Here is a 69,110-nt window from a genome sequence, read left to right as displayed (position 1 = left end):
AACGAAATACTCCTCAGCCAGAACTCACACTTAGAGAACTTGGCATACAAGCCATGTTCCCTCAAGGTCTGTAGAACCAACCTCAGATGATGGGCATGCTCCTCTGCATTCCTGGAATACACCAAGATATCGTCTATGAAAACAATAACGAAGTGATCCAGGTACTGGCTAAACACTATGTTCATGAGGTCCATGAATGCTGCAGGGGCGTTAGTTAACCCGAACGGTATCACAAGGAACTCATAGTGCCCATATCTGGTCCTGAAAGCCGTCTTTGGTGTGTCTTCTTCCCTTATCCTTAGCTGATGGTACCCTGATCTCAGATCTATCTTGGAGAAACAACCCGCTCCTGTTAGCTGGTCGAATAGATCGTCGATCCTTGGCAATGGGTACTTATTCTTGGTAGTGACTTTGTTCAACTGCCTGTAGTCGATACAAAGTCTAAGGGATCCATCCTTCTTTCTCACAAACAGCACTGGAGCACCCCAGGGCGAGGTACTCGGTCGGATGAAACCCTTGTCTACCAATTCTTGCAACTGTTCTTTCAATTCTTTCAACTCAGCTGGTGCCATCCTGTAGGGAGGGATAGAGATCGGTCTCGTTCCAGGCATTAACTCTATCTCGAACTCTATCTCCCTAGCAGGTGGTAAACCTGGAAGCTCGTCTGGGAACACATCTAAAAACTCATTAACCACTGGCACTGCGGCGGGCTCTCTAACCTGACTGTCTAGCTCTCTCACATGAGCTAGATAACCCTGACAACCCCTCCTGAGCAGCCTACGAGCCTGTAGGGCCGATATCATACCTCTAGGTGTACCCCTTTTGTCTCCTCTGAAGACGACTTCTGACCCATCCTGACATCTGAACTTAACTACCTTGTCCCTGCAGTCCAAGGTAGCACCATGGATAGATAACCAGTCCATCCCTAGAATGACGTCAAAATCAGTCAACTCTAGAACCACAAGGTCGGCGGACATGCATCTTCCCTCCACAAAAACTGGACTACATTGACAGACTGACTCTGTCACTGACGGGTCACACTTGGGTCCACTGACCCAGAGGGGACACTCTAACTCAGAGACCATCAACCCTAACCTCAGCACGGCTCTCGGAGCGATGAAAGAATGAGATGCACCAGGGTCCATCAATGCATACACATCAGAACAACCAATGATGAGATTACCTGCCACCACGGTGTTGGATGTGTTCGCCTCTTGCTGTGTCATTGTGAAGATCCTCGCTGGAGCTGACGGACCTTCACCTCTGAAACCCGCTGAAGAAGAGGCTGCTCCTCTCCCTCTACCTCTGCCGCTGGCTTGAGTTGGTGCTGGAGCTACTGGCTGAGCTACACTGCCTGAACCTGTCTGCTGGGACTGTGCCATAACAGCTGGTCTAGGACAATCCCGAGCCATATGTCCCTCTTGCCCACATCTGAAGCAGGCTCTGGACCCACATAGGCACACTCCCCTGTGTGGCTTACCACACTTCACACATGCTACATTGTCTGCACCTGAGCTCGAGCCACCTCCAAAACCCAGACCTGTCTTGATCTTGCTCCAGAACTTGTTCTTCTTCTGCTTCTTGGTGGTACTGCTCCACCTCTTACTACCTGAACTTAAGGAAGAAGGATCCACTTTTCCCCTACCTGGGGTTTTGGAACCGGAAGGCTGTGCCACTGACTGCTTAACTTTTCCCTCGATGATAGCACTAGCCTCCATTCTCCTAGCCATATCGACTATGGTGTGAAAACTCTCTCTATCTGCTGACTGTACCAAGGAGGAATACCTGGGATGGAGCTTCATGATATACCTCCTCGACTTCTTCTGGTCTGTGCTAAGGTCCTGCCCAGCAAATGGCAGCAACTCCATAAACCTGTCAGTATATTCGTCTACACTCATGTCATCAGTCTGCCTCAACTGTTCGAATTCTATTATCTTCAATTCCCTTGAACTATCAGGGAAAGCCCATCCTGCAAACTCATTTGCGAAATCCTCCCATGGAAGACTGTCCACCCTCGGTTTGATGTAGTTCTTGAACCACTCACGGGCCTTCTTGCATTTTAGGGTGAACCCAGCCATCTGAATGGCTCTACTGTCATCCGCCCCTATCTCGTCTGTTATCATTTTGACCCTTTCCAGATATACAAATGGGTCATCACCACTATCATATTGGGGAGCACCCAGCTTCATGTAGTCGGTCATCTTGACCTTGCTCCCTCTGGATGAGCTAGGGTTAGGAGGTTGAGTAACTGGGGCTGCTGGTTCTGTAGGTGGTGGAGGAGGTGCAACATTTTCTGTGGTAGGGTTTTCTGGATTTGGGTGATAGGGTGGTGGTGGATACATAGGATACTGTGGGTATGGTGGGTAGTATGGTGGGTATGGCATCTGTGTGGGGTAAGGGCTAAAACTAGGGTAATCCGACGTACCTCCCATCGAATACCCGGGATGTTGTGAGAAATGTGGGTAGTGAGGTGGCTGTACAAATCCCGAGGCCTGAGTGCCTCCTTGGGACTCTCCCATACCTTCCTCTGACATATTGACTCCCAAACTGCCATCCCTTCTCTGTTCTACGTCCATATCATCCCCCATATCCTCTGACGCTCCTCCCTGAACTGTCCCTCTGACTGATCTGCTCCTACCCAGATCCAGAGACCTTCTAGGGTCTCTTGCTACTCTGTCCCTGTTGGACCTGCTAGACATTGCCCTAGGCAATGCTGGAGGACGGGCGCTCATGCCCTCATCCTCAGGTGGCACTCCAGTCAATCTTGCAGATCGACGAGTTCCTCTCATCCTGTCTTCTGAAAAACAGTGCACATCACAAGCAACATTAGCATCATATGGTTCATGTGGGCACACATGAACCCTCATCACAAACATCACATAGCATAGCATATCATTTATGCACATGTATATACTCATGGCATATCACATCATCATTCAAGACAGGACCCACATCCTATCCTAGTGGACATGACCTTTCCTATTGTGCTTGACCTTCTATACTTCTATGAGCCCGACACTCTAGGTCCGATCATATGAAACCAGGCTCTGATACCACTCTGTAACGACCCGAAAATCCGGACCGCTACCGGCGCTAGGATCCAGATCGGCATAAGGCCGCCGGGAACCGTAGTAAGCCTGACATAACCTGTAATCCTGCTTAATCCCATACATGATCAACAGTACTCATAAACCTGTAAACATTTTCATATAACAACCAAGCTCAACCTGTACATAAACATAAACATAACATAAACCTCCACTGGAGCCCTCATCAAATGCTCCAATGGTGTATCTCATCATACATAAGCTTGGTTGAAACATAACCTCATATCTCATATCATAAAGACCATGTACATACAAGTGGGATTAATAATCTGTATTGGTCAAGCACAACTCTATCCTCAATATTCAAATTACATAACATAACTTAAAACTCTTTTACATTACATCATAATACAATTTTTCATGTCCACAATCTAACTATTACATAACATCACTTCATACTCTGGCTAACCTCCTGGTCTACCCTGTACCTGCACATCTGGGGTTAGGGGAGAGGGGTGAGCTATAAAGCCCAGTGAGCAGAATGGAGAAAACATATATTAAAAATTTCATGCTTCCATGAAATGCAACACATCACAAACATATCACATAAGGATGGTATTGTCACCTATAGTCCTCAACATAGCCCAATCGTGCCAGGGGCGTAGAATGGGCCTCACTGGTCTTTCTCTTACATACATAACATAACATAACATTCCAATATGCCAGGGGCGTAGAATGGGCCTCACTGGTCTTTCTCTTAACATAGTCCAGGGGCGTAGAATGGGCCTCACTGGCAATCCATACCGTATCATCATCATATCATACCATAGGAGGACTAGAGGATCATCCAATAGCCAATCCGCATCCACATCATATTATGCAATGCAACATATTCGTGAATACTAATGCAAACAACCTAAGATATCACATGGCATATATGATGCATGAACATGCTCTAAAAAGTTATATTTCATTTATTTAAAAACTTAAGGTTCATTCCACTCACCTCTGGCTGAAGCTCTACAGACTCTGAAGCAGCTATCTCACTGCTGAGGTCCTCGGTTCCTCGGGTCCGAACCTACACGGGTGGACTCCAATGAGGGACCAATCATACATAAACATAACTCTAATAAACTCCCCAAAAACCCCCTAAAACATCCTGAAACATTACATAGAAATATGCATGAAATGGCTGAACAGGGCACTTTCGGCGGCACCTTCGGCGGCCGAAAGTCCTGGACAGATCCGAAAGTCAGGCACTTTCGGCGGCACCTTCGGCGGCCGAAAGTTCCAGACAGAGACGAAAGTCTCTTTTCGGGGGCAACTTCGGCAGCCGAATGCTGCCTCCACAAAGGGGGTTCGGCGGCCGAAGGTCACTTCGGCGGCCGAACCTGAGCTTCTCCCGAAGGGCAGAAACTCAGCTCTTTTATGCCCATTTCGCCTTCCAAGCTCAAATCATGTAAAAACTTGCTATACCACATGCATACTTCACATACATTACACCTAGGGGTCTCAAACTATCATATACCCCAACTACAACACTTCAAACACACAAAAACAAGCTACATTGTTCATCAAAGCATCAAAACCCATAAACTCATCATATATACTCTAACATGCATTTCTACCCATAGATCTTGCATAAAACTTATTTAAAACACATAAGGAGCTTAAGATCGGCTCTTACCTCTTGAAGATCGAGAGGGAGACGACCTAAACTTGGAGATCCACGAAAATGAGCTCCTGAGTTCCCAAAGCTCCAAAACTTGTTTCAAAAGCTTAAATCTTCAAAACCAAGGGAAAACAAGTGAAAATCTTGAAAGATTTAGAGGAAGAACATCAAAAATGGGTGAGGGACGGCGGAGAGCTCACCTTGGCCGAAAATGGGGAAAAGCTCGCCCGTTTTCGGCTAAGGGACCCTTTTATAGTGGCTGGCCAGACCACGTTCGGGGGCCGAATGTGCCTCCGCATCCATGCAATGTTCGGCGGCCGAACTTGACCTTCGGCGGCCGAACCTGAACTTCCCTCGCCTATGCTTTCGGGGGCCTAACGTGCCTCCAAAACGCATGCATGTTCGGCGGCCGAACTTGCCTTTCGGCGGCCGAACCTGGGTTTTCCTCCAATGCTATTTTCATGTAAAAACTCATTTTCTTTTATACTTAAAACATTAAAATACATGAAAATATTTTATAAAACATGTCCTTACCCTCCTAGAGATTTCCGACGTTCGAGATCCCACCGGACGGTAGGGATTTCGATACCGGAGTCTAGCCGGGTATTACAAAATACCTGATACTGGTGACAGCTTCGAAATTGAACAGCGCAGGCCTCCCCAAGATCACATTATAGCTTAACGGAAGTTTGACCACTAAAAATACCTCGTGGTGAGTACGAGTTCTGGGTGCTTCACCTAAGGTGAGAGCCAGCTTCACCTTCCCTTCCACGAGCACCGGTACTCCTCCGATCTCCTTGATTGGTGCTTGGTCTCGGACCAACTGTTCTTTCGGAATTCCCATCTGCTGAAAAACCCGGTATGGTAGCAAGTTGACTTTACTCCCGTCATCCACTAAGACCTTCTTTACCCGATAATTGTGAATGACGGCTTCAATGACGAGCGCGTCATCATGGGGCATCTGAATACCCTGAGCATCTTCTGAAGAGAAGGTGATTGTCATGGGAGAGTGGTCAACGATCTGCATGACCTCGGTGCTGCTGGTCTCTCCCTCCCGATTTCTCTTCTTCCCTCGGCGGCCCATCCGTCCTCCCGTTCCTCCAACAATCATGTTGATGGTCCCACTGGATCCATCGTTCATTGGTCCCGTTCCTGTTCTCCTCGGCGCCTGAACCGCCGGACTGGGTTGAGGCCTTTGTCCCTCTGATTTCTTTATAAAGTTCTTGAGGTGCCCCCTCTTTATTAACCTCTCGATCTCTGCTATCAACTGGAAGCAGTTGTTGGTATCGTGGCCATGCGTCCGATGATACTGACAATATTTGTCAGGATTCCGTTGGTCTGCTTCCGACTTCATAGGTTTGGGCCACTGGAGGAATTCCTTATCTTGGACAGCCATGAGCACCTCGGCTCTGGACGCATTTAGTGGAGTTGGCTTCTCAGGGACCCAAGGGGGAGGCAATCTTGATTCAGGGACCCGTGGAGGGGGAGGCCTTTGATCCCTTCGCTCCCAGGCCTGCTTGTACGGCTCGGGTCTCTTGCTGTGTTTCTTTTCATGTTTCTCCGGCCTCCTTTCTTCTGAGACTTTTTCTTTTCCTGTCATCCTTTTGGCAAATCGGCTTGTTACTAAGGCGTCGTCCTGCCTTATATACTTCTCCGCTCTCTGCATCAGCTCGGCCAGGGAGGTCGGAGGCTTCCTGCTTAAGGAACCGAAGAACTCGGCAAAGGTCGTTCCCTTTTGCATCGCTTCTACCGCCCTTCCTTCATCGAGATCGGGAATCTGCAGGGCCTCCGTATTTAAACGAGCGATATACTCTCTGAGTGATTCACCCTCTCTCTACCTTACTGTCTCCAAGTAGCTCGTCTTCCTCTCTGCTGGCACCCCGGCTATGAATCGACTGATGAAGTGAATGGCTAGGTCTCCGAAACTCCTGATACTTTCGGCCTCAAGGCTGTTGAACCACGCCCGTGCTGGTCCCGAGAGCGTCGTTGGAAATACTTTACACATTAAGGCATCAGACAGAGTTTGCAACTCCATGAAGGTCTTATAGTTCATGACGTGCTCCCTCGGGTTACCAGTTCCATCATAAGCCGCCATTGATGGCATCATAAACTTCTTAGGGACAGTCTCTTGCTGCACCCACTTTGAGAAAGGGGAAGAAGTAGGCAAAGAGGTTTGGCTTTGGTCTTTCTTACCTAGCTCGGCGAGGAGCTGTTCTCTCAATTTCTTCAACTTTTGGTCCACCTTCTCGTCTTCTGGGCCGGGTTTTTTCTCCAGGTGGTACTCCTCCTCCTCTGCTTCAGTTCCCGTCCACCCGGTTATTTCGGCGGAATAGTTATCCACCTCCTCATTTTCTATCATCTCTCTCGCCCTCCTCGCATGGATTCGGGCCTCCGGTCCTTCCTCTTCGCCGGCTTTTCTTCCTCTTTCTTCAGTATCGCGGCTGCTGGTTTGAAGACGGTCAGGTGCAGGTCGGAGGTCATTGGTCTGAGGTTCCTCTACAACCGGGAGTGTATTTACTGGGGTGTTGAGGCCTCTCTGTTGCATTATCTGCCCCAACCAGTGGGCAGTATTCTGTAACTGGAAAGCCATGTTTTGAAGATCCTGGTTAGACAAGGTAACGGCGGGAGTATTCCCTGCCAAACTTGGCGAGGGATTAAGAGGAACAGGTGTTTGGTTGTTTAATGTCGTAGGACTAGAAAAGGAGAATTGTTGCCCCTCTTGGGCAGAGCCTAGGTCATTTGGGACGTTAAGGTTACTTTCTTGGTGATTAGCTATCGTGGATCTCAGTGGGTTTCTTTAAGAGTGAAAACTCCGGTGATGAAAAGATCTCCGTCGTTTCCCACAGACGGCGCCAATTGATGATCTGAGATCCAATAGAATAGGGTTTTACAAGGGTTTTGGTATTTGAAGAATAAAGCTTGGTCCATCTCTCTAGAGGGGTATCCCTTTTATCCTTTCTGTCTGCTTGCTGATGACGTACTACGGCTCTCCTATGATTGGGCCACGCGTCTCTGCCATACAGATATGGGCGTACGAGGATATCAGACGCCTGCTCCATGCGTAACGGCCTCTGATTCTCCCCCGTGCGTACGCTCGAGCGGATCTGCCAGGCTGTATGACGAGTCTCGTTCTGGATCCTGGGCTGGGCCGAGAGCTGGGCTGGACGCGGAACCCAGGAGGAGAAGGAATCCGTGGGGAGGTTATACGGGCTGGGCCGATCTCGATTTGGAAGAATCTGGTGGAGTCCGGCCTCAGGGGTCTGATGATCCGGGCCTGTTTTACTTGAGAGAGCATGCGGGCCTTCCTTTCATGGGCCATGGCCTTAATCTAGGCCCAGGATTGGGGGTAGGGAAATCCAGCGGTCATCAATAATAATTAAAGGAAAATTTATATTAAAATAACCTCAAGAATTCTTATTGTTTTTAAATAATTAAATGTTCAGATAATTTTTTTTTTTTTAATTCAATCTAGTTATTAAAAAGAAGGCTTGAGTAGCAAATCCATTGTTGGAGAGCTACATTAACAGATGGCAAAAACTGAAAATTACAAAACAATTGAGGAAAAAAGATTAATACTTAAAAACAAAGGACTTAAATGCTAAAAAAAAGAGTATTATCATCCCCACCGCGCCAGAGGTACCCTAACTATAAATAGATTGTGTGGCAAGGCAACAAGCAGCCACAGAAGCAAAACGAGAGGCTTCCATTTACTAGAATGGAAAATAGAGATCCTTCTTCGTCCTTATCAATCCTCTGTGTGATTCATTTGGTTTTTGTGCGCCTTCATAATCCCAGATAAGCTGAGATTTGGTGCTTGTCTGATTCATGGGAGGCCTAAATCAACGGTGGAGGTTTCGCTGATAATGCCTTCTCTTCTTCTTGGAAGGCATTTATTAGTAACTTTTCCATACATCTCTTCTGATCTGATATTTCCATTTTAGTCTTTGATTATTGTTTTTGTGTCTAATTTGCTGATGATATAACCTAGCTTTGAGCTTCCTTGTGGAAGATAGGGACTCAAATCTGCAGCTTCATTTGCATTTTCTTAGATCTCTTGGTATTTTTAGAGATTTTTTCATGGAAAGTTTCAGACAATTCCATGAATTAACTCTTCTCATTCAGGATTCCCACTTCATCGTTTCCTGAATCCAAGTAATTTTTCGTCTCCGATAGGTTTGTGCGAGTATGGATTGGACCGAAATGTCTCGGTTCTTTCGATTCTGTTCAGTTCGGAGTTAAGGCCCCGCGGTTTCTAACCGGACTCGATTAAATCAGAATAATTTCTTGTATAAATTAATATATAATAAAGCTAACAATGTCTTAAAATATGATAATAATTTGCATTATAGTTAAAGGTTTAATATTCTTATAAAAATTATTTAAAATAAAGTTAATTAAATTTTAATATTTATTTTTTAAAGAAGTATTTTAACCTATTTAATCAGCATGTTGAAATTTTAAACAATGATATGAATAAATACTCAAAATAAAATTTGCATAATAATAAATCTATTTATCACTCAAAATGTTATTTATATATTAGGCCACAGCTTGATGGGCCCACAGTTGATTGATTAACTTAATGGATTTTTCATTTTATTTTATTTATTTATTTTTATAGTAGAGAACCGCCCACTAGCAAAAAAACCCCTCGGAGAAACGTAGATTCAGTTTGAAAGGGAGGATTCACTCAACCAAATCCTCTAGATGCAGCGAAAGCCGTTGCTTGTTGCTTTGGAGCTTGACAAGTCTTCGCCTCACCAGGTAAGGAAAGAAGTGAGAACTAGCTAAAACCGGCTTTTGAACTAGCTACATTGAATTCGAATTCAAAAGATATTTATCTCTCGCTTTCTAAGAGCTGGAATTAAACTACTCCAAGCCAGCCCTTTGTTATGGTTACGGGTGAGCAGGTTAAAATGAAAAATCGATCAAATCGAATTAAATTGATTTTTTATTTAATTCGATTTTGTTTAATTTTAAATTTTAAAAATTTTAATTATTTCGATTCGATTTTGATTAGAAAAAATTAAAAATATTAAATCGAATTGATTAATTATAATAATATATTATTTTTAATAATATAGAGATTTAAAAAATATGTTATTTTTAATAATATAGAGAAATTAAATTAAATTAAAATATAAAATATAAAATATTAAAAATAATATGTAAAAAATTTATTAAAAATCGAAACCGATCAAATCGAATCATTCGATTTGCTTTCTGACTAAAATTAATTCGGTTCGATTTTTATATATATTAAAATTTTAGTTTTCGATTTATTCAGTTTAATTTTGAATCGAATCGATCGAATGCTCAGCATTGAAAAATTTTAAACCATATTTCAATTGGTAGTTAGCTGGTAATCCAGAGCTCATTCCGGAAGAACTTCCTAGTGTAATTCAATCTTCTCGGATATTAGGCTTGGTTGAGTTCAATTACAGTTATTTATTGGCCATCTCTTCATACTACGTAATTTTTTAAATTGTGTTACGAATGAGTTCCACAATTTCTTTTTTGTAATCATAAATCCAAATAATGGTTAGTTGTTTGTCAAATGATTAAAGAGAACATTGAGTACCGTATCCAAATTATGTGTATTGATTTGAGTGATAAATGTCAATTTAAATCTTATCATTCAAGTAATATATATCAAACGGAATGATAAGTTTAAGTTGAATCTTATTAGGAGCGAGTATTTGATCAGTTTAGTTTAAAATCGAATCGAACTGAATAAATTGAAAATTAAAATTTTAGTATTTATAAAAATCAAATTGAATTGATTTTAGTTAATCGAATCGGTCTGATTTGATTTAATTCGATTTAATTTGATCGAATTTGATTTTTAATAAATTCTTTTTATTTTTTACACTTTATTTTTAGTATTTTAAAATTTAATTAAAATATTTTAATTTTAAATTAAAAATAATATATTATTATCGCTAATCGATTCGATTCAATTTTTTTATAATTAAAATTAAATTTAATTGAAATAACTAAAATTTTTTAAATTAAAATTTAAATAGAATTAAATTTAAATTAATTCTATTTAATTAATTTTTTTAAATTTAAACCGAAAATCGTTAACATCTATTATTAATTGAAAAATAAATAAATTTAATGATATGTTCTAAATAATATTATTTTTGTGATAAATATTATTAAAATTATACTCTATAACAGGATGAAAGTAATTATTTAAATATTTAAATTAAAATAGATATATTTATAAATATTAATAATGTAATTAAAATTCTGCATAGTCTTTACAAAATTTAATTAAGTTAGGCTTGATTAAAACGAAAGACGAGATGTAATTTGTTTTAATGGCAGCAAGTGTCATAGAGAAAAGTTGATGGAAAGGACACATGTCCTACAATTACATATATACTTGTCTCATTTAGAAGGGATTTCTACAAGTAGCGTTTGGCTACTTGCTTGCCTCTTCATCAATAGTTGCCACCAGAAACTTCTTGAAAAATAAATAGGTTTGGAGTCCTATGTCCTCTCTTCTCCATTATGATAACCATTGGGAACCTAAAACTTGTTAGCTTATCAAAATGTTTGATATCCAAATTACTTAGCATCCCTAATTTTTGTGGTCTCATTTTTTTTTTCAGTTTTTGCATGTCGCGTTTGATGCAGTTATAGTTATGTTTTTAGAGTTTTTTCGTTTAACTATGATTTTTTTGTACAGTTAAGTTTGATTGCATGTCCATTTGATCGATTGGTATTTAAAATTTATTAATTAATGAATTTGCGATGTCAAAATCAGATATGTTCATATAGACCGTTTTATAGCTATTACAACTGAAAATGTCATGGCATCAATTTTAACATATAATTTTGATAGGTGCTACGCTTCTGTAACGTGGATTTATTTATTTATTTAGTTAGCTTTTAAGTCTTCTTAGCTGTGCTTTATCGGTTTTGTTGCATTATTTTAGTTGTTTTTTAGGACATGCAGCAATCTTTTAGTTTCCTCTTTATTGTTTCTCGGCTAATTCTGGTTGTGTTGTTGGCTGGTAATGGTGAGGATGGTGGAGCAATCGTGCGTTGGGGTTTCCCCAGATAGGACTTCTTCCAAATGGGGCCTCGTTGGGCTTCATAGTTGTTTCTGTAAGTAAGCTTTTGATTTGTATTTAGCTTATTTTTGGGTTTTGGTTAATGCAAATGCGATTGCACCAATAAAAAAAATAAGAAAGAGGAGGTATTTTATAATATATTTAAAAGATGCTAATTTTAATTTTACTCAAAATACATAAACGTTGACGTCAAAAAAATTTAAGAATCTTACCAAAATTTAAAAATAATTGTCCATAACTGTTTAAAGTCTAAAAATATTTAAAAATAATTTATAAAATTTTAAATATTATTATTTTTAATTATAAATATTATGTTTTAATTATAAAATATCATTTTATATAATTTTTAAGTATTATCTTTTACTTCTGTTTACTCTTTTTTTATTAAAATATAAATAATTTTAATATTCAAAGTTTAAAAATAATATTTTATTGCACTCTAAGGCTTAGCCTGGTGGAAAGTGCATTCTGTAGTCTTGAAAGGTCTAAGGTTTGACTCCCCCAACCCCTATTTTAAAAAAAAAAAAATATATTTTATTGATTATGACTTATTTAAACGTAAATAAAGTTTATAGTTTAATTTAGGAAAAAAAATAAACGTAAATTTATTTGAACTTTCATTAAAAGTTTATGGATATGTTTGGACTTTTTGCCAAAATTGGAGTTGTAGGGAAAAAAAAAAAAGCTAAAAGAGGATGAACCTAGAGGCTATATATGGATTCTTTTTTTTTTAATCAATTAATAAAGTAACAACTAATTTAGAATAACATATAAATTATTAATAATATAAAACGATTTAAAATAATATTTAAAATAATATTTTTAGTATGAATAATTAAATGTCTAAAACATTAAAATTCAACAAAAATATCATTACCAGACAAATATTTAAAATAAAACTTATAAAATAATTTATTAAAAATTCAAACTCTTACATGAACAAATGGCAAAGAAAAATAATGAAAAGTTTTTTTTTAAATAATGACAAAACATTAAATATTCAATGTTTTTACTAAAATATTATTAATTTTTTTATTTTTATTTATATAATACATTGTATAACTGCTAAAAATACCATAAAAATTATAAAATAAAAGCTAATGCAGACGGACTAGTCACAATTCAGGAATGAAACAGAATTTTATTTGAATTTTTTAAATAAAATTTTAGCCATTAAATCAATAACTGTATTATTTGCTGATATATAATTCAAACAATGATTATTAGTTTTATTGCTATAAAAATGTACGAAAAATAAAAATAAAAATAAAAATAAAAATAATTTTAGTGAAAAGATTTAAATATTTTTTTAAATAAAGTGTGGAATTCAAAATTTACAAATATTTAAAAAAATCCTGTTGAGAAAATTATCCATTTAAATTTGATAACAGCTGAATTTTAAATTAGTAAAGATTAATATGGCAACAAATATCAAATAATTTAGAAAATAATAAAAAAAGAAATTATTTCGAATATTGTTTTAGTACTTCTATTGAGATTTGGATACTAACGTACGGATATATTTTTGGGTAGAATATCTTAACCCATTAATGAGCAATGATTCATATTTGTCTACCAAACAAAGCTTTCTTGCAAATGGCCAAATCTGATTGGAGCCTTCTTTAGAAATATAAATATTTCTGATTTTTTTAATTTCAAATTTATTAATATATTTAATATTGAATAGTTAAACATTTTATTATTATTACGTAAATAATAATCAAATCCACAATTCTTTTTTTGCCAAAGATAACACAAATCCATATCTTGTATATTTTAATTAGTAATTTATATAACAATAATTTATATTATAAAAATTTAAATAATTTTAAAAATTATTAATTAATTTTATTAATTTCGGTAAATAACTCCTAAACGATAAATTTTAGAATAAAAATAGTACTAATTCTAAAAAATTAATTAATTTCTTAATTTTAATCGGTTAGTATTTTGATTTTAAATTAAAACATAATAGATGTAGCTAAAATGATAGACATATATTTTTCAATTATGGAAAATTTGTGCAGCTTCTTGTACGGATTACTTTATTCCTAATGAGATTATTTTCTTTTTAAATTTTATAAAATTTTAAGAATGTATTTAATATAAATCAGATTTTATATAAAAACGAATTTAATAATAATTAAATGAAATATTTTTATTAAAATTTATGGAAAATAAATTGATTTAAATATAAATATTTAATAGTTAATTGTATGATAAAAGTATAAAATTTATGTATATTTCCATTTTAATTTATATATATATTTCAACTTTTAACTTTATCGTCAGCCTTTTTATTTTATTGCAAGTTTTATCAAATTTTAAAATAATATTTAAAATTAAATATTTACAGTAAAATTTCTATATATGTATCCACTTATTACATATGGCGATACCATATCTAAATAAATTAAAATAATTTTTATTGTCTAATTGGCCACATTCTATAATTAAATTTAATTATCAAGATTTTTATAGCCTTAACAGAATTCCAAAAAAGATTTAAAAAAATAAAAAATCTTTTTTGCCAATTTAAGGAAAGTGATTAATTTATCAGTAAGATCCAAAATAAAAAATGCAAATTATGAATTTAGTCATCTATAATGTATAGTTGTAAATTATGGAAAATCACACCTAAAACTTACCATAAAAAGAGAGACTCAGCCATTATAAAAAACTGAGAATACAACACTTTTTTCTTTTCAATATTAAAATAATAACACCTCTTGCACCCCTCCAAGAGAGCTTACATCAGTTTTCCTTTGTTTTTTTTTCTTCGTTTTTATCCCAAAACTAGGTTATTCTTTTTCTCAATACATCTTGCATTGCAAAAGTCTGCTCAGTTCTTTATTATTAACTTGTAGTTTTTTATAACGTATCTGACATGTATTTGTACTCATTATACATATTAATTATTTATTTTTTTTATATATAATCTGATCAGATTTTTATTGTTCTTATTTGCATTTTCTGTTTTTTTTTTGTTAATTTTAGGGATTTTAATTTTTTAGAATTAAAAGTTTCCATAAATTTATTTTGAATTTAAATATAAATTTTTAAAATCTGGAGAATTTATTTTGAATTAAATAGATAATTATTAGCATAAAATATTATTTTCTAATAGTTCTTTTTTTCTTTCACACCCTTGCAGGAGGAATTCTTCCCTCTGATCTAGCTATGGAATTTGCTCTTCCCTCAAAAATGCCAGTGGCTCATTCTCTTCCTGCAAGAATGAAGTTGAGGATGAGGTCTCATATTCAAGCTATCCCCTCAGTGTAAGTTATATATATGTATAAATAATTATGCTTATTTTTTAAAAAATAAAAAATAAAATAATAATTCTCTTCGATAAATTATTGATAATTTCATAGTTGATATTTTAAATTACTAAAAATAATAATTTACGAACAGAACCGTTTTTACATAATCTGATCAGTAAAATTTTACCATTACTTTCTTATAGTAATTAAATGACTTTCAATTGAACTCTTTATTTCCAGTGATATTAAAATAATCAAACTATATGTATAATTTTTTTTAAAAGAATTCTCTTAAAGATATATATATATCAGTTGTAATAGATTTTCTGAAAAATAAAAGTAATAGATTTTTATTTCTACTGAAAAAAAGATTCTTTCATCATTTAAATATAAATAATAATGACCTCCTAGAAGATTTATATATATAAAAAAAAATAAAGTGCTTGCATTTTTTATTTACTTTATAAAACTCCAATAATTAAATTATCATATCCTGACATGTTCTGATAATTTTATGGACAACCCATGACAGCTTATTTGAGCTAATTTTTTGCAGCTAGACACAATTATTATTATTCCTTTTTCTGATTACTTCTTAGATGCATACAATCATATATATAAAATTTTATATATTTAAATTATAAATTTATATAAATTCAGTCTAGATAAAATTGCGATTTTATATAAAAGTGGAGACTAAATTAGTTTCTTCTTTGCTGGGAAGGTTGGAGAGGCCATCAACACTTGAGCTAAAAAATGATAGGTAATTGATCTTCACAAGTACCATTTTTCATTTCATTTCAATTCCAATGGGATTAATTGTTGGTTCATAATTTTAATTAATTATGTTAATAAACAATTTTAATATTTTATTTAATTATATTTATCAGGCACCCATTTGAAGCTCAAATCAAGAAGCAGAAGACTCTCTTCATACTGGGCGCAACAGGCACTGGAAAAACAAAACTCTCCATCGATCTGGCCACCCATATTCCAGCTGAAATTATAAATTCTGATAAAATTCAAGTTTACAAAGGCCTCGACATTGTAACCAACAAGATTGCTGAAGATGAACGCAAAGGCATCCCTCACCATTTGCTAGGGTTTATGGATCCTGAGGCAGATTTTACTGTGCAAGACTTCTGCACTCATGTTCACGTGGCTATGACTCGTATCATTAACAATGGAAGCGTCCCCATCATAGTGGGTGGATCCAACAACTACATCAGGAGACTTGTGGAGGATCCATGTACAAAGTTTAAGTCAAATTTTGACAGTTGCTTTCTATGGGTGGATGTTGATTTGCCTGTTTTGTACAAGCGTGTAGCACAAAGGGTTGATGAAATGGTTGAAGCTGGTCTAGTTGAAGAGGTTCGAGCGATGGTTGCACCTGGGGCTGACTACACTCGCGGGGTTTGGCGAGCTATTGGGGTTCCAGAGATGGACGATTATCTTCATGCAGAGAAGGTGATGGCTGACGAGAAGACAAAGAGAATGTTGCTTGAGGCTGCTATTTATCGTATAAAACAAAATACATGCAAGCTAGTGGATTCTCAGCTGCGGAAGATCAACCAGATGATAGATGAACTTGGCTGGAAACTGCATAGGATTGATGCTACCTGTGTGCTAGAAACAAGAGGCGGTGGGGCTGTAGAGGCATGGGAGGAGGTGGTTTTGGAGCCTAGCTTGGCAATAGTGAGGGATTTTCTCGAGGGTCAGGATTAAATTTGGTTATGTACTTAGTTTTCTTGCTCTTCGTATGAGCATTTAGGTTGGTGTTCATAATGAACATGGGCTAAATGCTAAATGAATTGCCTGTGGCCTGTGGCCTGTGGGAGTGTGGGTAAGTTTATCTAAGGGGAACTTCTGTATTACTCCAGTATACCAATTTCCTTATTATATGAGAACATGTTTGTGTCTCTCTAGAAAAATAAAAGGAAAAAAGAATAAGGTTGTGCTTAAAAATTAGTAATTAAAAGTTGGATGATATTGTTGCTAGAAACGTTAAAAAAAATTTAAAAAAATGAAACAAAATATAAATTAATAACAATTTCACAAGAAGACAGATACCATTTTAGTCACAACTTGAAGAAGTCTAGCTTCTGAAATCAAAATACAATGGAAATTAAACACATACATCAGAAACAAAGAACCGAAACATCAAAAACGACAAACAAAAACGACAAATAGCACTCCAGCCAAGAATGCAGTAACGTTGTTTTAAAGGAAGGTGCAGATTGTTAGCAATGGAAAGACTGGCCAACAAGGTTGCATTTGGCAGGAAGCTGCATGGCCAGGTCAGGATCTATCTTATAAGTTGTCAACAGCCATGGGTAATTATTCTTGTAAAAGCAAAGGCATTGGAAGTCAGCCTTAGCCAGCGCAGAGCAACATAAATCTGATGGCGCAGCAGGATTTGAGCCTGAAACTGATGGCTTGCAGGACTTCAAACCATCATCAGTCATGTTGCAGAGGCTCTCCCCGTTGGCCACCATGGGCTTAGCTGACACAAGAGCTAAAACCACTACAAGTGCCGCAAAGGCAAGCTTCTTCGCGTATGCCTCCATATGGCTCTCACACTCGCACACTCAAGCTTCAAACTTGTTCGTTTGTGTTGTGGATAGTGAGAAATATAATTGGAATGTCGAGGCTTTATATAGAAAAATGGGACTAAGGCCAAAAGGAGAGGAAGAGAACCACCACCAGAGAAGAAAGTGGTGACAGAGGCATTACTATGGGCAATGGGGGTCACGGGTGAGCATTGGTCTTTGGTAGTTGCTAAGGCTTATATTGGATTTTAGTGGAAAGCGTTATCCACTTGAGTTGTCCATGTTTAGTTTAAGTTTCTTCTCCAACATGTGATCTCACTTTTTCCAAAAGCTGATTAAAGAAAAATGATGGTTTTAGTGAGACGGTGAAAGTAACACTTTAGAGATAGAAATATACTCTTTTATGTTTGAAATTCTCGTTATTGTTGTATTTAGTGATAGATTGTTTCATTTGTTTAAGCAAAACGATAGATTAGCTCAACTTCAATACTTAAAATGTGAGAATCTCGACTATCTCTAAGTTGAAGCAACGCAACCGCCCCAATTCTCGTGCCATTTCTTGTCATAAAATTCTATTCATCAACGTTTTGCTGAGAAAAATGTTTTTTTTTTTTAATATATATTAATTATTAAGTACTAAAATTAATTCAAAATAAGAAAAATTAAACAATAAAACAGTTTTCTATAACTCAATCTTAAAAATAATATCTTAAAAATTAAATACACATTTATACTTATGAACTTTATAAAAAAGATAGGGAGATTTACTATTTAATTTTTAGATATTATTATTATTAACAAATCAGTCTCTATATTTTTTAAAATTTATTAAAATATTTTTATATTTTTTCTTCATCAATAAAATAATATTTTTTTTTCATTAAAAATAGATGAGAGATGAAAGAGAAAATTTTTAAATTTAATTTTGTCCTCAAATGAAATCTCTTATTTAATTCCTGAGTATTGCCATTATTAATAAATCAGTCCCTACATTTTTAAAAATCTATTAAAACATCCTTATTTTTTTTCAAATCTATTAAAACGTTCTTATCTTTTCTCAGATCTATTAAAACATTCTTATCTTTTCTTAGATCTATTAAAATATTCTTATCATTTTTTTTGAGAGATAAAAGAGAAAATTTTAAAAATTCAATTTTGCGCTCAAATAAAACCCTTTATTTAGTCCATAGGTATTACCATTATTAACAAGTCAGTCTCTACATTTTCAGAAATATATTAAAACGTCCTTATCTTTTTTCAGATCTATTAAAACGTTCTTATTTTTTCTCAAATCTATTAAAACACCATTGTCTTTTCTCATATCCATTAAAATGTTCTTATCGTTTCTCCCCGTCAATGAAATAGTCCCTCCTCCTCAAAAAAATAAGTAAAAGAAGAAGCAGAAGTAAAAGAATCGGCTCATTCTTCTTCTCCTTAAAGAAAAAAAAAAAAGAAAAATCGAAAAAAAAATCGAAGGAGAAGGAGAAGAAGAAGGAGGAGAAGATGGAGGGTAATTTGGTTTTTTGTTATATTTTTAACGGCATAAATAGACGGAAAAACTATTTCGTTGACAAAGAGAAATGATAAGAGCGTTTTAATAGATTTTTAAAAATACAGAAACTGACTTGTTAATAATGACAATATTCATGGACTAAATTATAAATTTCTCTAAAAACTATTATGAAACTCTAAATTTAAAAACGTGTTACAACACTTTTAAACTATTTAAAAATGTTTAACATTATTTTATAATCTTAATATTGTATAACATGGACTATAAATAAAACATATTTTTTATTGTATTTGAGAAAATTAATAAGTAGAAATTATTTTTTAATTAAATAGAAAAAATGACTTACTAAAAAAAGTTCATTTTCATAAATATTCTTATATAAATATTTATTATCCTTTAATTTTTAACATAGCAATTAAATAAAAAAGTTAAATTAATTTTTATTTTATATATATAAATTATTTTTTTGTAAAACAAACTAGCAGTAGATTAAAATGTAATTGCTAACTATTTAGGATAAAAATTTATAAGGTTGAATGCAGCAAGCTGAGGCTGGTTTGCCTACATATATTGTGTTGTCTGTGCATAGTCAAAGCGTCCAAAGCAATGTCTCTTTGCGTATACTTCTCGCTTATTATTTGTAAATTTATATTAAAATTACATATTTATAATTAAACCGTTTATTTTATAAAAAATATTTTTTAATATTTAAAAAACTCAAAAAATTATAGTAAAATTAGATAATGTCCTCAATTTGCAAAATATTTTTTTTCGTCAGTTTTGATACATTCATTTATCTAAATATTCTGTAATTTAGGTTTTTTCATGAGAAAAATATTTATGAAAATTTTATTTATTAAAAATTTTAAAATTAATTATTAAATTTTATTAAATTTAATTTAATAATAAATAAATTAAAATAAATATGAAAAATTTTAAATTTTATTTTCTCCGTCGCTTTCTAATTTCTATTTCAAAAAAACAATTATTTTAATCCACAGATTTATCCCATTAGTTCTAACAACACATCCGATTAGTTATGCTTAAGATAGAGATCAAAACTAATAATAACACGTGTCTTGTGAAGCCAAGCAAAACAAAAAAGAGCGTTATGAAGCACGTGACGGGAAGAATTTCGGTGACGTAGCGTGGAAACATTTTCAAAACCCCTAATACAGGCGGCAACCAATTGCATATTGATACGTGGTCGCCGCGTGATGCACCCTGAGAAAGCTGTCAACTGAAAACTACTTGCTTCTCCTTCGACTTTTGTTATGACTTGTGGGTCTGTTCTTAAATAGCACCCCTCAATTTTATCCTAATTTACTTTTTCAGCCATTATTTGAGTTAACTAATTATTAGCCCTAATTACCAAAATTGAAAAAATATCATAAAAATTTAAAATTTATCTGAGAATTTTTTAATTAACGTCTTTTTTATTTCAACTTCAGTTGAAAATTTAAAATTTAAAATTTAAAATTTCCAACTTGCTAATAATTGGAGAGCCAACAGATTAATTAATTATTAAAAAAATAAAATTTATTTTTATAATTAGTAGTTTATTAGTACACGAGTCTCATGATCTATACGTTATTAATTGAAACTAATACATGTGTTGTTGTGTGCATTTCTGTAATTTCCAAAATTTTAAAATTGGGGAAATATTTAGAAATTGTAAGGCTTAGGTCACAAGTCAGCACTAGAGGATTTGAATATAAATGTGTATAAAAATAGATTCAGCTTCCAAGCATTCAACAACATATAGAGAGAGCTTCATTTCCCCCTCCCCTCCCAATTTGCTAACTAAAAGCTTCAAGCTTGTCTAGACTTGAAGAGCAAGAAGCAGGTACTCTCATTTTCTATATTTTTATTTTTTATATTCAACGAATATAAAAAAAAATTCATAGTAATATTTTTTAAAAAAATAAATATAAATTATTTTTCATAAAAAAATTAATTATTTAGCTTATTTAGTTTGCTTCCTAAACTTTTATTATTATATTAATTTCCTAATTAAAAAATTAGGCAATTTAACAAGTTGTGTACTCTTAATTAATATATATATAGCTCATGCATTGTATGAGTTCCATTTATAATTTATAGGAACTATTCTTTGCACTAATAACACATTCAAATAGTGTCTTAATTAAATTTAAACATTAATAACATCATCCATTTTTAGATATTAAACGTATGTTTTCGTACTATTTTTGTCTCATAATTTTTATTTATATATTTTTTAATTATTTTAAAATTATTATTTATTTTTTAAAATTATAATAATATAAATACTAATTATCAACTATTTTGAAATGACTTTTTTGTTAATTTCATATGAACGAAAATAAAAGTTTAATTAATATCTTCTTTCATTATATTTAATCACCCTCTAGCTGAAATAAACACGAGATTTTAATAATTAAAAATGAAAGAAAATATCAATTACTAATGAAATATAAGCCTGTATAATTAGAGTTAATATTCAGTCGATTCGATTTAAAATTAAATCAAATTAAATAAATTAAAATTAAAATTTTAATATTTATAAAAATTAAACCGAATCGATTTTAATCAGAAATCAAATCGAATCGATCTAATTCAGTTTAATTCGATTTGATTGGATCGATTTTAATTTTTAATAAATTTTTTATTTTTTGCGTTTTATTTTTAATATTTTAAAATTTAATTAAAATATTTTAATCTTAATATAATATAATTTTTTTATATTATTAAAAATAATATATTATTATCACTTATTAATTCAGTTAATTTTTTTAATTAAAATTAAATCGAATTAAATTTGTAAAATAAATTGAAATAAAAAAAATAAAATTTTAAATTAATTGAACTGGCCCTATTTTTTTATTTAAACATTATCGTTGCATAGTACATCCGCTGCCCAATAAAGAATTTTTTTTTTTTTAAATTTCAATTAATTTAACTTAAAAGATTCTATAAAGGCAAGGGTATTTTAGTCATTGAAAAAGAAACGCGGCAAGCCGATACAGAACGGAACTGACTTTGTAACTTTCCCTTTCATTAACTCACCGTTCCGTTCCCACTTCCCCAGTAGCAGAAAGAAGCCATGGGAGGTCTTGCAGCTCAAGCTTTTTCCTTTTTAACTTTGGCCTAAATGGGTATGCCTCTTTAGCTCTCCCAAAGATAAATCGCCATAGCTCTTTCTCTTTTTTTTTTTTTCTTGGGTAACTGTTGCTTTCTGCCAGTTAAAGCCGTCACGATTTGGAGCTTTGAGCAAAGGGATTCTAGAGAGAGAAAGAGAAAGAGAGATGAGAAAAAACATTGCTTCTGGCGTTTTCCATGTCCCAATTCTCATTAATGTAATGCGTGCAAGATATGCTCAAATCTTAAATCTTTAGCCTCCACCACTAGCTATCGCCTCTCCACCTCCTTAATGAACTTCCTCCACCCCTTCTCCTCATTTCTTGGTCCTTAACGGTTTTTATTGTCTTTAAGATTCTTCATTCTTCAATCACCTCTCATTCTCTCTCTTCACCTCCCCCTTCCTCTCTCTGTTTATAATTTTTTATGATATATATGTTGCTTTTCCTTATTTATTAAGAATACCCATCACCACCTTTTATCATTTATTTTCTCTTTCTGGTTTATCCTAGTTTGATAAAGATTCAAAAGCTTTAACTCGTTGCTGTCTTTCTCTATCTGGGTTTCAAGGCTTTCAAAAACTACATTTTGTGCTCATCTGGGATGATTCTGTCAGCAGTTTTATTTCTATTCCTTTGTATAGCTTAATTTGTTTTATACTGAATTGGGTTTGGTGAGAAGTGTGCGTCTTGTTTGTAATTTTATTGGATATGATCTGCTTGTCTTCTTATTTGGTTTTCAAGGATATACAATCAGGGTGTTCATAGAAGAAATTTGAAAGCTTGACAGGGGCTGCAAATTAATTCACTGGTTTGATTTTCTTTGATTTGATTCTTTTTTTTTGTTAGATTTGAATTGAAGCCATGGGAGGTCATGTGAGCAAGAAGCCAGCTGAAGCAACCTCGGCTATTAATCTCAACAACAATATACAATATACAACTGAATTAAGCTCCTATGAGGCTGCTTGCAGGCTCGATGAGGACTTGCAATCATTTGACAACAGCCTCCAAGTTCGGACTAATCATGTTATAAATACTCTTGCTGTTGGAGTTGAGGTTCGAGCTCTTTCTTTTGATTCCTTAAAAGAAGTAACTGAATGTCTATTGGAAATGAATCAAGAAGTTGTTAAAGTTATTCTGGAGTGTAAGAAAGATATATGGAAGAATCAAGAATTGTTTGAACTTGTTGAAGAATACTTTGAGAATAGCTTGCAAACTCTTGATTTCTGTACTGCATTGGACAAGTGCTTGAAGCGTGCTCGCGATAGCCAGTTGTTTATTCTTGTAGCACTTCAACAGTTTGAAGAGGAAAGTGAGGCTGGAGGGAATAGGTATGTGAGAACATTGGACGGATTGAAGAATTTCAAGGCATCAGGGGATCCTTTCACTGAGGAGTTTTTTCAGATTTTTCAATCTGTATATAAGCAACAGATGTTGATGCTGGAGAAACTGCAACTTAGAAAGAATAAACTTGACAAGAAACTCAAGTATATTCATGCTTGGAGGAAGGTTTCAGGAATGATATTTGTTGCTACTTTTGCTTCTGTGTTGATTTGCTCAGTTGTGGCAGCAGCTATGGCTGCTCCTCCTGTTGCAGCTGCCCTTGCTGCTGCAACATCAATCCCATTAGGCTCAATGGGAAAATGGATTGATTCACTGTGGAGAAACTACGAAAATGCATTGAAGGGGCAGAAGGAGTTGATTAGTACAATGCAAGTGGGGACATATGTTGCTATAAAAGATTTGGACAATATTCGAGTTCTCATCAATCGGTTGGAGATTGACATTGAAGCACTGATGGTAAATGCAGCATTTGCAATTAAGGAAGAAGCTGTGAAAGTTGCAATAAAGGAGATTAAGAAGAAGCTGGAAGTGTTTATGAAGCATGTTGAAGAATTGGGGGTGCAAGCTGATACTTGCAGCCGAGACATTCGAAGGGCAAGGACTGTGGTTCTGCAGAGGATCATCAAACACCCTAACAATTAAAGGGTTTCACTCCATTACTCTCTTTAGCGAGAAATATGATTCTTAATTTCCATTTTGAAATATGTTTATTATTTTATTGTTGTAATTATTAATTCCAAGAACTACACACATTTGTTTCATTGTAATTTCTAGTAAAAACATGATTGATTCATCATCATGATTGTCTTTAGACTATTACAATGACCACTACTGTCATGTTCAATCCTGAACCTTGCGATCCAAAATACAATTCGCCAGCAACTGGTTCATATATATTTTAATTACACATAGCTAGAAAGTCCAAATACAATGACACCCCCACTTGACTTGAAATATGTCCAATCAAAGAGAAGACCGTTCACAAGCAGTCTCTAAAAATGCCAGAAACTTACAGATAAAAGTGCTAGTTAGTCTGAACGAGCAAAAACATATCTCTAGCAGCCAAAGAAACTAAAAACTATATGCTATAAGAAAGTCACATTGGAGACCTACCAATGTTTAAGAAGCCAAGTAGTGGCATCGGACGAACATTGAAATAGGTAGCAGATGATAGACAACAACATACTAGAGATACATAAATTTTGAACCAAATTGAGCACAAAGTGAAAACTGTACACGTGCTAATCAACAGTATTACGGCCACAGAATGTACAAAGCACTTGAACGTTGAGAGGTCCCCTTCTGTACCTTGATGAGGGAAATGGCCTTGTACATAAAAATTAGAAAGTAATTGGTCCTTTAGCTGGAACGTCTTCATCAACCACGCAGCAACTTCCTCTTCAGATGTTGGGATTTCATCAACGGCTATGCGCCTTACATGCATATGAACTTCAGAAGGGTTCACACCAAACACATTGTCCAACAGTGATGGGCACCGTGGTTTATAACCAATGGTCACATCATAAACTGCAACAAGTAGAAGACGTAAATTGTGAAAATAGATGCCCATATCTAAAACAGGTTCAAAGCCAAGTCTAGTGCACTAATTTCAAACCTAATTTGTAAGACACCATTCAAAAAGAAATGTAAGAAATAGAAGAATCGGTAATAATGCCGGCTGATCCATAATCCAACATTTTCTCCTTGGAGATCCTTGTAGATTGATTGGCAACTGAATGAACCAAGTACCTTGTAGATTCCAAATGTGATTGTATTTTTTTCTCCCTTGATGCAAATCTTGTTTTTCCTTTTAATGTTGCTGTTGATTCATTGAATCTTTTGTAGTGTGCATACATTTGTCAAAACTTTAGTTTTCAAATTTTAATAACTCCAATAATAGCATTAAGCAGTGAAGAATGCAAGAAAAGGAATAACCTGCATCCAAAGAGGCCCTCAGATCTTCCAAGCAGGCATAGAAGCCCTTTGTTTTTGGGATAAGCACATTGTTCAGGATAGGTAATCCATTTTCAGCTGCATACTTTTGGCTCCGTATGCACTTCTGCTCACTACAGATTGCAAGAAAAGGAGAATAAAAATAAAATGTTATGTAAGGAATATTGCAAGGGGCAAAAAGAATTTTTATTACGGCATGTGTTGTGCTGAAAAATATTCACAGTGATTGATTTACATAGAAACCTATTGTTGAAATTTCAAGATTACTTGTTAATGGCTTTAAAATCAATGAGGACAAAGAAAAATAAATATACATATATATTAAAAAGAAAATTACGTAAAATCAGTTCCTTCAGGGAAGAGAGCAAGCCAGAGGGGATCCCGAGGATCCTTAAAACTTGCAAGCATATGGCGCATGTTTGATTCATCAACCTCCCACCTCCTCTCTACTGAGATGAACTCCAAAATGTGGAATCCCCAACCAAATACAGGTAATCTCATCAAACTGCTCTTAAGGACATACTTTATGTATCCCAAACTACCCTTCCGCCACGCAAGGTTCCACAAGTACATCCAGTCAACCTCAGTTCTGTGGTTTGCTATAAGCAAAACACGTTCTTTTGCCGGAACAGTTTCACCAGAAAAAATGACCTTGGTCTTGTTTATCTTTTCAAAGAGAAAAGGCCATAGTGCTAGCCATGCACCAAAGAAAAAGGATGTTGCCTTCCTGCTCCAATGTACGCTGAAAAATCGCACTATGAAAGCACTCATAAAGCCAAAATAAACTATCATGATAAATGCTGATATAATTAACACTATTAAACACATGATACCCCTTATCAACCTTAATGGGGTCAAAGCACGCTCCACTTTTCCATCACCAGAATCCACAACCCCCCAAACCTCCATGCTCATAAACCTGGTTATAACTTTCCCGTAGAAAGTACCTTAGGTCTTACCTCCTCAATCTCACCTATCAATATTAAGTCTCACATACACACAAGTTGCCAAAGCTCCCAGTCAGTGAAGGATGCTACACAATGGAGTGAAATGTTAGCTCTATGTGCAATCTCCAAGTCATGAAACACCTGGTAGAGAGCCAGAGACTCACTGGGACCAAAAAAAAAAAAAGCAAGAAGAGAGCAAGTATTGATCATTACCGCACAAATTGGTAAAATATATGCATGCAAAATAAGCTTTATTGAAAAGGATATAGACGTTGCTCAATGAAATCAGAAACAGATTTATTATTGTGGTAACAAGTTTACAAATTGAATATTTAAATAAAGTAAGCTAAGAAAAGTTGACTATAAGCAAGAAGATCCATGCACTGACCAGTTCAATAGCTTGTAGGTTGGAAGTTGTAACTGATTAAAATACAATAACAACAGCCATTTTGTAAATGTTCTTAACAGCAAATACTTTAATAACTTCAAGAAATCAATTCCGGTTACAAATTAGACGACAATTCTTTTGTATGTAGATCCACAAAAGAAACAGCATACTCTTTAAGAAAGATTCTGTGCTAGTGAAAACTAGGGATGTAAACATGTAGGGTACCTGTTAGAGTCCTTAGAAATGGATCGAGTTATGGGTCTATTGCTAGAATTTTCTGGGGAAGAAATTTTCTTTTTGCGACCTATGGTTGCAATGGAACAGGCTCCTTAAAGAACCTGAAAATCTCTCGAGTTGAAGTACTAAAAAACTTTGGCAATTTTTCTCTTTTTCTTTTATCTTTTATTGAATTGTTGCACTTAAATACAAGAGAAAGACATAGCCATCTCGTCTAAAACATGAAACCATTAAGCAACATGGAAAATCACCTTCCTACCACTAAGTAGTAAAAGCAAAAACTAACTTGTACTATCTGCATCATGGGTTGACCACTAAGCACCGCTAAGCACATGGTGAACATTAAGAACATGGCTAACCCACTAAGACTCTTGAAAGTAGGACAACTAACTTGCAAAAAACTAACTTGCATTATTTGCTATCAGTACCCGTGAAATTGAGGATAACCAAATCCGAACCCAATTATATGTAAAATTTCCAAATCCGTTTAGTATTTTAATTTTACTACTCATACCCATTCCAGATCCGTTTAACAATACCCGCATAATACTTGAACCCAGCTGAATGGATGGAACTACTAGCAAGCTGAGTGGTTGAAGAAGGTTGAGAAAAAGTAGTAGCTTTACAACTCACTGCAGCTTCGGAACTATTAAACATTGACATTTTAAATATCCTATTTTAAATATCCTAAATATGAAGAACAATAACATGTATTAACAAACAATATATAACCACAAGAACAAATAACATTAGTAACTTAATCAACAAATAAATTTATTTAAGTCAATACATAACCACAAACTAAAATAATCACACCAGTTTACCTAGTTAATTCTAAACCATTCAAAAATAATAATTCAACCAGCATTAAAAGAAAAGGATAAAAGCTTTATCAAAGAACTAATAAATATGAACTAAAGCTAGTGGAAGGACATAAAAAATTTTCAATGCAGCCTAATCTATAGCAGCATTTCCTACCTTGATGGTGCATGCACTATTTTCTTCTATTCTTGTAAGGTTGTGCTATTAAACAATATAAATGGAGCCTAATCTTGGTTATTGGTAAAACAGATGAAATCATTGATCAGTCCATGGAAAGGATGCCTCCATCTATGAATAAGGGATCAGATACAAAATTTGATGATTCAGATGAATATTCTGGTGCTTCTAGTGAGGTGATAGAGACAGAACCAGATGGGACTGAAGTCTGGTCACCAAAATTTATCACAGAAGGTAATAGAAATTCTATGATAAATGGCAAATTTACAATGACAATATTTCATACAACAAAACAAAAATCTTTAACAGCAACTAAAATTTTTTAACAGCAACTAAATAATCAGATTAATAGTCCATAAATTCTAAAGATCTTTATTAGCAGCTAAAAAATCTTTAACAAAATGCACTTAACAAATCTTTACTATCAAAATCTGGTTACAAACCTGAAGAGAGTTACAGTAAAATCTTGATTACTAGAATAACCGATTCAACGAATGAAAGAAACGCCGACTGGGGAGAGAGGGAAAGGAGTTGTCGCCGACTGGAGAGAGGGAAAGGAGTTGTCGCCGACTGGGGAGAGGAGAAGAGATGTCGCCCACTGGGGAGAGAAAAGGAGATGTCGCTGACTGGGGAGAGGGAAGAGTTGTCGTCGACTGAGGAGAGAAAAGGAAATGTCGCTGACGGCGACTGGGGAGAGGGAAGGGTTGTCTCCGACTGGGCTGCCGGCAGTCTCGGCACTCAGCAGTGAAGTGGGGGAGAGAGGCGTCGACTGGGGAAGTGGGACGGGAATCAAAGATGGAGGGCAGCTGTATCTCTATGGAAGTGTGCAAGAGGGTCGACAGAATTGAGACGCGAGGCGAATTCTCGAAGGTTTAGAGCTGAACATGAAATGACTAATGCCACGTGGAGGGACTGCTTTGCTCATAAAATAGTAAAATCTCCAATATAACCTTCTCACGGGGAAGTCTGGGATTCCACTTCATTTTATTCCCAGGAATTTTTTTATAACGAAGATACATTTTATTCCTACGATAAAACAACATATATTTATATATTTTCACATGATAATAAATATTCTGAATAATTAATTTTTATTTTAATAGTAAATTTAATTATTACAGTGATGATTAGGTTGAGAGAAATGGAAAGAAGGGAGTGAGGAGAGAGAAAGCGAAAGGGATCAAAATATATTATTGTCCGTTTGACGGTTTTATTAGGTTTTTTTATTGAAGAGTTTGAGTGTTATTGCAGGGATTTTATTATGGTTCATGTTTGAGAGGTTGTTTAATTATTTATTTGAGATATGGTTGTGATTTGGTAAAGAAATTAGTACAAATCATTTTCACAAACAAAATTAAGTCTAAAAGAAGATTCCTAAAAAAATGTTGATTTAAGCGATAAGTAGCTAGGTTGTCTTTTTTCCTGATATGACCGAAAGAAATACTGGAGAAAGAAGTTGATAGTTCCCCAATATTAGAGATAATATCTTGGATACTCAAAGGAAATGCAAAACTATTTGCTGAACAAATGACAATAGAAGATTTCCCTCTATCAGCACTGTGGATAAATCTAGAGATTGTGCAAGAAGAATAGATTCTGCACATGCTAAACATTCAAGAAAAAGAGGCTTCGACATGGCAAGACATAAGGAACATTTTCAATTCACAATAGAACCATTCGCATCACATGCAATAACAGCTGTTGCACTTAGATTCAACTCTTTGTTAACTGCAGCATCGAAATTGAGTTTAAGAAAACCAACAGGAGGAGGTATCCAAACAACATTTCTGGAGGATATATTGGCATGGCTAGCAGAGGAAGCTGGATCTTTTGATGCTTGAAACTCTTCATGGAAAGTATGCATAGCCATGAGGATATTGAGAGGAGAATGGAAGTTATTGTGAAAGATGTTGAGTTTAAAGAACTGCTCCGTTTTAGTTAATACGCAGCGTTTTATTAATATACAATGGGAGATGTGAAACGTTAAACTTGCCTTCTGTATTTTGTATATTATGTGATCTCACGTGTTGGTCACTGATCAAACATAATTTAGCCACATTTTTATTATATTTATTACTGCTTAATTACACATTTTCCAGCTTAATTTATGATTTTTGTCATATTTTTACAGAAAAGGAAGAAAATAGAAGGTTGGAGAAAAAGTGCTGAAAAAGCTGGAAAAGTGATTAGGTCAAAGTGATTTGGCAAAATCACTGCCCAAATCAAGCTGAAGCAGTAAACTGGGACTAACTCACAGACAGCGATTAGGGCAAGTGATTTGGGTAAATCACTGTCCAAATCAAAATGACACAGAGGAAGACAGTAGAGCGAGAAAAAGGCAGAATTCAAAATTCAAAAGCATTGAAGTCCTATCCTACTTCAAACACTTCAAGATCAATCCTAGGATATCTCCAAGAGTCACTCCAAGAAAGACTTTCTCAAGAAGAAGAACTCATCCATAATTAAATACAAAAGTAAATAATGAGTAAAAGACCACAAAAAGACCAATTCAAATTAGGATTCCAAGCCCTAATTGGATTAGGACTCTTCACCTATAAAAGAAGGCAGCCTCAAACCAGCAAAGAATCATCAGATCTCCTGCAGAACCTCATCGGCAACACTGCAGAATTCCAGCAGCCTCTCTTCTTCTACTTTTCTCTTTTCTTTTTGTGTATTTTTTCCACTATGAGTGACTAAACACTTTTCTTTTCTAGTTGAAGTTGGAAAAAATTCAGTTTGTGATGAATTGGGAGATTTAATCTCCATTATTAAACTCTTCTTTATTTTTAATATTTATGCAACTTGATCTTTTTATCATTATTACTTTACCTTTAGAATCAATTAATGCCTATTGCTTTTAATTGCTTGAGTAATATATTGTTTGAATGATTTAGGTCCGTAATTGCTTAGGTTGTTTAAACTCAAGTATAATCGGTTGCATAATCTAAACTTGACCACGCGGTTGGCAAGGATAGAATTAGGTTTCTCTAAGTCTTAAGGCAGTTAACAGTTGAAAAGTAAAAACCCCCAAGGACGTTCCTTGGCAACTTGTTAACTAGTGTTTGATTAGTGAACGTTTCCTAATCAAACTAGAACTAAGGAGGAATTTGAATTGTGAGAAGCGTCTTCCACATCCTAAACTAATTTATTGAAATAAATAGGAGTATTAAAGAGCCAATGATCAATTCTAAACAAACTGAAATAAATCCATGCTTCAACTAGAATCCTTCTCCCATTGGAATTTTCATCTTTTTAAATTATTGCTTTCTCTTGCTATTTAGTTTTAATTCATCAAATCAAACCCCCTCTTTTTACTTTATTTGTTTACCTTAGTCATTATTAGAAAAAACCGTAGTGTTAAGTCCCTGTGGTTCGACCCTATTGCCACTATGTACAAATTATTTGTTGATTGATAATAGGTTTATTTTTTACGGCTTCGACAACCGCTATCAGTCACGTGCTCATGTCGGGATATATAAGGAAGCGAAACTTCCAGATATTGTAATTTTTCTCATTTTACAGAAATAAAGATTTCAAATGTTTTTTTCTCTCTCTGTATGCTCCTGTTCGAACATAATATCAGAGCCTTAGGGTTGGCTTACGACGGCGCGTTGTGTTCTGCATGAAAGTTCTACTGAGTGTCCTCAATAGATCCGGCGATGACGGAACGGGAAACAATAGCAAAGAGCAAAAGCAGAGTACGGGGTTCGAAAAGGGGCTAAGCCAGGATAAAGGAATGGGAGATCCTCTGAGTCTCCAATCGTCCGATCATCCAGGTATGACTTTAGTTTCTGCACCTCTGATAGGATCTAACTTCCGATCTTGGAATAAGGCTGTTAGGATAGCCCTGGGTGCCAAGATGAAGTTAGGGTTTGTCGAAGGAACATTTTCGGCACCTAGTAAGGAATCTGAGGATTATGAACAATGGAAGAGATGTGATTTCATGGTCACATCTTGGATCTTGAATTCCATCTCCAAAAAACTGGTGGATAGATTTATCTACACTGCCTTGGCCAGAGATCTCTGGCTAGAGATCAATGAGAGGTTTGAAGAATGAAACAGACCCATGGTTTATGAGTTGCACAGAAAAATCTCTCTCATAGCTCAAGAGAACGCTTCTGTCTCAGTTTACTTTACCAAGCTAAAGAGGCTCTGGGATGAGCTTGGCTCGATGGAAACTCTCCCCACCTGTACGTGTGGGGCATCGAGAGCCATTGCTGAGATAACCAATCGTAACAAGCTCATGCAATTTTTAATGGGCCTGAATGAGGTCTTTGGGTCAGTCAAAGACTAAACCTTGGGAATGGACCCTTTGCCAACCGTAAATAAGGCATACTCCATGGTTGTTAAATTTGAATCACAAAGGGAGGTTCTAGGGGCCATGAATGACAACTCATAATCTCTAGTGCTTCTAAATAAAAGTTACTCACAGAGTCAAACCAGGTCTAGAAAATTAGACACTAAGAAGGCCCACTGCACCCACTGCAATATGGATGGGCACACTCGAGAGGGGTGTTTCAAACTCATTGGGTACCCAGATTAGTTCAAATGTAAGAACAAAACTGGAACTCATCCAGTTAGGGGTTCTAAAGACACCAGAATGGTGGCTGCAGTCAAGGGAACTAAATCTATAGAGGACAACCCCCTAGATCACTTTGACACCTCAACTAGAATTAATGAACTAACTTCAATGTTAAGTTCATTGAAGCAAGAAGTTAATCAACTGGTGAAAGGGAAAGGAGTAGCAACTCCAAGCACCTCAACTGAATCTGAATTTCATTTCATGGATTTTGCTGGTAAGTCCAATACTTCTGAAAATTGTTGTGCTCAATTAAATACTGATGTTACTTGGATCATTGACACTGGAGCCACAAATCACATGTGCTCAGATAGACTTTCTTTCACTTCCTTACATGCTTTACACAAACACATAACTGTATGTTTTCCTGATGGAAACACAATACAAGTATCTTATTCTGGAAAATTGATTCTCTTTGATCAATTAACTTTGGAGGATGTTTTGTATGTACCAAAATTCCATTACAATCTGATATATGTTAGTAAACTGATAAGTAAGTATGGATATTGTTTTGTGATATGCTATAACTACTGTATCATACATGACTCACTGAATAAGAAGGTGGTGGCAATAGGAAAGAAACAAAAGGGTCTTTTCAAGCTGGATCAGATGAGTTTCTCTCATACTGATATTAGATATTGCTTAAATCAAATCATGGAATAGAATGTCAATCTTCATACTCTTGTAAATACTATGATTGATTCTAATAAAGATGATTCTGTGCAGTGCAAGAATCTTGAAAAATGTGCTTTGACCATGATTGATATGCATGATAGATTAGGACATGCCTCTGCTAATAAAATCTTACATATCAAAGGCATAAACATTAGTAATAGCACTTTGATTTGCTGTCCTGTTTGCCCTTTAGCCAAACAAGCCATACTTCCCTTTTCCAAAATGCAGACTTTGGCTTCCAAATCCTTTGATTTGATCCATATTGACATATGGGGACCATATAGGACCAACTCCATTACTGGAGCTAGATTCCTTCTTACAATTGTTGATGATTATAGTAGGGCTGTCTGGACCTTCATGATGCATTTGAAGGGTCAATCCCTTAGCATAACTAAACATTTCATTAGTATGGTTAAGACTCAATTCAACACAACCATCAAGATTATCAAAATAGATAATGGAAAAGAGTTTTTGAGTCATGATTACATTGATTTGCTCACAAATAAAGGTATCATACACCAAAGGGCCTGTCCCTACACACCCCAACAAAACAGGGTTGTGGAAAGAAAACACAGACACATCTTAGCCGTTGCTAGAGCCCTAAAAATTCAATCCTATATCCCTATGCAATTCTGATCAGAATGCATTTTGACAGCTACTTACCTCATTAATAGAATGCCAATGGAGCAATTCAATTGGACCACACCCTATGAAAGGCTCTATAGAACCTTACCCCATTATCACCATCTCAGGAAATTTAGATGCCTATGCTATGCCACCACAGTGGGCAGTAGAAAGGACAAATTCCAAAAAAGGGCCATTAAGGCTATTATGGTAGGATATGCCAACACCCATAAAGCTTACAAACTATACAGTATTGTTGATAACTGTTTTTTTATCAGTAGAGATGTAGTCTTCCATGAAGACATCTTCCCCTTCAAACACAATAGTGATAGCAGTGAGGGCCATGTGCTTCTTTTACCTATAATAGAGCCTGATTGCCCAAGAACCTGGGCCAATGACCAAAGCCATAGTAACACTGAACTTCAAGTCTGTTCTCCACCTAGAAGAACTTAAAGGACTAGACAACCACCCATTTTGATGCAAGATTATGTAGATCCTTTACAAACAACATCTCTGTCCTTCTACCCTTCATACAGGTTTTACATTTGTAATGTTAACAAGGCTCATGAGCCTTGCACCTACTCACAGGCTTCCAAGGATCCTCAATGGGTTGAGGCCATGGAGCAAGAGCTTAAAGCCTTAGAAAACAACAATACTTGGACTCTTACCAGCTTGCCTAAAAACAAAAGGGCCATAGGCTGTAAATGGGTATATAAAGTGAAGTTCAAGCCTAATGGGGAAGTAGACAGGTATAAAGCCTGGTTGGTTGCTAAAGGATACAATCAAATTGAGGGGCTGGATTACAAGGACAGATTCTCACCCGTGGCAAAACTCACCACAGTGAGAATTTTTATTGCCTTGGCAACCATAAAAAAATGACCCATTTTTCAACTGGACATCAATAATGCCTTCTTACATAGGCATTTGAATAAAGAGGTATATATGGTACCTCCTCAGCGCTATTACAAGGCCCAACCTAGTCAAGTCTGTCAGCTTAAAAGGTCTTTTTATGGCCTTAAACAGGCTTCTAGGCAATGGAACATTGAATTTATAGCCTTCCTTAAGACTTTGGGTTTTGTGCAGTCTTCTCATGACCATTGTCTTTTCATACAACATACTGACATTGTATTTTTGATCTTGCTGGTATATGTTGATGATGTTATATTAACTGGGAATTCTGTAGATGCTATTAATAAATGCAAGATGGCCTTACATTCAAAATTTACCATTAAAGATTTGGGACCTATGAAATATTTCCTAGGGCTGGAAGTTATAAGATCTTCACGTGCAACAATTATCAGCCAAACAAAGTTCATTTGTAATGTTCTCAAAGATGCAGGCATGCTTCAATACAAACCTGCATCTTCCCCCTTGCCCCAAGGGTTACATCTGACCCCTGACTCAGGGAAGCCTCTTTCTGAGCCTGAAATGTATAGAAGGTTACTTGGTAGACTCCTTTACATTAACTCAACAAGGCCAGACATTTGCTATGCTGTCCAACATCTAATTCAATTTATGAATAAGCCTCAAAAGCCCCATTGGGAGGCTGCTCTTCATATCCTTCGCTACCTTAAGGGATCCTTACACCAGGGTCTTTATTTCCCTGTGACTGATGATCTGTCTCTTAGTGCCTATTGTGATTCTGACTGGGCAGCTTACACTTACTCTCGCAAGTCTCTATCTGGGTATTGTATATATTTGGGACCTTGTCTCATCTCCTAGAAAACAAAGAAACAGACTACTGTTTCCAAGTCTTCCGCTGAAGCTGAATACAGTGCCATGGCTAACACTGTGTATGAACTTCTTTGGATTAGTTACATTTTGCAGGACTTGCAGGTACTCATTAAACTGCCCATACCTCTACATTGTGACAGCAAAGCAGCCATGCATATTGCTGCCAATCCAGTATTCCATAAGCGCACGAAGCATATCGAGATTGACTGCCATCTTGTGCGAAACCAACTTCAACGAGGCTTTATTTCTCCTAGATATCTTCCTACCCAGGAGCAATTGGCAGATATCTTCACTAAGGGACTCCCAGCAAGCCGTCATAACTATCTGGCACACAAGTTGAATCTTTTGCCTCTCTCGGCTTCAACTTGAGGAGGGGGTGTTGAGTTTAAAGAACTGCTCCGTTTTAGTTAATACGCAGCGTTTTATTAATATACAATGGGAGATGTGAAACGTGAAACTTGCCTTCTGTATCTTGTATGTATTATGTGATCTCACATGTTGGTCACATGCTCATGTCGGGATATATAAGGAAGCGAAACTTCCAGACATTGTAATTTTTCTCATTTTACAGAAATAAAGATTTCAAATGTTTTCTTCTCTCTCTGTACGCTCTTATTCGAACAAAAGATAGCTTGATTCATGCTCTTCTAGATAAATCATAACATGAGGATCTTTAGCAGAGTATAATGCTCACATTCAGCTAAACCTGAAAAGAAAGAAGTAATCTCTTGCCAGCAGTCAATCGTATTAGAATGAACAAGCAAAGAAGAGCGAAGCCTAAGGGGGGAGTTTATCCATATAGCCATTGCATGTGGGCAATCAAAGAAAAGGTGTTTTGCAGATTTCTTAGAGCTATAAAAGATGCAGTTAAGACTAAATTTTTGGAGACAGCAGTGGATATTTTCATTGGTATGGAGTCTCCCTTTGAAAAGCTACCATAAGAAAAAATATAATTTGCGAGACAACTCAAGTTTCCAGAAATTCCTCCAAAAAACAGTTAAATTGGAAGAGGAAGAAGGGCCCAGATCACCCACAATACTTGGAAAACATGCAACATTCAGTTGGCAAGCTATACGATATTTTGATTTAACAGAATAGCATCCTTGGTGATTATAGTGCCAAACATATTTGTCTTCACAATTAATGAGTCTAGTAGGTATAAACATAATATGGGCAATGCCTTCTTCATGAAAATTTGATTGAAGATAAATACCTTCCAAGCCTTTGAGATAGATTGATCAAATGAGAGATCAAAGTAAATGAATGATCATAAGTCTCTTTAATTCAAGGCTTATGAGGAAAAATAGTTGGAATCCAACTATCTTCTTTACATAGAATTGATTGACCATTTCCCAGTTGCCAATGGACACCTTTCTCAAGAAAAATTCTTCCCTATAAAATACTCTACTAACCCCATGAGGCTCTACTACCTTGCTTTGCATCGAGGAAAGTTGTGGAAGAAAAATATTTTCCTTTTAGAAGGCGAGCAAGGAGAGACTGAGGATCGAAAGAATTCTCCAGCCTTGTTTTACCAATAAGGCCCTGAAGCATTCCAAGTCATAGAAACCCAAGACTCTAACGTCTTTTGATAGGCACATATCTTTTCAAGACGCCCAATGGATTTTTCTCTCATTCTGTGTTTGAGCCCACCAAAAGTTTGCTATGATAGAGCTAAGTTATTGACAAAAGCTGGATGAGAATTTGAAACAGGACATTGCATATACTGTTAATGCAGTAGCTACGGATTTGATCAACACCTCACGCCCATCTTTAGATAATAAATTCTCTTTCCAGCTTGCCGTTTTGTTGCTTAGACGCTCCTTAATATTTACAAAAGCTTGATTTTTCGATCTTTGTATATCAGCTGGTAGCCCCAATAATTTGTCTCTAATGTCCACTTTCTGGATTTGAAGATGGGTTGCAATTGTATTCTTAATGTCTATTTGAGTATTTGAGCGTAAGAAAATTGAGGATTTGGAGAGGTTGATTGATAAACCACTAGTAGCTGGAAAAACATGCAGGAGGTGTTTGATAATCTGAGCATCTTCAATAGAAGCCCGTGAGAAGAGAATTACATTATCTACAAACATGAGATCGGATATTGATGGTCCTGTCCGCCGAGAAATAGAAATGCCTTGCATAGCTGAGTGTTTGATGGTGCGAGCAAGTCCCTCCATACAGAAGAGAAACAAATAAGGTTATAAAGAATCACCTTATCTCAAACCACGTGAGGGGAGCAGATAGCCATAGCGGTGACCATTGTTTGCTATTTCTGTCTTTCTTGCCATGATAGGGCGGTGGCACTTTATTTTTTTTTTTATGTTATTACCTTTTATTTTTTGGTTTTGTAGGTCTCTAACGATTACGATTGCAAGAGAGAGTTTTTTCTGGATATGCTTTTGGGGCTATTTTGGTTCTGTCATGTAGGAGAGATCTCACTTGTGTGACTAGTGACCACCATTCCTGTGTAAATTTTGTTGTGCCTTTTCTCTTGATATTGTTCCAAGAATTTTCTTTTCTTATTTTGCCTTGGGCCTTCTTTGTTGCATGTTTTATTTTCTATTATTTCTTTGCTTCTCTATTCTTTCTAGTGTCTATGCTACTATTTTGTTATATTTTTGGTAGTTCTAGTTGATAACATATAAATAGGACTCGGTAAAATCATGACACGTATATACGGGATTCAGAAGAGACATGCGAACTTTTCTATCTGGTCGAATTGGGCAATAGGAAGCTCTACCTATGGAGTACAAAGATCAAACCAATAACACCCCTTACTTTACCAAAGACTAAAATGAACAGGTAGATCTCTTCAAAACTCGTACCAAAAAATAGAAATTAAATATTGACACTATCGACTTTAGTGACTTAAAGAACCCCACTTCGATATAGATTAGGTGAGTTGAGCATGACTTGATGTGACTGGAGTAGAATGCCGACTTACGCACTGGTTGTCTCCTTGGTACAGCACCGAGATCATAAATGAGCATACGGTAAGTACAAACTAGCTAACTCTGCATTTATTATCTTGTCGCCCATCGTTAATTTGCCTCTGAATACACCTGTAAAAAAGTATCCCTATCCAGTCTAATGGGGACATGACATAAAGAACGTCAGAACGATAAGATGTATATATGTCACTGAACTAATCCAAAAGAGGGATTGAACTCTCTCTCGCTCTCCGCTACACACACAGAAACCCTGGAGCACATCCTCTCTCTCTGAAACTTTCTCTTTTCTTCTCTTCTCTGTTTTATTTCTCTTGATACCACTAAAAGGTTCCAAATCTGACTTGAGCATCAGAGGGTTTTCACCGAAGCATCCCCGATAGACTTTTAATATTTTTCTCATATTTTGCAGGTTCTTTTCTTAAAATCGAGTATGGAGGGACCTAAATGAAATCTCAAAGGCATTTTTCTCTCATTAAACCGATCACGGTTTATTGACCTATCCATTAAATCAAATTACAATTCAAGTGTCCACATCTGATGACTCCACTTGATCTCGATTCATCACTAGTGAAGGAGCTTTCTAACAATGACTTGGTACAGTATTTTGGATCGGTGCTTGTGTTTGGTCTAATTAGTTGTTTGCCCTGGGTGGTTTAGGTGGTTTGCTTTGGTTTATTTGTGCATTTTTTGTTTGAGTGGATTGTTAGTTTATTGATTTTGGGTGGTTTGATGGTAATTGTTTTTTTTTTTTTTTTACCTTTTTTAACTCTTCATGTGTCCACTGAACCTTGGAAATGCAACCTTTATCGCATGGTGAAAAAAAGCTTAATTATTACTATAAAAAATTTATACTATATAATTGGGAGGAAAAATGAAGGAATTTCCCAAAACACTCTTTTAAGTTTTTGAATTATTTATAATAGTATTTAATTATTTAAATGGTTGATAATTTTGTTATTTTTAAAATAAATTTAATTTTATTATTTAAATTAATTTTAAAGTTTATTAAAAAATCTAAAAAAATATCTAAATTAATTTAAATATAACTAGATTAATTTTAAAATAAGAATTATTAAAATAGCAAGATCAAGTATTGGATAAATATTAGAAATTATTAAAATAATAAATTCATATTTTTAAATAGAAATTAAAATAAGAAGTTAAAATCAATTAATGAATATTAAAAATATAAATGAAATAAAAAATTTAAAAATAAGAAATATATATATATATGTGTGTGTGTGGCGGAGGGTGGAAGGGAGGATGTTTTTTATTTGTTAAATTAATTTTAAGAATTAGTTAAGAAAAATGCTAAAATATATAAATTTACTAATATTTAAAAAATTGAATTGAATAGATGATCTTTCATTTGAATCCAAAATCTATTATATTGTGAAAAAAATAATTTCAATAACTAAATTTAAATAATATGAAAAGATATAAATAGCAATTTTAATAGAGTCTCAATTAATAATTAATGTATTTTTTTTATAGATTCTATTTTATAACATATGGTACTTAGTAATCACAAAATTAATATATTTATAGGAATTTTTAATTAAAATATTTAATTCGATTAAAAAATATCTATGATATTATAAAAATGAAATAAATTTTTAATGTTATTTTTTTCCTAGTGCGATTAGTTTTAAACTTAGGAGAATTTAACTATTTATTATAATAATAATAATAATTTATTAACCTATATTATTTATTGATCCATGTTTATTTAACGTTTTATTATTTCTATTAATACTATAAGATGATTTATTTGTAAAAATAATTAATAATTATTTTTTATTAGAATAAATAATTAATTGTTTGATTTAGGGTAATAATAGGGTAAAAAATACTACTAAATAATTAATTGTTTGATTTAGGGTAATAATAAGATAAAAAATACTATGATAATGTTATAGTTGATCGATAATAGTTGAGGTTCAGATATCTCAATTTTTATTAAATTCATAAAAAAATGTCTGGTCAGAATCTCATGACAACTCAACATATTTATGGTCTAAAACATCGAAATTCAGTTTATTCGATTAGATGGGTCAGTAAAATTACAGACCTCTATATATCGAGAATTAGATTAATCCATACAAGTACACTAAAAAATTAAATAGCCGCCTTACAATTAAAAAAAAAAAAAGGTCAATACACACAATTCTATATAATGGGGACATTCTTAAAAGACAAGAGAAAAAAATATAAAAGGAAAGGAAAAGCATATGACTAAATTTACTCGCACATATCAAAATTTTACTTTTTTTTAATCTCATACATGTCTAATTTAGATAAAAATTACCATAATTATGCAAAAACGGTAAAAAAAAACTGCAACATCCATAGATATTTTAGATTAATCTTCCTGAGAAAATCAGTGAACATTTGGCACAAAAATCCAATAATCAAGTTTGGAAGTTGCGTGCTAAATTTTATTACTTCCATTTTGCATAGAATCTCTCATCACTCCACATTAACATTCGATTCAACTTAATCCTAACATTCCTCTTCTTCAAATGCAAATGCCTAGGCACAATCCTCTTCTTCAAGCTAAACCCAAAATATTGGGGGAACTCTTTCAACTCTTCCATGCTCCTCTCCATCTCCTCCAACAAGTACTCCAGCTTGGGTCTCAAATTATTTTCAATACTATACCCAAATATAGCTGGAATTCTTGCACAGAAACTTGCTGCCTCCTTATGTGAAAGCCCAATACTCTTCAAGAACTTGACCTTTGAACGCAGTCTCTCTTCCCGGATGTTCAAAAGATTTGCATTTAATTTACTCGCAACATTCAATTTTGCTACCCCTAATTGCTTTAGATAATCAAGGGTTGGTTTAAGGCAATATTCAACATCAGAAAAGAGAATCTGAGGGCAATTAATGATCAAACCTTTGGATTCTTCAACCGAAGCTTGTAAATCAGTAGCCAAGAATTGGAAAACGGGCTCTACATCAGTGAGATCAAAGTCATAGGAGAAGAGTTGGGGGGAAATGTAAGCGAGCCTTGAGAAGTCAGTGTCGTGAAAGCCCTTGGATTTGAAAAAATCTATGGTGGAAAGCATTTGGGTTATGGCATCTGGGGATGGCAGTAGGTGTGGTTTAGTGTTGGGATCAATGACGCCAATGGCTTTGAGGTAGCGAAGATTCTCATGGTTGTTTGTTCGGAATCTTAGGTATAAGGGAGAGTGCAAAGAGGCAGAGGAAGAAGAAGGTGAAGATGAAGAGAGAGTGATGGAGTTTAGGGTTTTGGATGGAGAAATGGAAGATAAAGCAGTGAGAGACAGAGAATGAAGCATTGCTTTCTTCTTTTGATGAGCTTTGGAGGGAAGAGTTAACTAACTGGAAATGAGTGAGCCTGTGTAGTTATCTTGAATTGCTGAGAAGATAATTAGATAAGGAGTTTTTCTTTTCTTTTTTTTTTTTTTATTATTATTTTAGCAATTTAGATGTAAATTTATAATTAGAAACTAATAACATATATTTTTTTTTCTCAACAAGGTCAAGAGGCTCAAATGAAATGTTGACATGGCGGGTGTTCATTGGTCAAATTAAAAAAAGTGGGATAAAAAGCTACACCAAGAACAAAATATCTACTTTTTCGTCCTTGGGATAGACCAACTGTTGTGGTCGTTAAAACCTCTGTCCCTGTTAAGACTGATAATACTGGTACTAAATCATCAGCTGAAACCGCATAGCTCCATAAATCTCCATTAATGGAGACTCTAAACCCCACTAAACCTTCAACGCCATCTCTCCTGAAAACCCATTTTCTCAAATCCTCTCCTCTCATTAACTCCACCATCAAATTAAAACCCCAAATTCGCAGCCTTTACAACAGGAGAACGCTTTCTTTAACCATCACTTGCAAACTGAAAACCTCTAAAGATATAAAAAACAAAGACAAGAATGTTTCCAGGAAGATTCTTTTGTCAGATTTAGCTCCTCCAGTTTCAGAAGAAAGTGGTTCTGGCAATGGGGTGGTTCCACCGAAGGCAGCAGGAGGTGGAGGTGGCGGTGGTGGACCATTGGGTTTTGTGAAGAGGTTGCCTAGAAGGGTTTTGTCTGTTTTGTCTAATTTGCCTTTGGCTATTGGAGAAATGTTTGCTATTGCTGCGCTAATGGCTCTAGGTATGTTGAAAATTTAAAGTTTGGTGTTTGTAAGGTTAATGCTTTCTTGATTTTCACTTAGCGAACATGTTATGTCATAAGATTCTTGCATCTTGTAGAACGTGCACTTGCATTTATGACCTTTAATTATCAAAAGAAAAGGATTGCAAATCTTCCCAAGAAAAGGGAAATCTATGAAGCTATGCTCGTGTGGAATGAAGGAAATCAGAGACACCAGGGCATCATTTTATTGATTTTTAATCAGCATTATTTTTATGCATCTACAGGTACTTTCATTGATCAAGGGGAGGCTCCTGATTTCTATTTCCAAAAGTACCCTGAAGAGAATCCTGTGTTAGGATTCTTCACTTGGAGGTGGATTCTCACCCTTGGATTTGATCACATGTTCTCATCTCCTGTTTTCCTGGGACTGTTGGCTCTCTTGGGAGCATCTCTTATGGCCTGCACTTATACCACACAGATTCCCCTGGTTAAGGTTGCAAGAAGGTCTGAATTTTCGCAGCAAATCATGTCTTTTAACTTGGGACAATAAACTTTTTATTAATGCAAATACTGATAAATGCAGGTGGAATTTTTTACACTCAGCTGAAACAATCCGTAAGCAGGAATTTTCAGACATATTGCCCAGGGCATCCGTTCAAGATTTGGGTGTTATTCTGATGGGAGCTGGATATGAGGTTGTGATCTTCATTGTGGATTCATTATTGCCAGATCCTTGATCATTATTACCATATACATCTGCCTCATGTTCACCAATTCACCATGCTGGTTTGATTGTTATAGGTGTTCTTGAAAGGACCATCTTTATATGCCTTCAAGGGTTTGGCTAGCCGGTTCGCCCCTATTGGAGTACATTTAGCAATGCTCCTGATAATGGCAGGGGGAACTCTTAGTGCTGCTGGGAGCTTCAGAGGCTCAGTCACTGTTCCACAGGGGTTGAATTTTGTTGTAGGAGATGTGTTGGCTCCAACTGGGTTTCTGTCTACTCCCACTGAAGCTTTCAATACGGAGGTGCATGTCAACAGATTCTACATGGACTTCTATGATAGTGGAGAGGTGAATGTTTATTCTCATTTGTTTTATGCAAAATAATATAACCCAGAAGAATTCTTCAACCGAATGGTTTCTTGGAAATTGGTTTTTGATCTTTCTATTTGTTTCATCCCTCCTTTTCCTGTTACATGTGAAGTCTTTGATCTCTAAGAATTTATTTTCTAATCTTAAGGAGTACTGTATTCAGTCTTCTCAATAGTCTTTTGTTCTACTGATATGTATTAGGGGAAAATTTATCATCTGTGAGCAATATTCAAGTAAATGATATTAATTTTTGCTCACTCAATTCAGCTTCCTTGACATTAGTACATGTGTCCATGTAGGTCTCACAATTTCACACTGATCTTTCACTATTGGATTTTGATGGGAAGGAGGTGTTGAGGAAAACAATTAGTGTAAATGATCCTTTGCGCTATGGTGGGATTACTATATACCAGACAGACTGGAGCTTTTCTGCCCTACAGATACTTAAAAATGATGAAGGACCTTTCAATTTGGCTATGGCACCTTTAAAGATCAATGGTGATAAGAAACTCTTTGGAACCTTTTTACCAGCTGAGGATGTTAATTCTCCTAATGTCAAGGGAATGTACGTATTTGAGTACTTGTTACTGCTTCCAGCATAGCATATTGTTATAACTATGGCTGTGTTTCAGGTTTTTCATAGCTGTAGTAAATTTCTTGACCCTGATGCTGAAAAAGAAATTTTCATTTTGTCCACCTAATCTTCATCTCTCCCTCCCATTCTGATTTGGTTTTTCAGATCAATGCTTGCACGTGATCTACAATCCATTGTTCTTTATGATCAAGATGGGAAGTTTGTGGGAGTCCGACGACCTAACTCTAAGCTTCCAATTGTCATAGATGGAACAAAGATTGTTATTGAAGATGCAATTGGTAGTTCTGGTCTTCAACTAAAGGTGAAGACATAAAAATTTTCAGTAAATGGAATTTCTCTTTCATAATAATCTGTAAGGAACTAACTAAAACTTTTCTATATTCAGACCGATCCAGGGGTACCAGTTGTGTATGCTGGATTTGGTGCCCTAATGCTAACAACTTGCATCAGTTACTTGTCTCACTCACAGGTCAAATTTCTAATCTATACAATATTGCAGCCATTTGTGTTTGAAGCTTTAGAGTTATGTTATTGTATTGTTTATGCATGAATGAATACATTTCAGAATTTATATAGCCTTGTGATATAATATTAGAAGTTAGATAATTATTATTAGTCTCAGTTCCGTTATTTACCCATGATTTCAAGTTGCTCATAATTTTTTATTTGTATTTGTTTTATTACCAAAGGTATGGGCCTTGCAAGATGGAACAGCAGTAATTGTTGGAGGGAAGACTAACCGAGCAAAGGCTGTATTTGAAGATGAAGTAAATCGTTTGCTCGATCACGTTCCTGAGATAGTCGAATCTTCATCTCTTTCCAAGCAATCTGACATCATTAGTGGCTAGGTTTTGGGCATCACATCAAAATTTTTTTTAAGGTAAAACCAAGATACAACTCAATTCATTTGGTTATGCAGCTTGATGAATGACAGCACTCGTGTTTTTATCAGAATACAGTTCATAGATCCATAGAATATCTTCCTAAATGTATATTTGTTTGCATTACTCAGTATATACATACTTCAGTATAATTATGCACTTACTTGATTTGGAGGTTCCTCTGTACATTGTGTCTCTCACTGTTGCTTCCTTGCAGATCCACCAATTTTGTATCAAGCAGATATTATTTGAATACATTATCATTATTTATTGTCACTTGGATAATAATGTGTCCTGTGATTTGATTATGTTGTTGGCCGTACGAGTTAGATACTGCATGAACTGCTTGATTTTGACCTATATATATAGTGGATAAGAGAAACTTACTTTCTCCCATTAGATTTTGGGACGGTGTTGTTCGTCGCAGGTCCACTAGCTCTATTGAACCCATTTTCTATTTGATCCAAAATAATTAACTCAATTTATTTAATAGTTTATAGCTAGGATATTATATATTTCTCTTCACTTTGCAGATCAACTGATGTGGGATTTCAAATCCCATATCCACTGTGGATCCCACAAGTATAAGTGTGTCATGTCATAATATGTGGGGATAATCATGCACAGATGAGCAATTTGTTATAATTTTTCTCTCTTTTTTTTTTTGTCATTGAAAAATAAGTGAAACTACGTGATGAAATTGAAGGGAGGCTTCAAGAATGTGTTTTCCAAATCCTGCCTACAAAGTGGATTGGTGCCAAGTGCCAACTACATTGAGTTGTACGCCTTGAAGGGGTTGCAAAACTTGCAGTCAAGCAGTGTTATTTCCAGGATATTTAAGTGATGTGAAGTTTTCCAATTCTCATTCTTATATTTTGAACACATCAGCTAGCATAAAAGGGTCAAGGCAAAAAGAGTTCTCCAACTACATTGGAAGATAAAAATCACAGAAGATGGAGATTCCCAAACCAGAGAAAAATCTTGAAGTAACTTGAAACAAGGATTGCGAGCGATCATCAGAATTCTATACCTGGAGAATCAAACTCGTGTTTAGTAAAATCCTTGTCGCAAGAAGAAAAAAACAAAGGAACTTAAGTTTTCCAGCAAAGACGTCCTTGAATATCCTTTGAGATCTCCAAACCAATGGAGAAATCTCAAGAAAGAACTCTGCTCTTCAACATTTCTTTGCAAGTAGAATAATCAAGTGGATCGCCAATGCTCATTTAAGAAGAAATAATTCAATTCACAAACACAAAGCCTGCCGTTTACTGTGCAAATCTAAAATCTTTTTTCATTATCTCCATTGTCTCGCTTTTAACTCGCACTCCTATTCGGAAAAGCAGGAAAATATCACTGTCAACTAGAGTAAGCAATCGGTCAGTTGATTTAAAATTGAACAGAATTGGATAAACTGAAAATTAAAAATTTAATATTTGTAAAAATCAAATCGAATTGATTTTAGTTAAAAATCAAATTGAATTGAATCGATTTGATTTGGTTTGATTTGATTCGATTTGATCAATTTAAATTTTTAATAAATTTTTTATTTTTTACACTTTATTTTTATTATTTTAAAATTTAATAAAAATATTTTATTTTAATATGATTTAATTTCTCTATATTATTAAAAATAATATATTATTATCACTAATCAATTCGATTTGATTTTTTTAATTTTTTTATTAAAATTGAATTAAAATAATTAAAATTTTTAAAATTAAAAATTAAATCAAATTAAAATAAATAAAAATAAAATTGAAATTTTAAATTAATTTAATTGAATTAATTTTTTAATTTGAATTGAATTCTCGTCATTCTGCTTGTATAAAAGAGGAGCCCTGCTTCCACCAAAGAGGAGGAGATGCTATTGTCAATTTTTTTTATCAATTCTTTAAATTTAATTAAATATTATTTTTTTAATATCACATCAGCATATTTAAATAAAATATGTTAAAATACTTTGATTTGTTAAAATTTTATTATAAATTAAATAAAAATTATGATTATTATAACAATTATTACATTGTAAATAAGATTAATTATAACAAAAAAAAAAAACAATTTTTACAATTCCAACCTCAACATAGCATAAAAAAACAGCTTCTTGATATATACCGCCCTCTTTCCTCGTAACTCTTCCTTGTCCGCTTTGAAAAGCCTGACGTCACCTTCCGTTTCAGTTCAATGGCACTTTCCCAAATCAATTTAAATCTATCCAAAAGTAGTAACCTAATATTTTTGTAAAAATTCATTTATATTTTGATAAATTTTAAATTTTCAATTTAATAATTCAAAATCAAATAAAAACATTTAAATTATTTAGATAAATAGGACAAATATATATGACTGGAATGTACAGTAGTTGATAATGCAGAAACACAAGGAGCCACCTGGAAGTTAGTGTGACCGAGTTGGCCACCTTTGGTGAAAAGGGGACTGAAACGGCTTTCTGATGGAGGAAAACGACGATCTTCAAGAAAATCATTTTGAAATGGACATGCAGATGATGGGTAGAAAAACTACAGTGAAGAAAAGCTGGGATGAATCAAAGAAGATGTGGGAAATAGCAGCACCTGCCATGATCACAACAGTAACCCAATTCTCTATTGGGTTCGTCACTTCTGCATTTGTTGGCCATTTGGGAGAGATGGAGCTTGCTGCTGTTTCAATTGTTCATAATGTAATCGAAGGCTTCGTTGATGGGGTTATGGTAAGTAACCAGCAGACATTTTAGTTTTATCTGAATTACACTTTTCTCAATTACCCTAATCTCACTATTTGTGCAATCTTCTCTGTATTAGCTAGGGATGGGAAGTGCCCTGGAGACGCTATGTGGGCAAGCTGTCGGTGCTGGACAAATGAACTTGCTTGGTATCTATATGCAAAGATCATGGATCATCACTGGGGTTACTGCTTTGGTTTTTACACCCTTTTATGTTTTTGCTTCGCCATTATTACAACTTCTTCATCAAGACAAGGATATTTCAAATCTTGCTGGAAAGTACTCGATATGGGTGATTCCTCAATTGTTTGCTTATGCTGTAAATTATCCAATACAGAAGTTTCTCCAAGCACAGAGCAGAGTGTGGGTTATGACGATTATTTCCGTAGTAGCTCTTGCATTTCATGTGTTGTTGAATTGGGTGCTTGTAACAAAATTGGATCACGGGCTTGCTGGTGCTGCCATTGCAGGGAATATCTCGTGGTGGCTTGTGGTTTTGGGTCAGATAGTTTATGTGGTCTGTGGTTATTTCCCAGAGGCATGGACTGGTTTTTCCTGGTCAGCTTTGAAGTCATTAGCCAGTTTTCTGAAGCTCTCAATTGCATCAGCTGTAATGTTATGGTTAGTATTCAAATTTATATTTTGCAGAGTTCTTGTTCAGGATTTCAGTTTTTTTTTTCCTTGATGATGACAGCTTGGAAGTATGGTACTTCACAACACTGATTCTTATGGTGGGACGGTTAGATAATCCAGAAATTGCAGTAGATGCAATTTCCATCTGGTAAGATTTTTGTTCCTGGAGAGAAACGAAGATTATTATATTACTGCATCTAATCTCATTTTTCTTAATTGCAGCATGAACCTGCAACTGTGGGCACTGACAATTGCTCTCGGTTTCAATGCAGCAATAAGGTTTGTTGCTTCTGCCCAGGAACATATATAGCACTGACTACTAACAACAAACAGATTTAATCCAAGCAACCCAACTTAATTTGCTTGCAGCGTACGAGTATCAAATGAGCTTGGAGCTGGAAATCCTAAAGCAGCAAAGTTCTCAGCAGTGGTGACTCTTCTAACTTCAACAGCAATTGGAGTTGTGTTCATAGCTTTGATTCTAATAAACAAGAATGACTTCCCAAAGGTGTTTACTGAAAAACCAGTAGTCATGAAGGAGGCATCAAAGCTGAGTTACTTTTTGGCAGCAACAATCTTCCTCGACAGCATCCAGCCTGTGCTCTATGGTGATTTGCAACTAAATTCTCCAGTCTCCATCTGCATCAGTGATGAACCTGGAAAACCAGTACCCTTTTCATCTGCAATGACTAATGCTTTTTTTTTTCTCTTGAAATATGCAGGGGTGGCAGTGGGTGCAGGCTGGCAGGTCTCAGTGGCCTTGATCAATATTGGATGTTATTACATCATAGGACTCCCTGTTGGTGCTGTCCTTGGATACAAGTTAAAGCTGGGTGTTAAGGGCATATGGTCAGGAATGTTGGCTGGTTGTCTGCTTCAAACAGTAATTTTGTTTTGCGGCTTCCTGCGTACAAACTGGCAAAAAGAAGTAAGCATCAAATTTCTTTCATGGATAATTGACTTTTCTTTCATGGATAACTGATAACGGAGGCTGCTAGTTTCATGGATAAAATTTTCTGATCAAATTATGAAAAAATTGTCATAGCTATATATTTCTTTTTGTAGGGACTAGTACTTAATGTCACCAACAATAACTCAAATTCATGCTAGTGTATTCAATCATTTATACCTGGATTAACAGAATTACCTAATACTGCAGGCTGCAAAAGCTGAAAAGCACGTCAGAACTTGGGGTGGCTCTCAGGAATCACAGCAAAGTTCATCAGAAAACATCATGAATAGATGATGAATTCATTGTGAAAAAAAAAAAAAATTTATCGAATCGACATCAGTATTTCTAGATAAATATTTTCTTATGACTCATAATATAAATATATAATGTATTATAAAAATTCTATTATTATTATTTTAAATTATAAATTTAAGTAAATCGGATCTAAATAAGTATTTATACCTTTGGTCTCTCCTTTTTGTCTTTGCATTTATTGTTTATTTGCTTATTGCATGTCTGTTTAGCTGATTTTAAGCTTTCTCTTAGCCTGATAGTCGGTTTCTTTTTAGCTTTCTCGGTGAGGGTTGGTTGCTAGTGTGGATCAGTTGTTCAGATTAATTGTTGGGAGTGATTGATTCCGTGGAGATGTCGTTGGTTTGTCTAGGTTTAATTTGGATATTTGGTTTGATTATAATTTAATTTTGTTTGATTTGATTTTGATTTCTTTTTAAACATTTGGTAAATGTTATAATCTTTTGTATTTTTTTTTCTAATAAACTTTGTAAATACATTTTATTTGCATGGTGAAACAAATACATATAAAATATTTTAAAGGTTAAAGCTTTTTTATTATTTTTTTAAAATTAAAATTTATAATATTAAAAATATATATATACATTATTATTATTATAAATTTTTTAATTTTACTAATAATTTAATATATTAATTTAATTCTAAATTAAACCACACTAATTATTATTGTAATTAAAAAAATGCATGATTAATAATACGATTAAAAGTAAAAAAAATATTATTTTAAAAAATATATTAAAAAATAATTATAATTATTTTATTATTTTATATTCTAAAAATGAATTATGTGAAATATAATTTTAAATCAATCTTATATTTCACACTCATTGCATTCACTCTCACTACCACAGCCTCACATTTTTGTTTTACAGTCTAACTAATCAGTATAGGTTTTTTCCATCAAATAGCACATTATAAAATATCATTAATATATATTATTAATTATACCTTTTTTTTAAACTACAATAATAATTAGTATAAATTTAAAAAAATAAGATATAAGTTAATTTAAATTAAATTAAAATAAATTAATATATTAAATTATTAATAAAACTAAAAATTTATAATAATAACAATGTAAACTATTTTTTTAATATTATAAATTTTAATTTTAAAAAAAATTTCTAATTATACTTTAAATTTTAAAAATTTACAATTAAATTCTGATTTTTAAAATTATGATTAATTATATTCTGAATTTTAATTACGTGATAAATGTATTCGTAAACTTCTATTAATTTTACTAAAATATTTAATTTAAAATATAATTAAAATAAATATAAAAATATAGAATTTAATCGATAATATAATTATAAAAATATAAAAGAATAAATTTTTTATCATTAGCTCATAAAATTATAAATTTACTATAATTTTCTTCTCTCTTTATTTTTTTAATTAAAAACATTTGTTCTCATTCTTATATTATTTATTTTTCTCGTGAATATAATATATTGAATGAAAAATACACTAATTTTCTTTTCCTCTAAAAACTTATCCAAAGAGAGAGTTAGATTTCCTACAATTAATTTCACGGCAACAGCTAATGCTTAAATATAGGTCCTAAACCGACTCAAGGTCGGTCATACAATTTTTTTTCTGTAATTCTCTCCAAATCTAGAAAAAAAACCAATCATTACCATGTCTTTTCTAGATTGACAACATTATTTATTATCAGAAAGAATCCTGGCAGTAAACCTTTGTGAAAAGGCCAGTTGTTAATGTTATGCATCGGTTTCGGTTTACGTTACATGACACTCATCTCCAAGAGTTGACACACAGAAAGACAAGTGTGTGTCACCTGGAAAATGGGGAAGAGACAGGTGGAAAATTTAAGGTGGAACACTGTAGTTTACCACCTCTCTGGGGAAAAAGGGAACAGAACCAGCAATTCTGATGGAGAAAACAGATGATTCTGTTCAAGAAAAACATGTTGATTATGAGACTACGAGTTGGAAAAATATAGTGAAGAAAAGCTGGATTGAATCAAAGAAGATGTGGGAAATAGCAGCACCTGCTATGATCACAGCAGTAACCCATTTCTCTATTGGATTTGTCACTTGTGCATTTGTTGGCCATTTGGGAGAGCTGGAGCTTGCTGCTGTTTCAATTGTTGAGAATGTAATTGAAACTTTTGCTGATGGGATTATGGTCAGTGATCAGCAGCCCTTAGTTACCCTTTTCTCCATTAGGGCACAAATCCTTTCTGGATTATAACTGGAAACTGTTTTCCTGGATCTTGACCCTGCCACCTATAGATAGTTTTAAACAAATTTCTTTTGAAATAGATATCTTAATATAAGTATATTTACCTATCTGTAAATATGTTGTGTGATCTTTCTTGTGTTAGCTAGGGATGGGAAGTGCCCTGGAGACGCTGTGTGGGCAAGCTGTTGGTGCTGGACAACTCAACATGCTTGGAATCTATATGCAAAGATCATGGATCATTACTGGGGTCACTGCTCTGGTTTTAACGCCTTTTTATGTTTTTGCTTCGCCATTATTACAATTCCTTCATCAAGACAAGGATATTTCGAAGCTTGCTGGAAAGTACTCGATATGGGTGATTCCTCAGTTGTTTGCTTATGCCATAAATTATCCAATACAGAAGTTTCTTCAAGCACAGAGCAGAGTGTGGATTATGACCATCATTTCCATTGTAGCTCTTGCATTTCATGTGCTGTTGAATTGGGTGCTTGTGACAAAATTGAATCATGGGCTACTTGGTGCTGCCATCGCAGGGAACATCTCATGGTGGCTTGTGGTTTTGGGTCAGATGGTTTATTTGGTCTGTGGCTGTTTCCCTGAGGCGAGGACTGGTTTCTCCTGGTTAGCTTTGAAGTCATTAGCTAGTTTTCTAAAGCTCTCAATTGCATCAGCTGTAATGTTATGGTTAGTATTCAGAATTCATTTTTGAAAAATTATTGTTCATCAGGATTTCACCTTTTTTCCCTTGATGATGACAGCTTGGAGGAATGGTACTTTACAACAGTGATTCTTATGGTGGGATGGTTGGACAATCCAGAAATTGCAGTGGATGCCATTTCCATCTGGTAAGAGCTTCGTACCTGCATACCATTCCTGGAGAGATAATGAGGTTCATACTACATGCAAGAAAATCAAAAACAGCAATAAAATTTATTGAATAAACTATCGAAAAAATGGTCGCTAAAGTAATTCATTGACCATTTAAAATACCATCGATAAACAGCTTTTACTTTCTTGTAGATATATGAACTCATTTTTCCCGTAGATATACGAACTCATTTTTCCTGATTGCAGCATGAACCTGCAACTGTGGACTCTGACGATTGCTCTAGGTTTCAATGTAGCAATAAGGTAAGCTGCTTCTCTCCTGGAACATACACCAGTGGCTAACAATGAGAAAAAGATTTAACCCACCCAATCCAACTTAACTTGCAGTGTACGAGTATCGAAAGAGCTTGGAGCTGGACATCCCAAAGCAGCAAAGTTCTCAATGGTGGTGGCTGTTCTAACTTCAATAATAATTGGAGTTATATTCACAGCTTTGGTTCTGGTAACAAAAGATGACTACCCAAAGGTGTTCACTGGAAAACCAGTGGTCATGAAGGAGGCTTCAAACCTGTGTTACTTTCTGGCAGCAACCATTTTTCTCAACAGCATCCAGCCTGTACTCCATGGTAATTGCTTAGTCCATGCATAGTCACACTACAAGGAAAAATGAAACAGTGACGAAATTATCCATTAAATTATGGAAAAAATGGTTGCAAAAATAAATTATCACATCTGAAATAAATGAAATTACCCGAAAAAAATTCTTAGTTTACCTACGAAAATTCTCAATTATATTTTCATTGTAGTGTCGGTTTGAAGAACCTGGAAAATTAACGAGTGCCCATTTTCCTCTGCAATTGATTGATCTTGTTTTCTCTGGAAATATGCAGGGGTGGCAGTGGGTGCAGGGTGGCAGTTCTTGGTGGCCTTGATCAACATTGTGTGTAACATCCTCAAACCCATAGCTAGAGCAGTGACATCACTAGGTATGGGTTAGGCTATTTCACTACTAAAGTAAGTGGCATTAGGGGAGGTGCTAGCTTACCCCGAGCTACTTAGGGGAGGTGCTAGCTTACCCCGAGCTACTTAGGGGAGGTACTAGCATAACTCTAATCTGCTAATAACTGAATTATAGAAAACTCAAATAAAGAAACGGACATATTCAGAAATAAAGTAGACAGTGTGATTAGCGAGTCGGGAACGAGTCACTTTCGGGAGGTGCTTAGGGTTTCCTGACGTGCTTGCTTGAGGTGTTTGTTTTAAATCCGTCATGCTTGCTTAAGTGGAAAGGACTTCTAAAGGCTAAAAGATTATTTTAGTATGTCAATCTATTATTATTGAAAGTTTGAAAACTAAATTGAAACATGGTAAAGAGTTTAGTGGGTTAAAGTGTAAATATGAAAAGTTAAAAGATAAAATTTAATGTACCCAACATGTGTCACCTAGCTATTGGATGGAGAAATGACCAAGCAAATTAAAAAGTGGGTTGTCTTCTTCCTTCATCCACTTTGCATGTACATATTTAAAAGAGTGAGTTGTAAAGGTTATGTAAACAAAGAATAGTAAAATATCAAATGACAATTGTTAGTGTAATTATAAGTGTGATTTTCATATGTATTACAGGTTAAAGTGCTAATGAAACAGAGAAAACTCTGCCGAAAATTTTGGTTTACAAAACTCATATTTATTTTAATCATTTGATGAAATTTATCTGCATTACCTAAAAAGAAAAAAAAAACAAAAAACTTGGTATTGACAGATAAAGGAAATTGTTTAGTCTAGATATGTCTAAAAGGTATAGTTTGTGACATTCCTTACTCTGTCTACACTTTGATAGGGTAAGGGGTGTTACAATTAGTGGTATCAGAGCAAAGGTTTAGGCGGTTCTAGGTCATAGTATGTATGTGTATATGTGTCATATATGTACATGCCAAAATGAGTTACAGCTATGATATGGTTCTGATGTAAATCTCTTCTTTGTGTCTTTAGGTCATATAAAAGATGTCATCTGAGTCACAGAGAGCAATAGATGAAGAGGTAGATAGTCATGCTCCCTCTGAGGCAGCTGCACCTGCTGCTGCTCCTCCACCTGCTGCTGCTGGCGGACCAGGGCAGGATGCATTGTTTCAGCAAATAGCTGAGTTGATTAGGAGGGTTACACAAAATGTACCAGAGGTACCACCACCACCACCTGTTGTAGCCCAGGCACAACCTAGGCCTCCAATAGAAAAACTCAGAAAGTATGGTGCAACAGAGTTTAGAGGTAAAAAGGAAGATGATCCTTCAGCTGCAGAATTCTGGTTAGAAAGTACAGAAAGGGTTTTACAGCAGCTACAGTGTTCACCAGTAGAGAGCTTGATGTGTGCAGTATCATTGCTAAAAGATGAAGCGTATCGATGGTGGACAACTTTAACACAGATGGTTAGACTAGAGCGGCAGACTTGGGAATTCTTTTTAGCAGAGTTTAAGAAGAAATATATTGGGGCCTTATATATAGAGGAGAGAAGAAGGGAATTTTTATACCTCAGACAAGGCAGGCTTACAGTAACTGAGTATGAGCGAGAATTTGTTAGACTTAGTAAGTATGCCACAGAGATAGTTCCTACAGAGGAAGAGAGATGTAAACGCTTTGAGCAAGGATTGCATGCTGATATAAGGATGTACCTCACAGTTATGCATCTTAGGGAACTCTCAGTTTTAGTAGAGACAGCCCACAGTCTGGAGCGAATTAAAGAAGAAGAGCAAAGTAGAAGGCAGAAAGGGCAGCAGAAGAGGAGCCAGAGCCAATATCAGGGACAATCCTCTGCATCTCAGACAAGTAGTAAGAGACAGAGGGAATTTCAGCAGACAGGGCAGAGAGGGCCACCTAGGCAGATTCAAAGACCTGGGCAAAGTTCAATAGTGAGGTCTGGACAGCAGACAACCTCAGTATCCAGTACAGAAGGATCAGGTAGAGGGTTGCCACCTGTATGTGAGCATTGTGGCAGGCGACATGGTGGAGTATGCAGGAGATTAACTGGGGCTTGCTACTTATGTGGAAGCTCAGACCACTTTATGAGGGATTGTCCTAGAGGCCAATCAGTGCAGCCTATACAGACAGAGAGATCTTTGCCGACAGGGTCTAGAGGCAGAGATAGAGGTAGAGGTGAATCTAGCAGTGCTCAGAGTCACAGAGTATCAGAGACAGTTGATAGACCAGATACTAGAGCACCTGCCAGGGCATATGCTATTCGTGCAAGGGAAGACCAGGACAAACCAGATGTTATTGCTGGTAAATTTTCTATCTTTGGCAAACATATTTATGCATTAATTGATCCTGGTTCCACACATTCATACACCAGCATACCCATCAATAATGAGAAGGGAATTGAAGTAGAACCTTTAGAGCATGACATAGCAGTGACCAATCCCTTAGGACATCTTGTGATTGTGAATAGAGTTTACAGAGATTGCCCTATATGTGTGCAAGGTCATACCTTTTTAGGTGACCTGATAGAGTTACCTTTTAGAGAGTTTGATGTGATTTTGGGCATGGATTGGTTGTCTAGACATCATGTCATAGTTGATTGTAAGTTAAAGCGAGTCACACTCAAAACATTAGAGGGTTCTGAGGTTATAGTTGTGGGTGAGAGGTCAGATTACCTCTCTAATGTCATATCTGTCACTACAGCTAGGAGATTGATTAGAAAAGGCTGTACAGCTTATCTAGCTAGTGTGATTGAAACTAAGAAGGAAGGTCCTAGTGTGTCAAATCTACCCACAGTATGTCATTTTCCAGATGTATTTCCTGAAGAGTTGCCAGGGTTACCTCCAGAAAGGGAAGTGGATTTTGCTATAGAAGTTGTGCCAGGCACCGCACCTATTTCAATTGCTCCTTACAGAATGGCTCCTACAGAATTGAAAGAGTTAAAAATACAGTTGCAAGAGTTACTTGATAAGGGCTTTATTCGACCTAGTGTTTCACCATGGGGTGCACCAGTGTTGTTTGTGAAAAAGAAAGATGGATCTCTTCGGTTGTGCATTGATTACAGACAGTTGAATAAGGTAACTATAAAGAATAAATATCCACTGCCCAGAATAGATGATTTGTTTGATCAGTTGAAAGGGGCCAGCATTTTCTCTAAGATAGATTTGAGATCGGGCTACCATCAGTTGAGAGTTAAAGGGATAGATGTGCCTAAGACTGCATTCAGAACACGATATGGACATTATGAGTTTCTGGTTATGCCATTCGGGTTAACAAATGCACCTGCATCATTCATGGATCTGATGAACCGTATCTTCCATCCATATTTAGACCAGTTTGTTGTAGTATTCATTGATGATATTCTGGTATACTCTAGAACTAGAGAAGACCATGACAAACATTTGAGGATAGTATTACAGACTCTGAGGGAAAAGCAACTTTATGCTAAGTTTAGTAAATGTGATTTTTGGCTCAATGAAATAGTATTTTTAGGACATGTTGTATCAGCAGAGGGAATCAGAGTAGATCCACAGAAGATTAAAGCTGTTCTGGAATGGAAGCCACCAAAGAATGTTGCAGAGGTTAGGAGTTTCTTGGGTCTAGCTGGGTACTATAGACGGTTTGTGAAAGGGTTTTCACTTATAGCAGCTCCATTGACTAAATTACTACATAAGAATGTTAAGTATGTTTGGGATGATAAATGTCAAGCAAGCTTTGACAGATTGAAGACTATGCTCACCGAAGCACCTATACTTACACAACCTCTTTCTGGCAAGGAATTTGTGATATATAGTGATGCTTCTCACAATGGACTTGGATGTGTTTTGATGCAGGAAGGTAAAGTGATTGCCTATGCTTCCAGACAACTGAAGCCACATGAGAAGAACTATCCTACCCATGATCTAGAGTTGGCGGCCATAGTTTTTGCACTAAAGATATGGAGACATTACTTATATGGTGAGAAATGTTACATCTATACAGATCATAAAAGTCTAAAATACTTACCCACGCAGAAGGAGCTAAACTTGAGACAGAGAAGATGGCTGGAGTTATTGAAAGATTATGATTGCATCATAGATTATCACCCAGGCAAAGCTAATCTGGTAGCAGATGCACTCAGCAGGAAATCCTTCTTTGCATTAAGAGCAATGAATGCGCAGTTGACTATAGCAGATGATGGAGCTATCATAGCAGAATTGAAAGTTAGACCTAGCTTACTACAACAAATTAAAGAAGCACAGAAAGAAGATACAGAGATAGCTTTATGGGCTAGACAAGTACAAGAGGGGAAGAAGCAGAAGCATGTAATAAGTGATGATGGTTACTTGTACTATGGTAACAGAGTATGTGTACCTAACATTGGAGAGCTGAAACAGAGTATTCTTATAGAGGCACACAATAATCCATATGTTATGCATCCAGGTAGCACTAAGATGTATCAAGATCTGAGGGTGCATTATTGGTGGCCAGGTATGAAAAGAAATATAGTTGAATTTGTAACAAAATGTTTGACATGTCAACGGGTAAAATCAGAGCATCAGGTTCCATCAGGGTTATTGCAGCCTATCGCTATACCAGAATGGAAATGGGATAGAATTACCATGGATTTTGTAACAGGATTGCCACTCACACCAAGGAAGAAAGATGCCATCTGGGTAATAGTTGACAAGTTAACTAAATCAGCGCATTTCTTGCCAATCAGAATGGATTATACATTAGAAAAGTATGCAGAATTGTACATTAATGAAATTGTGAGACTGCATGGTGTTCCTATCTCTATCATATCAGACAGAGATCCAAGATTCACATCCAAATTTTGGGAAAAACTACATGAAGCTCTAGGGACAAGATTGAAATTTAGTACCGCTTTTCATCCTCAGACAGATGGCCAGTCAGAGAGAGTAATTCAAGTTTTGGAAGATATGCTCAGAAGTTGTGTAATTGAATTTGAAGGAAGCTGGGAAAGATATCTTCCACTAGTAGAATTTGCTTACAACAATAGTTATCAGGCTAGTATTAAAATGGCTCCCTATGAAGCATTGTATGGCAGAAAATGTAGAACCCCATTGTGCTGGACAGAACTCAGTGAAGCTAAACTTGTAGGTCCAGAGTTGATAAGACAGACTGAGGAGAAAGTGAAGATTATCAAAGAAAGATTGAAAGCTGCAACAGATAGGCAAAAATCATATGCAGATTTGAAAAGAAAAGATATAGAATTTGCTATTGGGGATAAAGTATTTTTGAAAGTTTCTCCATGGAAGAACGTGCTAAGATTTGGCAAGAAAGGGAAGCTAAGCCCTCGGTTTATTGGTCCATATGATGTAATTGAGCGTGTGGGTCCAGTAGCCTACAGGCTAGCTTTACCTCCAGAGTTAGACAGAATACATAATGTCTTCCATGTATCCATGCTAAGAAGATACAGATCTGACCCATCACATGTCATTCCAGTTGAAACCATTGATGTACAGTCTGACCTGACTTATGAAGAAGAACCAGTGAAAATTTTAGCAAGGGAAATAAAAGAGTTAAGGAATAAGAAGATTCCCTTAGTGAAAGTGTTGTGGAGAAATCACAAGGCAGAAGAAGCTACATGGGAGAGTGAAGAGGTGATGAAGCAACAATATCCACAGCTATTCAAAGCAGGTAAAATTTCGAGGACGAAATTTCTTAAGAGGGGAAGAGTTGTAACATCCTCAAACCCATAGCTAGAGCAGTGACATCACTAGGTATGGGTTAGGCTATTTCACTACTAAAGTAAGTGGCATTAGGGGAGGTGCTAGCTTACCCCGAGCTACTTAGGGGAGGTACTAGCATAACTCTAATCTGCTAATAACTGAATTATAGAAAACTCAAATAAAGAAACGGACATATTCAGAAATAAAGTAGACAGTGTGATTAGCGAGTCGGGAACGAGTCACTTTCGGGAGGTGCTTAGGGTTTCCTGACGTGCTTGCTTGAGGTGTTTGTTTTAAATCCGTCATGCTTGCTTAAGTGGAAAGGACTTCTAAAGGCTAAAAGATTATTTTAGTATGTCAATCTATTATTATTGAAAGTTTGAAAACTAAATTGAAACATGGTAAAGAGTTTAGTGGGTTAAAGTGTAAATATGAAAAGTTAAAAGATAAAATTTAATATACCCAACATGTGTCACCTAGCTATTGGATGGAGAAATGACCAAGCAAATTAAAAAGTGGGTTGTCTTCTTCCTTCATCCACTTTGCCGTAGGTCATCCATTTTCAAAGAAGAAGAAATTTTGCTTTTCTTTCTCCCACCAAAGCCAAGCCAAACCTCACCAAATCAATTTCTTTCTTTAACCAAAATTCATCCTAAGACCTAGATCTAAAGGAAGAGCCATATAGTGAAGGGATTGAAGAAGAAAAGTTTAGGGTTCCATATACACCAAGCTTGAAAATCAAAGGTAAGCTTAGAAATGTGTAGGAAATAACATCTTCTCATTTCTTCATGCATGAATTTGAATTATAAAGCTTTAATTTATAGTTTATTCAATCCTTTCCTAAGACATAAATCTACCTAGGTGAAGGAACATCAAAGGGAAAGGAGATAGCTAGAGATTAGAAGAGGAAAAGAAAGAAGGAATCCAAGAAAGGTTTGGTGTTTGTATGATTTTTCTGTTTTCCTTTGATTCTGCCATGAATAAGTGAAATTAGGGATTGATTTTACTTGCTGGAAATGTTGTTTTGATTGTATAAATATGTTATATGAATGTTAAAATGATGTTTGAAAGGCTTAGAGTAAAGAAATTTAACATGAGAGCTAAAAGTGCAAATCTGGCAGAATAGGTTGTAACAGGACAGCTTGTGTTGATATTCTTATAACTTACTGTGTGGTTATTGAAATTAAGCCTAAGATATACCAAATGAAAGCTAAGACAAAGAGCTAAAACTTTCATGAATTGACCAAATTCTGAATCTGTAGGTAAGATGATGAAAATTTGAAGTGAACCTAAACTGGATACAGAGTTAGTGCATCGGGAACAGTGTGTATTGATTATACTATAACTAATTATGTACTCAGTGAAATTTGTTAATACCAGTGCCAAATGAATCCTAAGAAGTATACCTAAAACTTTGTAGAAGACACTTAAGCTTTAATTTGTATGGAAATGTATGAATCTGATAATTTTTGTGATACTATAAACAGGTACTAATACTGGACTGATTAAGACCTGATTGAGCAGCTTGTAAAGAAAAATTCATAACTTAAGTTAGGATGATCAGAATTGCATGAATCATACCTTGTTGGAAAGATAAGACATAAATGTACATTTCTTATGAAGAAAATGAAGTTAAATTATAACTCTAAACTACTTGAAAAGTTGATGCAGTATATGGCAGAATGTAGTTTTCTACATTAAAATGCTAAGTCAATAAAGTTTTGCACTATTTGCCATGAGTTTTCCATATTGTAAATCTTGGCATATGATATATGTAACTTGGAAAATGAATTCAAATAGCTTCAAATGGCATGTATTTTACATTGATACATTGAATTAATAGTACTTGGCCCTGGTAAACGTAATAGGAGTCGAGGTTAGTATAAGGGTATGGCATGCCATATAAACATACAGAGTTCGCAGTACTGCTACCGATACATGATTTTTATTTGAGGTTACATATCAGGTACCTCATAAGCACGGTCACAGAGCCCTGCTATCACAGTTCTGGCCTCTGAGCCTACCGTTCGGCACTCTGTGCCTACCGTTATAACTCCTTATCTACCTAGTCGATCCTACTATGTGTTTATAAGGGCTAAGATCTTAGTTAAGATTGATACTTGATTTTGTGAACTTATTAGTGAGTGTTAATATGTTTGCATCTATTACATGCACTAAGCTGTGGTGATTTTCTATGAATAGAAAATGTGCAATAAAGGAAAAAGAAGATGTTTTTATTCCGATTATCTATATACGTGAACTTGTTTGCTCTATTTTGTTATTTGTTTGCTATCACCCACTGAGCATTAGCTCAGCGTGTTGGTTTTTACCTCACGCAGGTTGTAGATAAAGTAGGCACGCGAAGTTCATCAAAGGTCTACATCAGATATCAAGGCCATCATCATAGCTGGTTGTTTTGAGTCTCTGAGTCATAGTGCAGTTATATTTTGGCATGTACATATTTAAAAGAGTGAGTTGTAAAGGTTATGTAAACAAAGAATAGTAAAATATCAAATGACAGTTGTTAGTGTAATTATAAGTGTGATTTTCATATGTATTACAGGTTAAAGTGCTAATGAAACAGAGAAAACTCTGCCGAAAATTTTGGTTTACAAAACTCATATTTATTTTAATCATTTGATGAAATTTATATGCATTACCTAAAAAAAAAAAAAAAAACAAAAAACTTGGTATTGACAGATAAAGGAAATTGTTTAGTCTAGATATGTCTAAAAGGTATAGTTTGTGACATTCCTTACTCTGTCTACACTTTGATAGGGTAAGGGGTGTTACATTGTGTGTTATTACATCATCGGACTTCCTGTCGGTGCTGTGCTGGGATACAAGTTAAAGCTCGGTGTTAAGGGCATATGGTTAGGGATGCTGGCTGGTTGTCTGCTTCAGATAATCATTCTGATTTTCTCCTTCCTGCGAACTAACTGGCACAAAGAAGTAAGCTTACATTTCTTTCATGGAGGATTGAATTTTCCTCAATCGTTTATCGCAGGAGTAATAGAATTATCTGATCATGCAGGCTGTGAAAGCTGAAGAGCACATCAGAAATTGGGGTGGGTCTGAGGAAGCGCAGCAAAATTCATCAGAAAACAACGTGAATGGTGATGAATTTGTTTTGGAAAGAACTCGATAAAATCAACACCAGGTTGCAGTTTATATGCTGCCAATTAATCAATCGGCTGAGAAATTAATTTATATTAAAAGGGTGAAAATTGTTAAATAACATTAATTTAATTTTAGTGTTAAATAAATAATTATGTATCAAAAATATTTTGATAGCTGTAACTATTTTTTATTAATTAATTGCATATATTAGTTGTAAAAACAAATTAAATTATTAAAGAATATTAAATGATAAAAACTACTATTTTTATTAATTAATTGCATAAGTAATGATATGGGTTAATCTTAATTCTTACATAAAATTTTTCTATAACGTTATCTTTTCACATTGCTTATCTATAATGGACGTTGCCATACAGTTAACTCCATGAAAAATATGCTGATATAATATATTTAATTTCATCAAATTTTATAATTTTTAATATTAACTATTTATTTAATTGATTAAACTTGTGGTTAAGTTATTAATTTCTTAATTATTTAGATATAAGTCACATATTATTTAATGCTTAGTCATTATTATCAAATAAAAATTATTAATATATGAACATATATTAATTCCACATATCTATAATTTTATATTGTATATAAATATAATTTTGTTCTAATTATTTATTTTTAGTTGTTTGATATTATCAATATTATTTTAAAATAATATTAATATTTTTAATTAAATTAGAACTTCGTCCCACATCGATAGGAGACATAAATATTGCAGCTTTATATAATCTTTGCCGAGGCCCCGTGCGCAACTCTCTCCGGGAGTCGGAGTGGTTGGGTGATGCATTCACCCAGGAAAGTCCCCGGGCCCTCTTCTGCAGAGATGCAGCCCCGGAAACGGGAGAACCTTGTGGCATGGAATCTTACTCACGATTTGTGAGGGGCTGAGACGCGTGTGGAGCCTTCAGAGTCCATGCCCAAGAAAATTGGCCGTTGCTTTCACAGTTATCCACTCGGTCCACTGTTGTGGGCTAACTGAACGGGGCTTACGACCTCCTGGTGAACTCTTTTTTCAATTACCAGTTGATTCAAATTGAAAATTAATAAACAAATTATCAGCTCAGCCGCTAATTCAGAAGTTCATATGATAACACTAATGGTATTTAATATGAATTTCATAATACAACACTTATTATATCCTTTACATGTCCACAGGTTAACATTGTACCAGATGCAACCGATGGCACGGCAATGTCATAAGTGGAGCAACATAGCCAAGCCTAAAGCAAAAAAAATTGCAAGGGAAAAAAAAATGGTAGAAGGTTCTCTTAGCACTTAAGTTTTCTCTTATTCTGAAATCTGAGTGAAATAGGCTGCTTGCTTGTGTGGACCCAAGAGTTTTTTCCAGTCAGATTATCCAACCACTAATTGCAGCTCTTAAAACCACACTCTATATAACCAACATTATGAAATTGAATACATGAAATGGTATATCAAGGATGTTGCACAGCCTTTCTTGCTAATGATATACTCAGTTTATCGTCTAACTGCCATTTTTATGATGCGCTACAAGCTACATTTATGCTACCTGCAAGGCTTCTTCACGTTTGATATTGAACACTCTGACAAGGGCATCTTCAACAACCTAATTCAAGTTGAAATAGACACAGAATAAAGTTAGTACACCTGTACACTCACAAAAATACTACATATGTCTAAGTATGCAGACAGAATAAATATTAAACAGAACAAATATGGGAGGGCGAAGCATTTATAGTGGCCTTGTATTTGCCAAACAGTAAAGGAGATACCTTATCAGGAGTAGAGGCACCAGATGTTACACCGATTGTAATGGGACCTTCTGGTAGAAAGTTATCTTTCTCAACCAACTCCCCATGCTATTACAATTACAATTTGAATAAAACGAGTTAAATGAGGAAACAACTAAACTGAAAATTGGTTTAAGAACAGAGAACAAGCATCTATACTCACATTCAACTTATAAGCTATTTTGTTTCCTGGACCAATCCTCTGTTCAGTGTCAATCCAATATGAAGGAATTCCACGGAGCTCTGCAATTTCTTGGAGGTGTGAGGTGTTGCTTGAGTTCCATCCACCAATTACTAAAATAAGATCCACTTTCTCCTCCACCAACTTAAACATAGCATCTTGCCGCTCCTGCAAAATAAGCAAATAAAGCTCTACAAAAGATGCAGAAACTAATCATAGTGCAACTTCATTCTAGCCAATTTGCCAACATGCATTTTTTATTGTCATTCCTTTCCTATCCCTTTGAGAATGGGAATATCCAAGGTTCAGTATATGAAAGGTTAGGCAGCTAACTAGTGGAATTTTGAATTTGACTAAAAATAAAAGAGAAGAAATTGGTTATTTCATGCTGAATAAAAATAGATCAGGTAAGGATGCTGAATTTTCTTTAAAATATAATTCCCCACAATTTCCAATGAAAAGCTAATATACAGGTAAAACCAAGATAATATAGAAAAGAATTACTTGAGTAGCATCACAAATGGTGTTAAAGCTAATAAAGTGGTCATTGACATTTTCCACTCCATATCTACGCATCAGAGTCTTCTCCACCAATTTTCCTGTAAGGAAAAAAATATACAAATATAAACGTATTTTAAAAAATAACAAACTGAAATCTCCCAGAAAAAGTTGGATTGACATATCATAACTAAACTTACCAATATCTTCCGTTTCTCCCTTAAGCATTGTAGTTTGATTTGCAATGCCGACCCTAACCAGATCAACATCTGGATCAAATCCCTCAGAAACTGCATATTTAAATTTCTGCAAGCAAGATAACCTTTATCTTATAAAATTCTGCATAACAACAAAATTCTTAGTTTAGAGTTGATGCAAACTAAAGCTTTACCTCTAGAAATGCCTCTTTTGTTGAGCTAGATCCATTAAGTTGACCACCAAGAATGTAATCACACACATACATTGCCTGTATAAATTAAGAGATTAGGACCAAAAAAAACATCGACAAATTATCCCTAATGCTTTTGACATAAATAAATAAATACGCACACTATGAAATTTTGAAATATAAAAAGAAAAAACCAACTTTAGTCTTCAGGACATACCTCTTTCATATCCTTCACAATGATATGTTTCCCGGCAAAAGAGGCAGTAGCTACTGTTTCCTCATGAGAATATTTACCATGAATGATTGAAGTGTAGTCTCCCTTCTTGTGCTTCTCAACAGTATTCCAAACCTTCACACAAGTTTAATAAGGGTACACATGTCATCAATGCCAAGAGAACAAAAACATTGCAAGCACAATATAACAGCTAAAAGTCTCTCATAAGGATACCTTGGACACCCAAGGACAAGTTGTATCAACAATTTGCACATTTTTGTTGCTCAAAGTTAACATCTCCTCCACAGCAGCCCCAAAAGCAGGCAAAATCACAACATCACCACTGTCCACAACTTCAAAGTGTTTCTTTCCTTCTTCAACAGGAATATTTTGAACATTCATCTCTTCTAAACGCTGCCATATGAGACATAAGAATTTCACTAACCATTATTTTAAAGATGAAAGATGAGAAACAAACACATACAATCAAACTTTACTCATTTTAACCAACTTCTTCAAGAGCCTTAAAATTCCACTTAAGAAAGAAAAAAGTAATCTAGCTGGAATCAATAAGGCAAAATTTCTGATATCTAATATCAAAAAAGTTCTGAATCCAAGAGCATCACTAGAAAGTAAGCTCCGAAGTTCTTGCTAATTATGATAACCGTTTAAATTCCTGCCGATCAAGATCATAAGTCCAGTTCACGACTATTACTAGGGGAACTACACAATATTATCACGGGTGTTGCCCTTAGAAAAATCACAAATTAAGTTTGCAATTTCAAGCCAGAAATGTCCATATTCAAGAAAAAAAAAAAGGACGGAATATGTATAGACCTTATTAACAGTTGGGTTGTGAATAATCTCATTGGTAAGCCAAATCTTCTCATCAGGAAACTGTTTCCTCGCTTCATAAGCAATCTGGACAGCCCGCTCAACGCCCCAGCAAAACCCATAAGCTTCTGCCAATTTAACGGTAACATTTCCCCATGTGTACTGATACCCATTTTCCTTCAAAGTCTTTATGATATCACCTGAATTTCCCAAACAAACAACGATTTCAGCAATTCTAATTAAAAAGAGAAAAAATAAAATAAAAGTCGACAATAAGCATGAAAATAATCCCAAAAAAGGCTTACTGGTGTACTCTTGACTCATGAGCTCGAGAGTCTCTTCCTTATGTCCAAAACCTCTCCGATTATAATTCTTGCTTCGCGTCAAGTTATGCCTAAAAACTTTAGCATCAAAATCGGATTCCACGGAAACAGAACCAGAAGCCGACTCATCGCCACCGGCGGAGCATCGAACAGATAGAGACTTCGGACGATTAAGAGGAGCAAGGTTCCCGCGGGAGAAGAGGTCAGTGCGGAGAGAGACACGGCAGAGTTGCAGAGAGATGGCCATGACGATGGCGGAGAAGGAGAGAAAATCAGACAGAGAAGAAAGTGTAAGTATGGAGCGAGCGCGAACCGTTGGGGTGGGCACCGGCGCACTTGATTTTTGGCATAAATATAAATATAATTTGGTACCTAAGTTTTCTTTTTAAAATAATAATTATTATTTAAAAAAAAAAAAAAGTAATCGTGAGAGTGTTGTCGTTTTGTAGACAACGCAAAGGTCGGATCTTATGTTATGGTAATAAATTATTGATTCCATTTCCAGTCTTGTAGTCTGTTATTATTATATTTGCTAAAATATACAAAGTCTCAATTGGCGAGCGCCACCTTTCTATTTCATTGATTTCGATATCATTAAATTATAAATCTAATAATGTTATTTTATTTTAATTTTTATTCAAATTCTATTTTAACAATTTTTTAAATATGACTTAATAGGTTTTTATTTTATTTTAATTGAAATTTAACTTCAAAATTTATAAATCTTAAAGATGCTTTATAATTACTAAATTATATTATACTTTAAAACAAGGAGAGTGCTTTTATTTTTTTTAGTAGACATATTCGGTTGACTATAAATTAATTACTCTGATATTGAATTATTCATTTCAAAAAATATTTAATTTATTTTTAATAAATAAATATTTAATTTAGGTTAGCATAAGAAATCTTACAATATTAAATAAATAGAAAAAGGTTGTCTGATTTTGACCACAGAAGGATAGAAGTTTGAAGATGGACCCTCACATCTGCATGTTCTTCTCAAATTAAAAATTAAAAGAAAATCTTCATTGCGCATTGCATTTGGGATTTCTTTTTCCAACTGACTTGATCAAGAGGAGCAGTTTAATTAAGGCTTTGTTTGCTTTAAAAAAAACAATTGATACATATTAAATAGTTTTTAAAATTTATTTTTTAAAAAAATTATTTTCTGTTATTTAACCATAATATTAAAAAGTAAAAAAAACTAACAAAATTCATATGAACATGATGGTTAACGGTTTGAAAATAATTTAATCAAACTTTGAAATGTTTTAAATATTAAAAATTATAATAAATATTTTTTGAACGAAACTTAAATTTAATAATAAGAAATTAAAAATAGTGAAATTTTATTTTTTTCCGTTATTATTTAAATTTTTGTACAGCATTGAATAAAAATTGTATATTTTGATCTGTTGCGGAAAAATGAAATGGTCAAAAGTTGTAACCTTATAGAAATCCAAACTCATGGGATTAGGACACCAAGGAGGACTATTGAAGTGTGCCAGCTTGACTGATAAGCATGTCGAAATTTTCTAAGAAAGATATTTCTTATAATTTAATAATATTAAAGAAATTATCTTGTATATGTTATTAAATGACAGTTTGGAAAATATAATAAGCATATTAACTAAGAAAAATAAGAGATTTGTGTGATCTGATCAATGTGAAAAAAGTTTTGAAGAGTTAAAGAAAATTTTGACGTCAGCACCGGTGTTAGTTCTGTCTACTAGTAATAAAAGATTTTACAGTGTTCTGTGATGCGTCCCGTGTGGGACTGGGTTATGTGTTAATGCAAAATGAGAGGGTGATTGCTTATACTTCTAGACAGCCGAAGAAGTATGAGTTGAATTATCCTACACATGACCTATAAACGACAGCAGTGATATTTGCACTCAAGATGTGGAGGCATTATCTCTATGGGGTAAACTGTGAGATATTTACTTATTATAAAAATTTGCAGTACATCTTGAATCAGAGAGAATTAAATCTGAGGTAGAAAAGATGGGCTTAGTGACTATGATTGTAAGATCCAGTATCATCCGGGTAAGACAAATATTATGGCAGATGTCTTTAACCGGAAATCACTTAGCAAT

The 69,110-nt window shown here is 34.9% G+C and overlaps 11 protein-coding genes and 1 non-coding gene across 16 annotated transcripts; 7 read left to right on the top strand and 5 right to left on the bottom strand.

Moving 5' to 3' along the window:
- Positions 1–8,507: 8,507 nt before the first annotated feature.
- On the top strand, positions 8,508–8,634 carry LOC122722031. The gene has a single exon (XR_006348882.1). It is a non-coding gene; the product is annotated as a small nucleolar RNA snoR83 (small nucleolar RNA).
- A 792-nt stretch (positions 8,635–9,426) lies between these two features.
- LOC110602014 (adenylate isopentenyltransferase 5, chloroplastic) lies at positions 9,427–16,792 on the top strand. Its single transcript, XM_043951367.1, has 6 exons — positions 9,427–9,483; positions 10,075–10,191; positions 11,417–11,449; positions 11,678–11,770; positions 15,733–15,830; positions 15,958–16,792. Exons 1-6 carry the CDS (start codon positions 9,427–9,429, stop codon positions 16,790–16,792), a joined length of 1,233 nt encoding a protein of 410 aa, XP_043807302.1.
- A 299-nt stretch (positions 16,793–17,091) lies between these two features.
- LOC110601373 (putative lipid-transfer protein DIR1) lies at positions 17,092–17,781 on the bottom strand. Its single transcript, XM_021738486.2, has one exon. It carries the CDS (start codon positions 17,632–17,634, stop codon positions 17,308–17,310), a length of 327 nt encoding a protein of 108 aa, XP_021594178.1. The 5' UTR covers positions 17,635–17,781; the 3' UTR covers positions 17,092–17,307.
- Positions 17,782–22,128: 4,347 nt separating this feature from the next.
- Positions 22,129–24,406, top strand: LOC110601901 (UPF0496 protein At4g34320). Of its 2 annotated transcripts, none has more exons than XM_021739294.2 (2): positions 22,129–22,266; positions 23,098–24,406. In XM_021739294.2, exon 2 carries the CDS (start codon positions 23,113–23,115, stop codon positions 24,232–24,234), a length of 1,122 nt encoding a protein of 373 aa, XP_021594986.1. In that variant the 5' UTR covers positions 22,129–22,266; positions 23,098–23,112; the 3' UTR covers positions 24,235–24,406. The 2 variants fall into 2 exon arrangements, with proteins under 2 accessions (XP_021594986.1, XP_021594987.1); XM_021739295.2 differs by lacking the exon at positions 22,129–22,266 and adding an exon at positions 22,274–22,467.
- A 57-nt stretch (positions 24,407–24,463) lies between these two features.
- LOC110601899 (probable 1-acyl-sn-glycerol-3-phosphate acyltransferase 5) lies at positions 24,464–29,009 on the bottom strand. Of its 3 annotated transcripts, none has more exons than XM_021739292.2 (5): positions 28,560–29,008; positions 26,390–26,655; positions 25,883–26,287; positions 25,528–25,658; positions 24,464–25,119 (listed from the first exon to the last, which is right to left on the bottom strand). In XM_021739292.2, the coding sequence occupies exons 2-5, from the start codon at positions 26,458–26,460 to the stop codon at positions 24,689–24,691; spliced, it is 1,038 nt and encodes a 345-aa protein (XP_021594984.1). In that variant the 5' UTR covers positions 26,461–26,655; positions 28,560–29,008; the 3' UTR covers positions 24,464–24,688. The 3 variants fall into 3 exon arrangements, with proteins under 3 accessions (XP_021594984.1, XP_021594985.1, XP_021594983.1); XM_021739293.2 differs by having other exon boundaries at positions 26,505–26,655; positions 28,560–29,006; XM_021739291.2 differs by having other exon boundaries at positions 25,883–26,655; positions 28,560–29,009.
- An 8,395-nt stretch (positions 29,010–37,404) lies between these two features.
- LOC110602012 lies at positions 37,405–37,905 on the bottom strand. Its single transcript, XM_021739442.1, has one exon. It carries the CDS (start codon positions 37,903–37,905, stop codon positions 37,405–37,407), a length of 501 nt encoding a protein of 166 aa, XP_021595134.1.
- Positions 37,906–41,017: 3,112 nt separating this feature from the next.
- LOC110602417 (transcription termination factor MTEF1, chloroplastic) lies at positions 41,018–42,074 on the bottom strand. Its single transcript, XM_021739933.2, has one exon. It carries the CDS (start codon positions 41,982–41,984, stop codon positions 41,121–41,123), a length of 864 nt encoding a protein of 287 aa, XP_021595625.1. The 5' UTR covers positions 41,985–42,074; the 3' UTR covers positions 41,018–41,120.
- Positions 42,075–42,274: 200 nt separating this feature from the next.
- LOC110602416 (cytochrome c biogenesis protein CCS1, chloroplastic) lies at positions 42,275–45,645 on the top strand. The gene is made up of 8 exons (XM_021739932.2): positions 42,275–42,816; positions 43,083–43,302; positions 43,382–43,493; positions 43,600–43,872; positions 44,193–44,458; positions 44,633–44,789; positions 44,874–44,957; positions 45,178–45,645. The coding sequence occupies exons 1-8, from the start codon at positions 42,402–42,404 to the stop codon at positions 45,334–45,336; spliced, it is 1,686 nt and encodes a 561-aa protein (XP_021595624.1). The 5' UTR covers positions 42,275–42,401; the 3' UTR covers positions 45,337–45,645.
- Positions 45,646–47,610: 1,965 nt separating this feature from the next.
- On the top strand, positions 47,611–49,975 carry LOC110602570 (protein DETOXIFICATION 33). 2 transcript variants are annotated; one of them, XM_021740118.2, is made up of 7 exons: positions 47,611–48,079; positions 48,171–48,712; positions 48,786–48,872; positions 48,947–49,003; positions 49,094–49,332; positions 49,447–49,652; positions 49,884–49,975. In XM_021740118.2, exons 1-7 carry the CDS (start codon positions 47,822–47,824, stop codon positions 49,968–49,970), a joined length of 1,476 nt encoding a protein of 491 aa, XP_021595810.1. In that variant the 5' UTR covers positions 47,611–47,821; the 3' UTR covers positions 49,971–49,975. The 2 variants fall into 2 exon arrangements, with proteins under 2 accessions (XP_021595810.1, XP_021595811.1); XM_021740119.2 differs by having other exon boundaries at positions 47,940–48,079; positions 48,175–48,712.
- A 1,729-nt stretch (positions 49,976–51,704) lies between these two features.
- On the top strand, positions 51,705–62,884 carry LOC110602507 (protein DETOXIFICATION 33). The gene is made up of 8 exons (XM_021740045.2): positions 51,705–52,139; positions 52,339–52,880; positions 52,955–53,041; positions 53,271–53,327; positions 53,412–53,650; positions 53,915–53,964; positions 62,451–62,618; positions 62,701–62,884. The coding sequence occupies exons 1-8, from the start codon at positions 51,885–51,887 to the stop codon at positions 62,812–62,814; spliced, it is 1,512 nt and encodes a 503-aa protein (XP_021595737.1). The 5' UTR covers positions 51,705–51,884; the 3' UTR covers positions 62,815–62,884.
- Positions 54,853–60,583, top strand: LOC122721892. Its single transcript, XM_043950924.1, has 2 exons — positions 54,853–56,295; positions 60,528–60,583. The coding sequence occupies exons 1-2, from the start codon at positions 55,026–55,028 to the stop codon at positions 60,566–60,568; spliced, it is 1,311 nt and encodes a 436-aa protein (XP_043806859.1). The 5' UTR covers positions 54,853–55,025; the 3' UTR covers positions 60,569–60,583.
- A 988-nt stretch (positions 62,885–63,872) lies between the features above and the next one.
- LOC110602366 (4-hydroxy-3-methylbut-2-enyl diphosphate reductase, chloroplastic) lies at positions 63,873–67,355 on the bottom strand. The gene is made up of 10 exons (XM_021739864.2): positions 66,994–67,355; positions 66,692–66,888; positions 66,089–66,268; positions 65,858–65,989; positions 65,644–65,718; positions 65,453–65,558; positions 65,259–65,353; positions 64,737–64,922; positions 64,556–64,642; positions 63,873–64,389 (listed from the first exon to the last, which is right to left on the bottom strand). The coding sequence occupies exons 1-10, from the start codon at positions 67,256–67,258 to the stop codon at positions 64,324–64,326; spliced, it is 1,389 nt and encodes a 462-aa protein (XP_021595556.1). The 5' UTR covers positions 67,259–67,355; the 3' UTR covers positions 63,873–64,323.
- Positions 67,356–69,110: the final 1,755 nt, after the last annotated feature.

The sequence above is a fragment of the Manihot esculenta genome, chromosome 15 (genome assembly GCF_001659605.2).
Source record: "Manihot esculenta cultivar AM560-2 chromosome 15, M.esculenta_v8, whole genome shotgun sequence".
Lineage (NCBI taxonomy): Eukaryota > Viridiplantae > Streptophyta > Magnoliopsida > Malpighiales > Euphorbiaceae > Manihot > Manihot esculenta.
This window is presented reverse-complemented; position numbering and strand designations above follow the sequence as displayed.

Bases quoted from the DNA above. Each gene is read 5' to 3' on its own strand.
- LOC110602014 (XM_043951367.1), top strand. From the start codon at position 9,427: ATGCAGCGAAAGCCGTTGCTTGTTGCTTTGGAGCTTGACAAGTCTTCG. The intron at 9,484-10,074 runs GTAAGGAAAGAA...TTCAATTGGTAG, and splicing joins ACAAGTCTTCGCCTCACCAG to TTAGCTGGTAATCCAGAGCT. The intron at 11,450-11,677 runs GTATTTAAAATT...GTTGTTTTTTAG, and splicing joins CATGTCCATTTGATCGATTG to GACATGCAGCAATCTTTTAG.
- LOC110601373 (XM_021738486.2), bottom strand. From the start codon at position 17,634: ATGGAGGCATACGCGAAGAAGCTTGCCTTTGCGGCACTTGTAGTGGTT.
- LOC110601901 (XM_021739294.2), top strand. From the start codon at position 23,113: ATGGGAGGTCATGTGAGCAAGAAGCCAGCTGAAGCAACCTCGGCTATT.
- LOC110601899 (XM_021739291.2), bottom strand. From the start codon at position 26,460: ATGAGCATGGAGGTTTGGGGGGTTGTGGATTCTGGTGATGGAAAAGTG. The intron at 25,659-25,882 runs GTAATTTTCTTT...TGCAATCTGTAG, and splicing joins CCTGAAGGAACTGATTTTAC to TGAGCAGAAGTGCATACGGA. The intron at 25,120-25,527 runs GTTATTCCTTTT...TACTTGTTGCAG, and splicing joins GAGGGCCTCTTTGGATGCAG to TTTATGATGTGACCATTGGT.
- LOC110602012 (XM_021739442.1), bottom strand. From the start codon at position 37,905: ATGGAGGGACTTGCTCGCACCATCAAACACTCAGCTATGCAAGGCATT.
- LOC110602417 (XM_021739933.2), bottom strand. From the start codon at position 41,984: ATGCTTCATTCTCTGTCTCTCACTGCTTTATCTTCCATTTCTCCATCC.
- LOC110602416 (XM_021739932.2), top strand. From the start codon at position 42,402: ATGGAGACTCTAAACCCCACTAAACCTTCAACGCCATCTCTCCTGAAA. The intron at 43,494-43,599 runs GTTGTGATCTTC...TGATTGTTATAG, and splicing joins TGATGGGAGCTGGATATGAG to GTGTTCTTGAAAGGACCATC. The intron at 44,958-45,177 runs GTCAAATTTCTA...TTATTACCAAAG, and splicing joins GTTACTTGTCTCACTCACAG to GTATGGGCCTTGCAAGATGG.
- LOC110602570 (XM_021740118.2), top strand. From the start codon at position 47,822: ATGGAGGAAAACGACGATCTTCAAGAAAATCATTTTGAAATGGACATG. The intron at 48,080-48,170 runs GTAAGTAACCAG...TCTCTGTATTAG, and splicing joins GCTTCGTTGATGGGGTTATG to CTAGGGATGGGAAGTGCCCT. The intron at 48,873-48,946 runs GTAAGATTTTTG...TCTTAATTGCAG, and splicing joins GTAGATGCAATTTCCATCTG to CATGAACCTGCAACTGTGGG.
- LOC110602507 (XM_021740045.2), top strand. From the start codon at position 51,885: ATGGAGAAAACAGATGATTCTGTTCAAGAAAAACATGTTGATTATGAG. The intron at 52,140-52,338 runs GTCAGTGATCAG...TTCTTGTGTTAG, and splicing joins CTTTTGCTGATGGGATTATG to CTAGGGATGGGAAGTGCCCT. The intron at 62,619-62,700 runs GTAAGCTTACAT...CTGATCATGCAG, and splicing joins GAACTAACTGGCACAAAGAA to GCTGTGAAAGCTGAAGAGCA.
- LOC122721892 (XM_043950924.1), top strand. From the start codon at position 55,026: ATGTCATCTGAGTCACAGAGAGCAATAGATGAAGAGGTAGATAGTCAT. The intron at 56,296-60,527 runs GTAAATTTTCTA...AAATCTACCTAG, and splicing joins CAAACCAGATGTTATTGCTG to GTGAAGGAACATCAAAGGGA.
- LOC110602366 (XM_021739864.2), bottom strand. From the start codon at position 67,258: ATGGCCATCTCTCTGCAACTCTGCCGTGTCTCTCTCCGCACTGACCTC. The intron at 66,269-66,691 runs GTCTATACATAT...CTCATATGGCAG, and splicing joins ACAACCCAACTGTTAATAAG to CGTTTAGAAGAGATGAATGT. The intron at 65,990-66,088 runs GTATCCTTATGA...ACTTGTGTGAAG, and splicing joins CTTGTCCTTGGGTGTCCAAG to GTTTGGAATACTGTTGAGAA.